The sequence below is a fragment of the Psammomys obesus genome, unplaced genomic scaffold (assembly GCF_907164565.1).
Source record: "Psammomys obesus unplaced genomic scaffold, mPsaObe1.curated_primary_1811, whole genome shotgun sequence".
In the NCBI taxonomy this organism is placed as follows: domain Eukaryota; kingdom Metazoa; phylum Chordata; class Mammalia; order Rodentia; family Muridae; genus Psammomys; species Psammomys obesus.
The window spans coordinates 27,219,187-27,291,275 of NW_026592890.1; positions in this window are offsets into that span (position 1 = coordinate 27,219,187).

A 72,089-nucleotide genomic window follows, 5' to 3' on the forward strand; every position below is an offset into this window, starting at 1 on the left:
GGGGAAGAAGACAGAATCTAAAACAAATGGTGCAGCAAAATCAGGATGGCTACATGTAGAGGAATCTAAATAGATCCATACTTACCACCCTGTATAAAATCCAATTCTAAATGGATCAAAGACCTCAAAATAAGACCAGAACCTGTTAGAAGTGGAGAATAGCCTTGAACTCATTTGCACAGGGAAAGACTTTCTGAACAAAACACAATTAACATAGGCACTAAGGTGAACAATTAATAAACAGGACCTCATGAAGCTGAAATGATTTTATACTGCAAAGGACACTGTCATTCAGATGAGGAGACAGCCTATATAATAAAAAATTATAAACTATATAGCAATAGAGGCTTAACATCCAAAATATATTAAAAAAATTTAAAACTACATATCAATAGACTGAATTAAATATCAAGAAATTTGAAAAGGGGTACAGAGCAAAAAAGAATTTTCAAAAAAAGAAACTCAAATGGCTAAGAAACATTTGAAGAAATCTACACCATCCTTAGCCATCACAGAAATGCAAGTCAAAACCACTTTGCGATTTCATCCTGTACATGTCAGAATGGCCAAGATCAGCAAAAGAAGTGACATTTTGTGCTGGTGAGGATGTTAAGTAAGGAGAATACTCATCCATTGCTGGTGGCAGTGCAAACATCTACAGACAGTATAAAAACCAGTATGGTAATTTATCAAGGAAATAGAAACTGATCTACCACATGATCCAACTATATCACCCTTGGAATATAAATATATCCAATTATTTATCGAGACACTTGCTCAACCATGTTCATTGCTGTTCTACTCATAATATTCAGAAATGGGAAATAATCAAGATGTCCCTCAACAGAAGAATGGATAAAAAATTGGTAATTTACCTGAAAGAGAATTACTTAACCATTTTTAAAAAATGTCATCAGGACATTCATAGGTAAATGGATAGACATTGAAAAAAAAATCATCCTGAGTGAAGTAATCCAGACCCAGCAAACCAAATATGGTATGTATTTGTTTACATGTAATTATTAGCTACTAAGTCGATAATATACAAGCTATAATCATACCACAGATTAGGTAGGTATAGAGTAAGTAATTAGGAGAGACAGAAAAGGGAAATCGGATAATTATGTATTGATGTGGGTATTGAAATGCAAGGCTCTAGTGGGGAGGGAGAGGAAAGAGGGAGGTGAGGTGGGGTACAGAGCTAGAGACAGTTAAAATTTATGCCATTTTAGCGGTAGTAGGGAAACCTAATATAGTTGAAGCTTTGTAAAATATATGCATATGTGAAGGTGATCTAAATAAAATTGCCAAATAATTCCGGAGACTAAGCCCAAAGTGAACATCTCTTATCACCACATGAAGCTTCTAGTATCAGATGTTGGGTAAATTTACTTTTTTTTTTTTTTTTTTGCCAAAGGGGACTTATGGAATCCTCAAAGGACCCAGGTTGTTTCTATGATCATAGGTAGCTAGCTCTCTACAAACTGACTGTAAAAGCTCACAACACTTACACAACTCATTGAACCTGAAGGCAAGTTGGTGCCCATCTAGAGCCTTCACCTTTCATGCTAGTGGATTTGGTACAGACACTTATTCTGCAGGCTACCAAAACAGAAACGTAAACACCAACCAACCACAAACTCTTTGGTCTACAATATTGTCCTGTTTGCAAGATACGTTAGCATAATGGTAGCACAACGTTTATGGGAGCAACCAACCAGTATCTGATTTGACTGAAGACCCACTCTGTGAGAAGAAACCCACATTAGACACTGCTTTTGTGATCAAGAACCTGAGACTAGATAGACCAGAGACCTCTGGTAAAACCAATAAAAAAAAATGAACAAACAGAAAACATAGCAATGAAATAATTTTTAATGACATTCTGCTATACTCATAGAAGAGTGCCTTATTCAGCTGTTGTCAGAGAAACTTCCTCCTGAAGCAAATAGAAACAAATATAGAGACCCACAGAGAGATGTTATGCAGAGAGTGAGAAACCTTACTTAGCTCTAAACAGGATGCTCTTGTTAAAACTCTTGGCTCAGTGCAGAGAAAATCCTGGAGAAGAGAAGGTAGAAAGAGTGTAAGAGCAAGAGGTCATGGTGGCCACCAAGAAAACAAGGCCCTCTGAATCACCACTATCAATGTGCGTTTGAACTCTCAGAGACTGAGACAGCATGCAACTCAGGTCTGTACTAGATGGGTCCTAGAGTTGTAAGCTGAAGTGGACCCATGTCAACAACCCTGGAGGAGATGCTGTCCAATTAACAGCAACTTGCAAATGCAAGTTTGGTTTTCTCCAAAGGAGTCTCACTTTGGAAACAACTTTTAAGGCTAGGCTGCATGCATACCCAGAAGTAGATGGCCAACAGAAAATGAACTTAGTGAATATCTCTGGAGGTTTCTTATCCGATAATGGTGTGTCAACACTTTGTTTATTTATATAAATATGTATTTTTCTATTTTTTTCACCTACATGTATGTCTAGCATATATATTATGCCTCCCACTTTCATGTTTTTATAGGATTTCTGAATGTATAAACTAGTGGATCTTTAAGTCTACAACTATTTCTTGTGCCTTTTCTTGGGCTCTTTTCTTCTGTTTTCTTTTCTTTTTCCTAGTCTGATATATTAGATTGACTTATATGTTGTTTTATTTTATTGTTATCTTTTAGAAGCCTGTTTGTCTTCTAATGAGAGACAGAAAGAGGTAGAGCCAGATTGGAGAGGAGGAATAGAAGGAGGGAAAACAGTTATTAGGATTTATTACATGAGGAATAAAAGATCTTTTTAACAAATAAAAAACTAGTTATTTTTAATATACAATGTACAATCAAGTACTTGATTCTTGATACTCATATTTTGCAAGGTATTAAAAATTAGTGAGAAAAATAATAAAAACTAATGTTTCATTTTTAAAAAGAGCATTTAATTCTAGGATCCTTTTAGCTGTTATTTTCAAGGTAGTGACAAGCACATTAGAAGGCCATTATGACCAGCATTTTAACTATTATTAAAAGTGTTTAAGATATAGGGAAAAGGTGCAGGTAGTTTCTGATTTAAATGGTGTGTGCCCATTTTGAATTATTGTTTTTTTTGTATTTAGAACATTGTATTTCATGAAAGACAATGATAAAGAAGTACAAACATTTCTATGAGAAGCAAAACAAGACAAAAAAAAAAAGACTGCAAGAAATCACTAGCACATGCACTTACATAGAAGTATTCCATATTGTAATAAATAATCTTAAGTACACATCCTCCTCCCAAAAAAACAACATTATGAGAGTTTGCTTCACAATTGAAAAATCTGCAAACCCAAGGCAAGAAATCTAGTCTGCGCTCAAGCGGGTGATGCGGGTCTCCAGTTGCTCCCTGACTGCCTTCATCTTCCTGTTCTCCCTCTTCACATTCTGTCTCTATTTCTTCTACGTGGCTGCAGGCATAGCCAACACATACCTCTTTATGGTACAAGCTAGAGGTATCATGCTGAGAGAGAACGTGAAAACAATTGGACATATGAACAGGCTGTATACGAATAAAAATACTGTGCTCAGTGGGACAGATTATCCTGAAGGAAGCACAATTCTTACTTGACTACCTACATTAGACTATCTGGATTCCCAAAGGTACAACGAACTAGGAATCTGGTTTAGTCCCATGCAATACTTCACAAAAATTCATCAAACTTTGATAGAGTTTTGTGTCTTCTGATTAATACATCCTTAGATTATTGCTATGTCACTGTCTTAGGTTTCTTGTGCTGTGACTTTTGTCTGGAGCTAAACGACAAGCTAAGTTTAATTAAGTGTATACAATGATGAAAGGTGACATGTTGATTCTGAACTGAAAGATAGTTTAAGAAAGAAAAATAGATTTTAAGTAACAAAGATAAGAGAGAATGTGTAAACCACCACCATCACCTGTCAATTTGTTTCTGATCTCCTTATTTTCTTTTCAAAGCAGCTATATCACAGTATTGCTTTTTCTGTCTATTTCAAGCAGGGTGTGAAAGTCTTGCATGCATGATATTTTCCTGCTTTATGAAGTCCTGCCAGGGTTGAACTCATAAATATTTTGGTTGAGAAGCAGCCCTAAAGATAAATCTATTTAAATAAATAAAAATCCATAACTAAAAGTTGACAAAGCAGATTCCATGAGATGAAATAACTTTATAGAAAGTTTCTATTTGATTAGTCAGAAGTCAAATGTGTCAACATCTGTGTCCTTTGCCTCACAACAACAAAGTGATACTAAAAATAATTGGTGTTGTTAAAAGATTTTTTTTTTAAAATCATGTCTTCCATTTTCAGCAAACTGTAGCCCTGGTTTCAGAATGAAGTACACTCAATCTGTCTTACTCCTCCCCACATATTCAGGCCTTTTTAAAAATTGTTTTCTCTCTTAAATATTTTATGTCATGACTGCTTATATATCCCCCAAAGGAGAGTGCATTTCTAAGCCACTGTGAGTCTTTCATGTTTACCAGTCTGCACTGATTTTGCCAGGCTTCCTCATTGGACAAATGATGGTATTGTCACAGATTGTATTCTGCATGCTGGCTCTGTGTCTTTCCTATTTCTATAGAGGTTCTCTTTTTCCTAAAGCATAATCTCTATTATGAGACATAAAATTGCCTCGTTTACTCTGTAGGTGTTCTACATCTAGCAGTGTTTGAAAAAAAAGTTTAGTTCCTAGCTGTTTTGTAATTGGGGAATTAACAAAGAAAAATTGCTTTGATATATTTACCTAAGATTTTCTTCTCACCTGAGGAATAATATAATTAATAAATAATCTAGATTGAAAGATATAAATTATTTTATATTTGATTCTCAAATTATTTCTTAAAATCTGGCCATTGGTCATAAAACTGAATTTTATCTACATGACCTTAAAACACAGTATATATTACTGTGTCAATCAAATGTACTTGGAAAAGAAACAAATCTACTGCACTTGATGAAATTCGAAATGAGCTAACAGAGTTCTATTTTTTCTTCGGCACTCTAAATCAGCAATTCTAAATTATAAAATTTACAGCTGAAGAGGACTTTGAGGATGAGTATACCTGAGGCACTGATGCTGCAGTTATTCACAAAACCTGTGCCTGTGACTTTAGGACCATGGTTTTCAGCTAGTTAGTGTTGCCTTTTCTGCAGAATATTTATTGAAATCAACCTTCTAATGAAATTCAATGGCCTAGAGGGAAGATAATTTAATTAATGTGAAGGCAGACTTTTTTTTTTTATCATGACATTTGGCTTCAGAAAAGGATACCTTTTAACTGCAGGCTAAGCTATTGAGAAAGCCCCAATCCAAGCTAAACATTCATAAATTCAAATACATTAACTCAGAAAGTGTGGAGCCGATTTTCCTCATTAAAGTCTGCTTTCTTATTGGCTTTCCCTGGGAACTACGTATTCTGCCCTAAAAATCTTGTCATAGTTTGGGGCAATTTTGTACATTTTGATTTTTGAACAGATGTGAGGCCCTGGCATATTGCTAAGTTCTGACCCTATCTGAAGTTTGACTCATCCTTTTTAGTAAGTGTTGGATAATTGAAAGCAATGTGATATACTGCTTTACTTGATTTGAGGTTGTTTTCCACTCTGAAGTTCCCAACCCACTATGTTGATCCTGTTCTATACTATATCTTAATTCATAATGTTCCCTTAGGAACCTCAGGGTGATTGGTTACTGACTGTGAAACTAGCCTAGCAGAAGATCAATGAATGTCCTGGATAGCTCTCTCCTACCTCAGCATTCACGTGCTCCACACTTTGTTTAAGTCACATTTTTTTTCATCTAAAAGATCAAGTTGGACAGGTTATTACAGGTCTCCATGGATTGTAAGCCTGGAACACATCACTCCAGACGTGAAACATTCATATAACAATTGAAAAATATGATACAGAAATAATCCTTTAAAACTAGTAACTGAAAGAGAAAAGATCTGAAAATGTTAAGTAAAAATCAACAATTTTTATAACATTTGTTTCATCACCGTTGAGATAGTTTGCTTACATGTGACAACAAATTTACCATTTATCCGTTTTCTGTCTACCATGTGGTGACATCACATTCATGCTCATCAGTGTTTCAAAATCACAGTTATTCTCCAAAATGTTCTCTGAAACTAACAGTGTGTGCCAATTAATCATGAACTCTGCATTCTGCGCACTCTAGTACTTGAAAACTGCTATTCTATTTATTTCTATATATTTGACTAGTTCATATAATTCATTTAGATAGAATCACTGAATTTTTCACATTTCATTTAATGGCTTATTTCACTTAGTACAATGTCTTCAAGTTTTATGCATATGTCAGAATATCCTTAATTTTAAAGCTAAATAATATCCTATTTTAATACACATATTTGGTTTATTGTAAGTCATTATTGTAAGTATAATGCAAACATATACACAAAAAGGATATTATAAGTATTATTTAGCATTATTATATATAGTTTTAAATGCTTAAAATGGTATGGTTTTCTATTCATGAGGGCATACATTAAAATAATATGGAACATCAATAGTTTAAAACGTCATAAGAAAAAAATTAAATGCATGTATTTATTTTTCTGTCTATGGATAGCTGTGAATACTTGCATGCATGTAGGCTCCTGAGTACCATAGCCCACACAGACAACTCTGAATGCAACTTATGGAGATTTGTTTTCTCCTACCATGTGGGTGGGCTCTTGAGCTAAACAGGCGTAGTCAGGCTTGCTTCAAATGCTTTCACCTACTGAACCCTCAGACAGAGGGTTTTTTAAGTTTATGTAAGCACTGAGAGTCATTAAGAATTCACTTGTTTGGTTACAAAAACAGCACCACAATTTGAGTAAATTTTACAGGTCACTTAGTTCTCATTTTCTCGTCTTTAAAAATAAGTGATTAGGAATCAGGCCAGGGAAGCAAGAAGGCTAATTGCAGACCTTCATCTCTACCACTCCATAGCCAATTCCCCAGTCTTATCCTCAGCTCTTTAGCAGACCCCCACTGCAGCCTCCACCTCCCCTCTGCTCCCATCCCCAGGGGATCACACAGGACTTCTCACTCATCCTGTTATCCCAGCCTCCAAATTCAACAGAAATTTCCTGGCAACACAGCAACCAAGCCTTACCAAGAAGCAAGTAGGCCAGCAAAGCAGGTAGGCAAGCTCCAGATCTTCACTCTCCCTTCTCTTCAGCATATCTAATCCCTCAGTCTCATCCCCAACTCTGTAGTAGACTACTTGTTGTGGCCTTTATTTACTTCTTCCATCATCCCCAGAGGACTAAGCAAATTCTAGTGGAATATCCTACTTTCCTTCTTCCCGCGGAAACCCCATACTCCTGACCCTTCCCTATTTCTAACTGCTAGCTCCCTTCCCCATTTGTAAGTATTAGTTCCCAATACTTACAATCACATTTTAATGGTAATCTACAGTAAGAGAATTTCAAATGAATTTCTTACCAGGAACGACAGCGCTACCACACTCTCCTGAGAACCAGGTAGGACAACAGAAACCAAGGAACAGAACAGCTACCCAACAAAGACAATACCACATATCAGCACCTAAATGACTATCTTCCCAAGTTCAGATGCCTAGACACTAACAAATAAAAGGAAGGAAAGAAACAGACACAGAAATGCAAACCACCACCACCACACCAAAAACAAAAACAGCAGCAGCAACAACCATGGACTAACAGGCATCAGTAAACAGGGCACATGATCGTTCACAAGATCAATGGTCTCAATTAAGCAAAAAAAAAAAAAAAAAAAAAAAAAACACAGACTAACATAATATATGCCAAAAAGGATCTGCTGCATTCAAGAAACACACCTCAGTGTTTTAAGGATAGACATCATCTCTAGATAAAAATATGGAAAGAAATATTCCAAGAAAATAGAGGTAATAAGCAATCCGATGTAGCAATTTAATATCTGACAGAACAAACTTTAAAACAAAATTAATCAGAAGAGAATGGGAAGGTACTGTATACTCGAAAAAAGAAAAAGAAAAACCCAGCTGGAGGATGTTATAATACTTAACATTTATGCACCAAGTACAAGGATCCCTAAGCTCATAAAAGAAATACTATTATCGCTTACATCATGTATTGACTTGCACATATTGATAATAGGGGACTTCGGTACTCCACTCTCACCAACCAGTATATGGATCTTCCAGACAAAATCTGAACAGAGAAATGCTAGAACTTACTGTAGTTTCAAACCTAATGGACCTCAAAGATATTTACAGACCGTTTCACCCAAGCACACAAAATACACTTTCTTTTCATTGCCCCATGGAACTTTCTACAAACTTGACCATATACTCAGACACAACACAAGTCTCAACAGATTAAAAAAAAGTTTATACAACACTCTGCACCCCATCTGACAACCACAGATTAAAATTTGTTATCAGAAATAACAGATGGTTTTCAAACTCATGGAAAGTGAGCAACTCACTACTGAATGAAATATAGGTAAAAACAAAAATTAAGAAAAAAATAAAGGCTGTCTAGAATCGAATGAAAATATACATACAGTATGTCCATAATTACGGATTCTATTTTTTTTGCAATAGTTAGCTTTATTTGATATGTATACAAAAATTAGAGGTTCTTTTAAGAGACAAGTTCATAGCACTAAATACATAATATAATAAATTTATATAATAATAAGTGATAATAAATAATAATAAATTTATATAATAAAATTGGAGATTTCTTATCTAGTAACCTGAAACCATAGCTGAAAACTCTAGAAAAGAAAGAAGTAACACCCCAGAAAAGTAGATGGCAACAAATGGCAAAAACAAAAATAAAACCAATAAAATAGAAAAAATACAAAAAAAAGTCAATGAAGCAAAAATTTCTTCTTTAAGAAAACCAATAAGATTGACAAAAAATGTTATCTAACATATTTTCATTTGCAAATGATATAATTGAATACCTAAGTAACCTTAAAAATTCCACTGAAAAGTCCTACTGCTTTGTTTGGTAAACATTTTTGGTAAAGTAGAAGGGTACAAAATTAACTCATAAAAATTATTAGCCCTCAGTTCATGTCAGAATCAGTCCCTGGTCCCATTACTATGGAACCTACTTGTACACTGAACTGCCATGGGCTACATCTGTGCAGGGATTCTAGGTTATCTTCATGCATGGTACTAGGTTGGAGTATGAGTCTCAGGAAAGATCCCTGTGTTCAAATTTTTTGGTTTTGTTGCTCTCCTTGTGGAGTTCCTGTCCTCTCCAGATCTTACTGTCTTATTGTTTCCTACTTCTTTCATAAGGGGGAGAGCAGTCTTACCAGGCCACAGAGGAAGACAATGGAGCCACTCCTGATGAAACCTAACAGACTAGGATCAGAAGGAAAAAAAAAAGAAACCCTCCCTTACCAGTGGACTTGGAGAGGGACATGCATGGAGAAGGGGGAAGAAGGGAGGGGTTGGGAGGGGAGAGGAAGGGAACTAGAGGGGGATACAAAGTAAATAAAGTGTAATTAAAAATAAAATAAAATTTAAATTTAAAAAAATCAATAGCCCTCTATATACAAAGGACAATCAGACTGAGAAAGAAATTAGGGAAAAATACCATTCACAATAGACTCAAATAATATTAAATATCTTTGTGTAGCTCTAACCAAGCAAGTGAAAGATTTGCAAGATAAAAACTTGAAGGTACAGAAGAAGAAAATTTAAGAAAATATAAAAAAATGATGAAAAGATCTTCCATGTTCATGGATGAGTAGCATTAACATAGTAAAAATGGCTATCCTATCAAAAGCAAGATACAAATTTTATGCAAAATCAGCAAATTAGAACACAATTTTCACAGATCTAGAAAGGACAATTCTTATATTCATACATTAAAGAAAATGAAGATATTGCTGCTCTAATTTATGGTTAAGGAGGATTATTATAGTTATGATAGAACAAACAGCCAGAAGTATCTTGAACAGTCCAGACTTAACTGGTCCAGTAGACTGAATAGGACTCTCAAGGAGGGATAGGGGAGTAAGAGAGAAAAAGGAATTGAGGGTAAGAGGAATGGGGGAGAAGAGAGAGAGGAGCCAAGTATTAAGAGGACAAGAGTCCAAGAGTCCAAGAGAGTTTGTGGACCAAGAGGAAGTGTAGCCAAAATGGCCGGGTTGTATAGAAATCAGAAGCTGGGGAAGAAAGTGGAAGCCCAGCCCTTAGTAGGGAGTGGTTCAGGGTATGGGGTGAGGTGAGAAGTGCTTGGAGGAGCCACAGGTACTGAGTAAGATTTGTGCTGGTTTTCTTTGGGACCTGACAAAATGGAAACACAAAAACATCCAGAATAGAAAAAATAATCCTGAACAATATAAGAACTTTTGGAAATATACCTGACCTCAAATTGTGCTACAGTGCTCTAGTAATAAAAACAGCATATAATGTCTATGTTGATCAATAGAATAAAACTGAAACGACAGACGTATGTCCACACTGTATGGATGCCTGATATTTGATAAAGAAGCCAGGATACACACTGGAAAAAGACAGCATCTTCAGCAAATTGTGCTGGTAAAACTGGTTGGCTAAGTGTAGAATTCAAAAAGATCTATAACTCAACTCCAAACTTATCAAAGACCTGAACATAAAACCTGATATACTGAACCTGATAGAAGAGAAAGTGGAGAATGGCCTCAAATTCATTGGCATAGGAGAAGAATTTCTAAACAGTATATTTTTAGCACAAACACTAAGATCAAGATTTATTAAATAGACCTCATGAAACTGAAAATTTTCAATAAGGTAAAAAGACACTGTCACTTGGGCAAAGTGGCATCCTACAGAAGGGAATTTTTTTCCAACTACACTTTTGATATAGGACTAATATAAAAAATATACAAAGAACTCAAATACTGCATATCAAGAAACCAAATATCCTAGCTGAAAATGGGGTAGAGATCTAAACAGGATTCTCAAAGGAAGAAACTCATAGGAGAAACTCTTAAAGAAATGTTCAACATTCTTAGTCATCAGGAAAATATAAATCAAAACTACTTTGAGATTTCATCTTACACCTGTTGCAATGGCTAAGATGATAAAACAAGTGACAATTTGTGCTGTTGAGATTATGAAACAAGTCATCTGTTGCTGTTGTGAGTCCAAATTGTAAAGTTACTATGGAAATCAGTGTGATGATTCCTCAACAAGATGGGAATTGATGAAACTTAAGGTTCAGCTAAACCACTTTAGGCATACATGCAAAGAACGTTCCACCCTACCGCAGAGACACTTGCTCAACCTTCTTCATTATTCAGTCATAATAGCCAGAAATTGGAAATAAGCCAAATGTCCCTAAACAGAAGTATTAATAAAAAAAAATTAGGTACTTTCAGACTTTTATCAGATTTTTGGAGAATTTCTCAGCCATTAAAAAAAATGACATTTGCAAGTAAATGTATGGAATTAGAAAAAAAATCACCTTATGTGAGAAATCAAGGACCAGAAAGACACATATGGTATGTATTCATTTAAATGTGGATATTAGCCATTAAAGAGATAACTAAGCTGCAATAATTAGAACTACAGAGACTAGAAATATTGTAAGGAACTGAGGGTGGAACAGATAAATCTTCTTAGGAGGGGAAATAGAATATATAGTTTTGGATAGATGGCAGTCGGGGCAGGGAAGGGATTGGGAAGAAGGGTGAATGGTAAGATTAAGAACAAGATAGCAGAGAAAAGGTAGAGAATATGGAGACAGACAGCTAAAATTAAGGGCAACTTGAAGGGTAGTATGGTTAGAAGTATGTATTAGAAATTTCTAACACAGTAGAAACTTCATAAAATATATACATATAGGAAGGAGATGTAAATGAAATTGTAAAATAATAAGGGATACAGAGCTCAAAATGGGCATCTCTTGTCACTAAATGGAGTTTTCAGTATTGGGGTTGGGTTGCTTCAGATTTAATTAGTCAAAGGGGGCCATGGGAATGGCCAAAGAACCCAGGTTGTTGTCAAGACTATAGGTTGCTCTCCACAACCTTGATAGCAAGGTCTCATTGTTGAAGATAACATCTACATAACTCATTGAACATGGAGTTGTGCTTATGCCTACATAAAGCCTTCACCCTTAATACCAGAGGCCTTGGCATAGGAAGGTACTCCACAGGCTATCAAAGGAGAGAAGTAAACACCATCCAGCCACAAACCCTATGATCTACAATGGTGATCTGTCTGTAATATATGCTAAAAATAGTGGCACACATTTTGAGGAAGTAACTAATCAATATTTTATTTGACTGAAAACCTATTTCACAAAAGCAAACTCATATATGACAATACTTGGGTGGCCAGGAACCTGAGAATAGAGAGCCCAGGGACTTTGGGTAAAACTAAATACTACTAGTTCTAAAAGCAAGCAAGAAAATACACACACAAACAAAAATATAGCAATAAAAAGACTCCTAATGACATACTGCTATCATGGCAATATGTTATGTTATTGTCATAGATCAGTGCCTTGATCAGGTATCATCAAAGAAGCTTATTTCTGCAGCAGATTCAAGAACAAGTATATAGACATACAGCCAAATTTCACAGATTGTGAGAGACCTTGGGACACTCAGCCCTATTGTTGACTATTAATATTTATTATTGATTTATATTTTAGTTAAATAGCAGTTATTCCTAAACCAGCTGTATACCCAAATCACCACAAAGAGACTATGATAAATTTAATTAACCTAGAACAAAATGCTGGGCAATGATTACTCCTTCTTAAATCTCCAAGCCCGCATAGCTTCCTCCCATTCAGATTTTCCCACATTATACTTACTTGTAGTCATATCTTAGGTCCGGTTCATCTCTCCTGGTGGTTCCAAGTCCTGTCCTCTCTGATTTTTCTTCCCGACTCCTCCCACTAGTTTCTTTCTCCTCCCCTCCAGACCAGCATGCTCCTCCCCTATTCTTTCAATTGCTCAGTATTGGCTGGTTGTTTTATTGACAATACACAGAACAAATGGTGGGATGTTTACACAAACTTGGGACAGGTGATGCTTACAATAAACACTATAATGCAATGTCTGGATTGAAACCACATAGTGGGGTAGATAAATCAGTATTTGAATAAACAAGTGTAATTTGTAAACATTCCACAAGAATGTTATACCAACACACTCCTAAGTGAATTGACTTCATTAAATCCTTGTGCTTTGGGGCTTAGGGAAGACTGAAGAAGAGGAGGTGGAAAAGCCAGAGGGGATGGAGGATACTAAGAAACAAGGCTCTCCAAATCACTATGATTAAAGTAAATATGAACTCACAGACACTGAGACAACATGCACAAGGCCTGCCCATGTCTGCACTCAAATTGATAAGAACTTACAAATGAAAATTTAGTTTCCTCTAAGTGAGTCTCTCTCAGAAAACACACCACTTTTAAGAATAAGCTGCATGCCTAGCAGTAGACGGCCAACAGAAAACAAACTTTCTATCTTTGGAGGTTCCTTGTCTCATGATGTCCTGTCAGTACTCCTTCATTTAGAAAAAAATTAATGTTATTATTATATTCATTTCATGTATATAATATATTGTTAGATATAGTTGCATATTATTTATTATTATGTACTATACATTATAAATAATACATACATATTGATTTTTTGATACAGTTTCTCTCTGTATGGCTTTGGATGTCATGAAATTCAACACACTTTGTAAACCAGGGCTGGTCAGGAACTCAGAGATAGTACCTGACTCTGCCTCCTGAGGGCTGGGCTTATCCGTGTGTACCACCATTGCCCTGCTTTTTTAACATATATATCATTTATATATATGTGTAGCCTTTTTTTTAAAGGATTTCTGAGGGTGCAAATGAATGGGTCTCTGTTTCTTTTGTCTTCTGCTGGAATCTTTTCATTTGTTTTTTTTTTTTTTTGCTTGTTTGTCAAATTCTGATGTGTTAGCTTTTTGTTTATATTGTTATAATTTATTGTATTTCATTATTAGTCCATAAAAGACTGTTTGTTTTCTAGAGAGACAGAAGGGGGTTGATCTAGATGAAAGGGTATGTAGGGAGGAGCTGGCCAGAATAGAGGGAGGATAATGTGTAATCAGGACATATCATGTGTGAAAAAAAAACTGATAAAAGAAAAAAATAGATATGTGATCATCTTATGCCGTATTACTGGGAGCTTTTATTCTTTTATAAAAATTTATTTATTTGTTATTAATTACAGTTTATTTTTTATTAATTTTGGCTTAAAATCTATTTTATTAGATATTAGGCTAGCTATCCCAGCTTGTTTTCTGGGTCCATTTGCTTGAAAAACTTTTTTCCAGCCCTTAATTCTGAGGTAGTGTTTACCTTTGTTGTAGAGATGTGTTTCTTGGATGCAACAGGATGTTGGATCCTGTTTCTTCAACCATTCTGTTACTCTGTGTTTTTTATTGGAGAGTTGAGTGCATTCAGGTTGATATATAATAGTGACCAAGGAACATTAGCTCCTTTTATTGTGGAGTTGCTGGTGTTACTGTGTTTCAATGCTTGTTTTCTTTTAATTTTTTGTTGTGAAGTAATCTATATTCTGTTTTCTTGGGTGTAGTTGATTTCTTTGGATTGGAGTTTTCCTTCTAGTATCTTCTGTAGGGCTAGGTTGCTGTGTAGATATTGTTTAAGTTTAGTTTTATCATTGAATATTTTATTTTCTCCATCTATGTTGATTGTAAGCATTGCTGGATATAGTAGACTAGGTTGCCATTTGTGTTCTCTTAGAGTCTGCATAACATCTGCCCAGGCCCTTCCGGCTTTCATAGTTTCTGTTGAGAAGTCTGGTATGATTCTGATAGGTCTACCTTTATATGTTACTTGGCCTTTTTCCCTTGCTGCTTTTAATATTTTTTCTTTGTTCTGTAGATTTAGTGTTTTGACTATTATCTGACACGAAGAGTTTCTTTTCCAGTCTAGTCTATTTGGTGTTCTGTAGGCCTTTTGTATGTTAATCGGTATCTCTTTCTTTAAGTTGGGAAATTTTTCTTCTATGATTTTCTTGAAAATATTTTTGGACCTTGGAGCCTGGAATCTTCTTTTTAAACTATTCCTATCATTCTTAGATTTTGTCTTTTCATGGCATCCTTGATTTCTTGAATGTTTTGTTTTTGTAACTTTTCTGATTTTATTTTTTCTTTGAGAGATGTATCAATTTCTGCAAGTGTATCTTCAGTGGCTGAGATTCTCTCTACCATCTCTTATATTCTGTTGGTGATGCTTGCCTTTGTGGTTTCTGATTTTTCTCTATGTTCTCAAGCTCCAGGGTTTTCTCTGTTTATATTTTCTTTATTGATTCTGTTTTCATTTCTTGCACAATTTTCTTCATCTGTTTGAATGTGGACTCCTATCTTTCCATGATGGCTTCTATGTTTTTGTTTTTTCCTCTCTATATGCCACCACTTGTGCCTCTATTTGTTTGGCTGTAGTTGCCTGTATTTCTTTGAGAGCTTTGTTTGTTTCCTTTTTATGTGCCTCTAGTAACTGGAGAAACATGGCTATAAAATCATTTTCCTGTGTTTCCACTGAATTAACACATCCATTGATTTGGGGGGTTGCTAATGAAGCCATGATGTCCTGATTTTTCTTGGATGTGTTCCTATGCTGACCTCTAACCATCTGCTCATTGGTAATGTTAGCTGTTTGTTCCTGGAGTCTGTACTTCAGACTGGGTCCATCTGTCTCTGGTATCTGGATTATTCTTCAGGAAGAAGAGGCCCACCGGTTTGAGAATAGATGTCGGTGTATCAGCTGTAGCTAAGGGAGAAATGTCGCAGGCACATGTGTGAAAGTGCAGGTGTGTGTGTGTAGAACTGTGCCTTGAGGGACAGGGTGCTAGAGTGTGCTGATGCCTGCAAGTGAGGGTGCGGGTGCTGGCTCTGTTCACAGGCGCAATATGCATGCACAGGTGCCCTGAATACCTCAGTGGCCTACAGGCATGTCATACCGTCCTCCCGGTCTGGGCTCTAGGAATTGTTTGCCTGGACTCCAATGGTAGACCAATAGAACAGGGGTTTCAATGTTGAGAATGCTGTCCTAAGGATTCCTATGTTGCCCACAGTGGGGGTGTGGGTGGGAGGAATCCTATGTCTGGCTGCTAGAGTAGAGGGAGCCTGGATCTGGGGCTCTGCATACACTCACTTGAAGGTGAACTCACCTGGTAACAGGCCTATGGAAAAGCATAGGTCCCCCCAAACCCCCATTCTCTACTCTCAGAATTTTGCCTGCAAGGGCAAATGAGAGTGTAGGAGATCCATTAGCCCAGTGGTGTCCAGTGTTTGGCTGTTAGGCAGGGAGGCCTCTTCTTGGGGTAGCTGCCTCTGCTATCTAAGTCACAGAGCATGGAGGATTCTGCTTGAGCTAGCTGCAGCCACAGCACTGGGAGGCCCCAACTGTGCTGTTTCAGTCATGGAGGGTGGAGGATCCTGTTTGGGGCAACCACTACCATCTGTCAAGCAGGGAGGCAAGTGCTTTGGGGTAAGGGGAAGAGCAGGGGTGTTGAATGTTCACCACTCTCAGTCCCCAGAGATGTTCACAGGTGACCTGGATTCGAACTGCCCCAGCTCACGGGTTATCTCCCAGGAAGCCTCAATGTCGATGCTCTAGATTCAGCTGCCCCTCCACTCACCAATTTTGGAGTTTCGGATCTTGTGCCCCTCAGATAATGTGCATGCCTGTTGCAGCCAACTTTCACCCTCAGAACTGTTATTTATTTATTAATTCTTTTTATTAATTACAGTTTATTTACTTTGTATTCCAGCTGTAGACCCCTCCTTAGTTCCCTCCAAATTCCACCCTCACTCTCTTATCTCCACCCTGCCCCTCCCTAAGTACACTGATAGGGAAGGTCCTTCTCCCCTTCAATCTGACCTTAGCTTATCAGGTCTCTTCAGGACTGGCTGCAAAGTCCTCCTCTGTGGCCAAGCAAGGCTGCTCCTCTATCGGGGGTAGGGAGGTCAAAGAGCCAGCCACTGAGTTCATGTCAGAGACAGTCGCTGTTCCTCTTACTAGGGATACCCATGTGGATACTGAGCTGCCATGGGCTCCATCCGAACAGGGGTTCTAGGTTATATCCATACATGGTCCTTGGTTGGAGAAACAGTCTCAGAAAAGACCCCTGTTCCTAAATATATATGGCCCTTGTGCAGCTCAGATCTTACTAACTCCCCCTTCTTTCATGATTCCCTGCACTCTGCACTTTGGTTATGAGTCTTAGCATCTGCTTTGATACACTGCTAGGTAGAGTCTTTCAGAGGTCCTCTGTGGTAGGCTCCTGTCTTGTTACTTGTTTTCTCCTACTTCCAATGTCCATCTCTTTTGTTTTTCTAAGTGAAGATTGATCATCTTACCCTGGGTCCTCCTTGTTTATCTTCTTTAGGTATACAGATTTTAATATGTTTATCCTATCTTATAGGTCTAGTATCCACTTATAAGTGAGTATATACTGTGTATGTATTTCTGTTTCTGGGATACCTCACTCAGGATGATCTTTTCTAGTTCCCACCATTTGCCTGCAAATTTCATGATTTCCTTGTTTTTAATTGCTGAGTAGTATTCCATTGTGTAAATGTACCACAATTTCTGTATCCAGTCCTCAGCTGAGGGACATCTGGGTTGTTTCCAGGTTCTGGCTATTACAAATAAAGCTGCTACAAACATGGTTGAGCAAATGTTCTTGTTGTGTACTTGTGCATCTTTTGGATATATGCCCAGGAGTGGTATAACTGGATCTTGAGGAAGCACTATTCCTAATTGTCTGAGAAAGAGCCAGATTAATTTCCAAAGTGGTTGTACTAGTTTACATTCCCATCAGCAATGGAGGAGGGTTCCCCTTTCTCCACATCCTCTCCAGCATGTGTTGTCATTTGAGTTTTTGATCTCAGCCATTCTGATGGGTGTCAGGTGAAATCTCAGGGTCGTTTTGATTTCCATCTCCCTTTTGGCTAAGGAAGAACTTTTATTCTTAATTGCTATTATTGCTCAAAGAAATCCCAGGACTAGTGGGCTTCTATACTCTTAGGCTATCTTTATTACCTGAACTTTGAGTTGTTTGAATTATATCCCTTAGGTTAATGGAGGCATTTGTTAACATATGTACTTGAATTTCCAGATAATTTTTATACTTAAGAATCTCAATAAAACATAAGCATATGACAACTAAAAATAAGTGAGTAGGACTGTAGAGAGAGTTTGCCCAGTGAGAGTGTTTTCTGTGCAAACATCAAGAGCTGAGTTTGAACTATCAGCATCAACATTATAGATAGGTGTAGCATTTCTGTAAACCTACCATTTATGCATGGAGACAGGAAGATACCTGAAGCTCACTGAGCAGCTAGCCTGTGTGGAACAGATAGTTTCAGATTCGAGTCCAGGCACTATCTATAGAGAATACGGTAGACAACGATAGAGGAAGACACCTTATGAGCTCTTTGACCATTGTACCTGTGAGTGTGGGCACATGCAGCCATATACACCCCTCCCCAGCAAATCAATCTTCCCAAATTAGGTGATAATAAAAACTTCTGAAAAGTCTGGTGGAGTCGCTAAACCAAATGACAGGTGCAAAGCAACACCTTCAATATTCGATGTAAGTGTCAAATAGATGTTTTCCTTTTATTGTCTGCCATGCAGTTCTCCAGTAGACATGGAAATGATACTGGGACGAAGACCAGGATTGTGTGACTCATTCAAACAGAGAACAACACCCCAACCATTGAAATGTTAGCTGAGATTGCAAGGTGTTTTCACACATGAAATACGATTTTATTTCCATACCTAAAGATATGTTTGTGAAAATATCAGAATGCGGTGGATGGTGACAGCGACTGTTAGTTTCCAGAATATTTCCCCCCTAAGAGAAGGTCTGTTCCAGACTGGCTTCGGAGTTTCTATGTGACTGATATTACCTGGAACTTACCATCACACAACCCCTAAATCAAAAGTACCATGGCTGCAGGGTTCCGTCATTATGCTTGGTTTATATAGTGCTGGGATCAAGCCTTGGTCACACACATGTCAAGCCAGTACCTCAGCAATGGAACCACACTGCTATCACACACACACACACACACACACACACACACACACACACACCTCAAAAGAATGGATGTTTGCTAAGAATTTTATGTGTAGAATTATAACAAAAGTACAACGCAGTAATTAACAATATAAAATAATTTTGAAATTGTGGCTATGATTACAGAATACATTTGGGTCTATAGATTCTGCCTTAGTATAGAATCACATATTTGTATTACTAATCAGGCTTTAATTCTAAGTTTTCCCCGTGTAACACAGTTTATAGGTGAGGAGTCTAAAGATGTTTAAATTTAGAGACATTTAATTGTATATTCAAAATACTGAACCAGAAATATGCTTTCAAAAGGATACTGTGGAGCTCAGAGTTGCAAATGGCTGCCTTTTCTTCCTGATAACACAGAGCACAGAACTAGAACTCTCTGGGAGCTGTCTTTGTTAATAAATTTCCAGAATTAACTTGCTCAAGGATTTCATTAAAAGATAGTCTTTACATGCAAACCTAGCACTTTATATCATTAATATGATTTATTATGCTATTTATTATTATGTATAGTAATAAACAAATATCCACAGGCAATATAAATGTTAAGGTTTTAATTTTGCACAGTCAGAGAAGGTACAGTGGAAGCCAATATGTTGAAAACTGATAAAAAAGTGATTAATAAAGGCTTCTGTGCTAGCTGTTACCTTTGGTTACTGTATAATTACATTGGCCATTTTTGGATACCTCCTCAAAGAAGCATTTTCTGTCATTGATTTGAAATATCTTAAATGGGCCATTAAAAAAAAATAAAGCATTGTGTTCCTCTTGAAAGTATGAATTTTCAAACTATTAAGGTTTATATAACTTTATCATGGGTTATTTGGCAGGAATTGTCCAGAAGTTAGGGGTATGCTGGCTGCAGTTTCTTATTTCATTGCTATTATGATATGTGTATGGAGTGTACCCTAAATTTTTCGCTTGTGGAAAATTTGGTCTTCAGATGGGGTAGCTGATCACTGGGGGGGTGATCTTGGTACATTGTGAGGGCTCTGACTTCCAGAAGGGATCAATCCATTGATACATTCCAAATTTGATGTGATTGGAAATGGCAAAAGAGGAGTCAGGAGGAGAAAGCGAGATCCTGAATCTTTGCCTTTGAGGGGGTCTCTTGGTCTCTGTCACCCCACTGTCTGCCTTCTGCCACCTCATTCTCTGCCCTCTGATCACCATGAGGTATGTAACTCTCCCACTGTCAGGTTCTGCAGAGGCAGAGGTGCAGCAATGGATCCAGCCAGAACAAAATGGAACCTCAAATGCGCTGTATATAAGTTCACCTTCCTCTTTAAAGCCCTTTCTCTAAGATATTTATCAAAGGGATTAATAAAACAAACAAATGCCCAAAACTCACTCACACGATGGAGACTGCTTTTATTTTTTTTTTAATTTTTAAAAATATTTTAATTAATTAATTTTTTTATAAATTACAGTTTATTCACTTTGTATCCCAGCTGTAACCTTCTCCCTCAGCCCCTCCCAAGTGCACCCTTCCTCCCTCATCTCCTCCCATGCCCCTCCCCAAGTCCACTGGTAGGGGAGGTCCTTCTCCTGTTACCTCTGTCCCTAGCCTATCAGGTCTCATCAGAACTGGCTTCTTTGTCTTCCTCTTTGGCCTGGTAAGGCTGCTCCTCCGCCCCCCCCCCCCCCAGGGAAAGGTAATCAAAGAGACAGCCACTGAGTTCATATCAGAGACAGTCCCTGTTCCCATTACTAGGGAACACACTTGGAGACTGAGCTGCCATGGGCTACATCTGTGCAGGGGTTCTAGGTTATGTCCATGCATGTTCCTTGGTTGGAATATCAGTCTCAGAAAAGACCCCTATGCCAGATTTTTTTGGTTCTATTTCTCTCCTTGTGGAATTTCTGTCCCTCCAGGTCTTTCTATCCTCTTGTTCTTTCATAGGATTCCCTGCACTCAGCCCAAAGTTTGGCTATGAATATTAGCATCTGCTTTGATACCTTCCTGGGTAGAGTCTTTCAAAGGCCCTCTGTGGTTGGCTCCTGCCTTGGGAAAAGATCTTCACCAACCTTATATCTGACAGAGGGCTAATATCCAGAATATATAAAGAACTCAAGAAGTTAAACAGCAACAAATCAAGTAATCTTATTAAAAATATGGTACAGAGCTAAACAGAGAATTCTCAATAGAGGAATATGGAATGCCAGAGAAACACTTAGAGAAATGCTCAACATACTTAGTCATCAGGGAAATGCAATTCAAAATGACCCTGAGATTTCACCTTCACTCATCAGAATGGCTAAGATCAAAAACTCAAGGACAACACATGCTGGAGAGGATGTGGAGAAAGGGGAACCCTCCTCCATTGCTGGTGGGAATGTAAACTTGTACAACCACTTTAGAAATCAATATAGGACTTTCTCAGACATTTAGGAATAATGCTTCCTTGAGATCCAGCTAAAACACTCCTAGGCATATATCCGAAGATGCTTAAATACACAACAAGGACATTTGCTCAACCATGTTTGTAGCAGCTTTATTTTTAATGGCCAGAATCTGGAAACAACCCAGATGTCCCTCAGCTGAGGACTGGATAAAGAAATTGTGGTACATTTACACAATGGAATACTATTCAACAATTAAAAACAAGGAAATAATGAAATATGCAGGCAAATGGTGGGAACTAAAGAAGATCATCTTGAATGAGGTATCCCAGGAGCAGAAAGACACATGTGGTATATACTCACTTATAAGACGTATAATATAGGATAAACATGCTAAAATCTGTATACCTAAAGAAGCTAAGCAAGAAGGAGGACCCTGGATAAGATGATCAGTCATAACTCAGAAAGGCAAATGTGATGGACATTGGAAGAGGGAGAAAACAGGGAACAGGACAGGAGCCTGCTTTTAAATATTTCCTATCCATTGATGGGGAGTATTTGAATGATAATCTAAGTATGCTCCAGCTTGCTTGTTAAGAGCTCTGGAGAACCCTGGCTTAGAAGAAGTTTGTTTGGATATATGTTGAAAAGTATCTAGCATATTTGCTATAGTCAATGCAATCTTCACAGCAAGTTTATGATGTAGCTTAAACTGATGAGATAATGAGCTGCTGACAGACATATTTTCTAAATTGACACTCAAGGATGGTGCAGCCAAAGGACTTGGCATGAAACAGAAGGAAATGAAAATTGAGTTTGCAGCTCTGCGCTGTAATGCCACTAAAGAAATGAATATAAAACTGAATTTTTTAACAGGCACTCTGAAGTCATATCTTATGAACTCTGAAGAAGTATTGTATTTAACCATTAGGAAGACTACATGTTTCCTCCTTTATTTGTGTAAATACAGGTTTTGCCACTATTAGCAAGTTTTGAGAAAGCCAGTGTCATTTAAATACTCCATGGTGTACCTTCTTGAATTGAGTCACTGAGCTCTCAGATATTAAAAAGATCAACCACAAAAGCAAAACCAAAAAAAAAAAAAATAAAAAGGTATTTTAAGTAAGTAGGAGAAGGGCCATTTTCACTGCAAATTATTTTCCAGAATTCTGGTTGTTTATATGTTGAAATTATTTCCTATATTTTTTATGGAATTTTTCTTTTTTATATACACAAGAATGTGAACCTGTATAGACTCATAGGTAATATTTCAAAAGAGAAACTATCTTCTTTAGAGAACCAAAATATTTTAGTGTTTCTTTTTTTTCTTTGTACCTATTTTCATTTTTAGCTTGAGGTTGAATAGGGATGAGAATTGTGTACTTTATAGATAAAACACCCTAAATAAGTTTTAGTAGATTTTCCAAAGAGAGTATTTAAAAAAAAAACTTTGTATGTGTGTATGTGTGTGTGTGGGAGGGGGACCCATGCGCGCGCGCGCGCGCGCGCGCGCGCGCACACACACACACACACACACACACACAATAAATTTGTGTTCACTTTTCATTTAGTGATTGACAGTTGCTGTAGGTCTTTAGTTACTCTAGTCCCCAGATTATGATCAGCTCATATATCTCAGCCTTGACTCAGGAATGGGCTATGATTGTTATCTTTAGTCAGAGCTTTGGCAGCCATGCCAAAAAAGGGAGAGCCCTTTTCCCATGAACACCCATGCCTTGTAGCCAAAGTCAGAATGGAACCTATAGGCATTAAATCAGCACAAGAGGCCCCAGATTAGTGCCCTGCTATTGATTCTAAGCCTTTATTAGCATTGCAGTTTCAAGAGTTCAAATAAACTAGTGTAAAAATGCTTATCTTTGCTTCGTCCTCCAAATAGCTACCCTAACCAGGTCTGTGCATCCCTATGGGAAGCATTTTTTTTAATGACATTATTTTAAGATGTCTTTGGATGTACCGTTTATCAGCAAATAAGCAAATAAAAATTCTAAATAGTAGCCAAAAATGCTTACTTGAAACTGAAATATCTAATAACAACCTAAGGATAGATAGAGTAATAAAACAAATTCTAGTATGATAAAAAAAAAATCTGCTTTGAACTGAGAATCCGGTATCTCCATCACACAATTTAGATTCATAAACTGCACACCAGCAATCTCATAATACCCATCTGTGATCACTCACACCTAAATATCCTGCCCAGGGAAGTAATGTGCCATCCAAAAGAGCTGATGACCACCACCTGTGTGTAAGTCTTGAATTTACCGCTGTGAAGACTCAGGTCTAAAGCTGTGGCATTTTGTTTAAATTGATGTTTCATTAAAACTTAAATGTCAGCTTAGATTTTGGAAAAGTCATAGCTATTTATGAAGAGGCCATATTTTCAAAAATCTCGAGAAGTGATGTTTTGTTAGCTCTTGGCTAATTCTGGCAAATGAAATTCAGATACAGAACTGAAAAAAACAAATAAGCGTAGACCTTCAAGCTACATAGCTTTAAATTTTAAAAACAACTTGTGGGGCATTATTTTTAAATAGTGAAAAGTAGAAAAGCAGAGGGCACTAAAAACGTTTCTTGAGTATTAGATATGATTTTAGGCTCATAGAGTAAAAGTAGAGGCCACGCAGATAGATAGCATTTTTCCTCTCACAAAGTTTCAACTTTTAGTGGGAGAGAAGAGAGGAAAAAGGAATTGTATTAGATAACATCAGATATTGATAAATACCGTACAGAAAATCATCTGAAGACTCTAGATCAAGCACATGAGCAGGCATGCTCATGAGGTAGGGTGATAGAGAAAGCCACTGTAATAAAGCTATGGGCAAGCTGAAGACTTCAGCTGAGTGAAACGTGAACCCTTGAAAAGCGCTTCAGCAGATGACACAGTTTGGGTCCTGAGGTGACTCTAGGAATTTTTAAGTTCTGAGAACATCGGTAGGCAACATTTCATATACCTTGCTGTGAAGGACAGGAGGGTGTCTGAAAATGATGCTTCAGATTCATCAGATCTGGGTATAAAAGGCCCTTAGGGAATGTTAGACTTGCCAGGTAACCCTGTAATGATAAAATAAAGGGGATGAAATGAGGTTAGTGGTGAAGAGTAGAATTTCTCCTTAGAACCTCTGCAGGGTTGATTCCAACACCCTACACAGAAGCCCAAATTTCTGTATGTATAATTCTAATATAAAAGGGTAGTATTTCCTTACAACCTACTCAAACCCTGTTTGTTGTCATCTACTAATTACTCATGACAAATTTACAATGTAAATTTGATATAAATACTATTGCTTGGAGAATACCTACATAAAAGTAGTCAACTATGTTCAGGACTGACCCAATTCGTCTTTAGTCCACGATTGATTGACAGACATGGAGAACCACCTATAGGCAACTTTTCCTTTATTATTTCACTTATTAAGCATCATTTCTCTGGAAACATCCTTTTAAAACGTGTTTATAGTACAGACAAGGACATATGTAATGTGTTCTGTATATCGCATGGCATAATCTTACATGTCACAACCCTTATACATGTCTTCCTTCCCATCAGCCCTGCTGCAGCATCTTGTCTCAGCTGCTGACCTCTCACCTACTCCGTGAAGCTTCTCAGAAACTTCAGCCTTGGAGACCAGTGGCGCCAAACCTGTGTCATTCTGCTCGGCCTGCCCGTGGAGGGACTTGCTGACTCATGGGAAAAATCCTGGTTAGGAAATGGGAGTTATTAACATTTCACCTCTTTTCCCCTTAACACAACAGTTCTGGGGTATGTTTGGTTTGGTTTTACTGAAGGTCCTGGATAACTTGAGCTCCAGCTGTGGTTAATAACGATCCCTTTCCCCTCTATCCCTACCTGCTTCTCAGTCTGCAAGCTGTCACCCCAGGTGCATGGAATCACTTTCCACGGGAACACCTGTATTTCAGCCAGTCTCGGGCTAAGTTTTCTCTGAGGAGAGTTACATAAGATAATAAGTAAAAAAGTTTGAAGAATATATAAAATACAACAGCATGATACAGTGTCAATTATAGAATTTGTGTGCTATCTCACTATTATTACTACTCCCTCTGTGACTTCTATACCTATGGGGGTCCTGAAGCCCTCGCTCTCTCTCCCGGTCATGGCCAGGGAGCAAGTCACTGCACTGGTTTTATTACTTGCTTTGGTGTTTTGTAAAATTTGTTACGTGTGTGTGTGAGTGTATGAATTTCAGTGGTGTATTGTTTAGCTGTTGCATTAGTTTTCTTATACCATAAATGTATTTGTGAATTTTTACTCCTATTTAAAATTCCGAATTCCTCCATCATTGTTTGAAGTTGTAGTTTCAATGCACATAACGATGTAACTGCTCATCACCATTGTTTCTTTATTCTCCTGTCAATGGTAGCTCGGATTTTTGCACTGTTTAAATATTTTGGACAGTGTCACTGTAAACATGTTTCTGCTTATCTCCCAGAGCATGTATGTAAGAGATCTGGTAAGGCTATCCAGTACCATGTGGATAATCTATACCAGTATATGCTGTGAAAAGCAAACTATGTATCAAATTTAGAACATCAAGTATTAAAAGGAAGAAAGTAGTCTTTTGGGTAATTGAAAATATTACATGTTGAATTGCTATTAACATAATAAATTGGACTAGCAAAATATGTTATTAAAATTAATTTCACTTATTTCTCTTTAATGTGGCATTCGAGGTCTTCAGGTAACTCACTTAGCATTTGTTCTTTTTTATGAGAGCCAGAGCTGGTCTGGGGAACCTCTACACCAGCACATCCATGAGCAAAGGCAGCAAGGCCACTGAGACCTCTTTAGGGAGGAGCAAAAGCCAGAAACCCAGACAGAGAAAGAAGTACAATAGATAGAAATATTTGCTGAGATCAAAGGACAATAAAATCTGATGAAGATTTGGAAAAAAAAAAAGTGATTGGACAAAGAGGTTAGTAAAATAAATGGATGAATGGTATATTTGTTATAAACAATTAAAAGGAGTGATTAGTAGCTCCAAGAAAAAGAAAAGTTACGGAAAAGAAAAAGGAATTCCAAAGACTCTTGTATTGTAATGAAAATTGCTTATAATTATATAAAGGTCCAGTGAGTAAAAGTTTGAACTTTTATTTGATGAGATGAAACATCCAAAGTTGCCCGTACTTGAGGATATGTGAGGTAATAAGCCAATGCTTTGCCTACAGAGACAGGGAGACTGTGAACCAAGGAAATAAAAGAAAGACACTACATCCCTCATACAGGAGGAGGCAGCCAGACATCGGGCAAACAGGAGGTGGATGTTCTTCCATCATGGTCAAAAACAGTCCATAAGTAAAATGATGGATGGAACCCTGTACATGGAAGAATATCATCTTCTAGAAAAAAGAGCAAAAGAGATAGAAATGTTTTTTTTCTGAGGAAATTGTCTAAAAAGATCTGAGAATCATTGTTCCTGATTTAATTCTATATAGTATTTCATAAAATTATAAAATACTTAAATGTTTAGATGTAAAGTAATTGATTATGTAGACATTGTATTATGATATATACAACGCATAACTATATAGCATCTGAATACCCTTGTATCTATTTTTAGATCTATAGTATATATATGTGTTGCATATATGAACTATAAGTAATATATATGTAACTTACAGTTTGGTCAATTTATATATTAACTGCTTATGGGACATGCATTTATTATACTCAGATTACTTCAAGCTTTAATTTTATGCCGTGTATGCCTGCTTTGTTTATTTTAATAATTACTCAATTTTATATATCAGTATCCCATATTCTCTTCTAAAACTTTGAAAATATTCTTGATATTTTTACCTTTATTATTGATATTTCATAAGAGAAAAATGTCTTCACAGCAAATTCATAATTTTTCTGTTGGAAAACACTGAAAACAATATTACTCAGACAATACAATGTAATTTAATTTAAGAATATTAAAAACACATAAATTGCTTAAATGGATGTGATTGAAAAGAGTTCTAAGAAATTAACTGGATTCCTAATGTACACAGAAATTACTTTAAACAATTTGGAAGATCAGGAGCCAATAAGATGGATCAGTAGACAAAGGAATTTGATGTCCATCCCCACTAACCTTTATACCCATGGCTCATGCACACACACCCACAAACACTCAAACACAAACATGCATAAAAGCACAAATGAATAAATTGTAATGAAGAAAATTATAATTACTAACATGTTGGGGCTTTAGCTCAGTGGTAGAGTGATTTCCTATCAAGTTTGAGGCTCTTGGTTTGGTTCAGTACTCAGCAAGAAAAGAAGAAGAAAAGGAGTAGGAAGAAGAGAAGCAGAAGGAAGAGAAGGAGGAAGAGGAAGAGGAGGAAGATGAAGAGAAAGAGGAAAAAGCGCATACTGAGAGACCAAAGGATAAAGTGGCAGCTATCGTTAAAACCTAGAGTAGGTGCGGTAAAATAGTAATGCCCTGAGAGGAGAGCTACCTCACTGCATTCTTTCCCCACCTACTAGAGATACGGTTGCTAGGAAACTGGACCATCCCCTAGGATGGGACACCTAGGGGGTGTCCCTAGGGAGGGACACCTGGTCATTAACGGCCTGGGAACCTTCCGATAGCCAATACATTCTAAATGTAGCATTTTGACCAATAGATGCTTGCCAGGCAGGAATTGCCCCTGCCTTGGGTATGCTGGGATGGACCAGAATCTATAAATCACCCAACTAACCTGGGCACGCCCGCTCAGCTCCCACCTCCTCAGTGGTGGGGCTGTGTAGGCCCAAGCTGCAGCTGTAATTTACAATAAAAAGACCCTCATGTGTTTTGCAACGGAGTCGATTCCTGTAGATCTTTTGGGGGCTCGCGAACTGGGTATGACAATACCTCTTGCCACCATTGCAATGTGTATTTCTGGTGACTTAATTTTTCTTTCTTGTTTTCTCTCCTTAAATGATTGATGGATGCCCATGGCTATCATATATCATTGTGATTTTAAAAAGATTATTAGCTGAATTCTTCTTTTGATATTTATGAAGTTGGGTAATTGGTTTCTCTTGAATAAGCATATTATTCATGCGGGCTTTGTTTTGTTTTGTTTTGTTTTTAGTTTGACTTTATTAAAACTCAGAAGTAAGGCAAGCCAGACAACAAATGTGAAAGCACAATTTATCTTTGAGTTTTTAAATAAAAATGTTAGCTTAATTTTCCTTCAAAATTACATAAAAATATTAGCTTACTCTTTCATTATACATCACAATACAGTGTCTACATAATCAATTACTTTACATCTAAACATTTAAGTATTTTATAATTTTATGAAAGACTATATAGAATCTGAACTACCAGGTGTGAATTAGGAAGCCCTGCAGCCAAATTCTAGCATGTTGCCTCACAGAGTACTGTCCATAGCTATGATAGGTGTTTGGAATGTCTTGATTTATCTTGCTACCAATCTTAAAAACATCTGCAATTATGATATGTGTGTAAGTATATAAAGTAATCAATGAGTACAATCATTGCATTATTGGTAATAATTTAAATGTGGTGACAACTTTAATAATAAACAGCAGTGGTTGTATGGGTCAAGTAGTAAGTTGTCATGGGCTTCCTTGAACTAGGAATCAGTTCTTACAAGAGCAAATATTTGATAACACTAAATATTCTCTCTGAATTCCATGGTCTCTTTTCATTTTAGCTTGAAAGCAAGTAGTTACATCCCTGACAATTTTTGATCAACATGAGAAGTTACAGCCACTATTTATTTATTTATTTTTGCCATGCTTGGCAGAGTTTTAGAAATGGAAGATAGACCAGACCTTCAAAGAAAAGTTATCACCAATAGTATTCAAACTCTTCCACACAAAAGGAAACAGAAGGAACATTACCAACCTCTTTCTATGAGGCCACAGTCACCTTGATACCTAAACTGCACAAAGACACAACAAAGAAAGAGAGCTTCAGACCAATCTTGCTTATGAATAGCAACACAAAAATACTCAATAAAATAATTGCAAATTGAATCCAAGAACACATCAAAAGTGTCATCCACTATGACCAAGTAAACAACATCCCAGGCATGTACAGGTGGTTCAATATAAGAAAATTCATCAATGTAATCCAGCTTATAAACAAACTGAAAGAAAAAAAATTATCATCTTCTTAGATGCTGAAAAAGAATTTGACAAAATTCAACACCCATTCATGCTTAAATTTTTGGAGAGAATAGGAATACAGGTACATACCTAAACATAGTAAAAGCAATATACAGCACTCCTATAGCCAACATCAAACTCAATGGAGAGAAACTTAAATCATTTCCACTGAAATCAGGAACAAAGCAAGTCTGCCCACTCTCTCCATATCTCTTCAACATAGTACTTGAGGTCCTAGCTAGAGCAAGAAGAGAACTAAAGGAGATCAAAGGAATACAAATCAGAAAGGAAGAAGTAAAAGTATCACTACTTACAGATGATATGATAGTATACATGAGTAACCCCAAAAATTTAGCCAGAGAACTCCTCCAGCTGATAAACACCTTCAGCAAAGTGGCTGGATATAAAATAAACTAAAAAAAAAATCAGTAGCCCTCCTGTTTACAAAAGACAAACAGTCTGAAAAAAAAATTAGGGATACTATGCCCTTCACAATAACCGAAAATAACATAAAGTACCTTGGCGTAACTCTAACTAAGCAATGAAAAAACTGTATGAAAAAAAAAAAAAAACTTCAAGTTTCTGAAGAAAGAATTGAAGAAAATATCAGAAGATGGAAAGATCTCCCATGCTCATGAATCAGTAGGATTAACATAAAGAAAACGGCCATCCTGCCAAAAACAATCTATAGATTCAATGCAAAATTCCAACACAAATTTTTACAGGCATTGAAAGAACAATTCTCAACTTCATATGGAAAAACAAAAAATCCAGGGCTGTTTTGATTTGCATTTCCCTAATGGCTAATGAGGTTGAGCATTTCTTTAAGTGCTTCTCTGCCATTCGATATTCCTCTACAGAGAATTCTCTCTTTAGCTCTGTTCCCCATTTTTTAAGTGGATTACTTGGTTTGCTGCTTTTCAGCTTGTTTAGTTCTTTATATATACTGGATATGAGTCCTCTGTCAGATAAAGGGTTGGTGAAGATTCTTTCCCAATCTGTAGGCAGTCGCTTTGTTTTGATGATGGTGTCCTTTGCTTTACAGAAGCTTTTCAATTTCATGAGGCCCCATTTATTGATTGTTGCTCTTAGAGCCTGTGCTGTCGGGGTTCTGTTCAGGAAGTTTTCTCCTGTACCAATGAGTTCTAGAATATTCCCCACTTTTTTTTTTCTAGCCGATTTAATGTGTCTGGTTTTATGTTGAGGTCTTTGATCCACTTGGACTTCAGTTTTGTGCAGGGTGATAAGTATGGATTTATTTTCATTTTTCTACATGTAGACATGCAGTTGGACCAGCACCATTTGTTGAAGATGCTATCTTTTTTCCATTGTATGGTTTTGGCATCTTTGTCAAAAATCAGGTGTCCGTAAGTGTATGGGTTTATTTCTGGGTCTTCTGTTCGATTCCATTGATCCACCATTCTGTTTCTATGCCAGTACCATGCAGTTTTTATAACTGTTGCTCTATAGTACAGCTCGAGATCAGGGATGGAGATATCTCCAGAAGATCTTTTATTGTAGAGGATTGTTTTAGCAATTCTCAGTTTCTTGTTATTCCATACGAAGTTGAGAATTTTTCTTTCCAGGTCTGTAAAGAATTGTGTTGGCAATTTGATGGGAATTGCATTAAATCTGTAGATTGCTTTTGGTAAGATGGCCATTATTACTATGTTAATCCTGCCAAGCCATGAGCATGGGAGATCTTTCCATCTTCTCATATCTTCCTATAATTCTTTCTTCAGAGACTTGAAATTTTTTCATACAACTCTTTGACTTGCTTGGTTAGGGTTACACCAAGGTACTTTATGTCATTTGTGGCTATTGTGAATGGTGTTGTTTCTCTAATTTCTTTCTCAGCCCTTTTGTCTTTTGTATACAGGAGTGCTAGGTTGTGGAGAAAGGGGAACCCTTCTCCACTGCTGGTGGGAATGTAAACTTGTACAACCACTCTGGAAATCAATCTGGCACTTTCTCAGACAACTAGGAATAGCGCTTCCTCAAGATCCAGCCATACCACTCCTAGGCATATACCCAAAAAAGGCTCAAGTACACAAAAAGGACATTTGCTCAATCATGTTTGTAGCAGCTTTATTTGTAATAGCCAGAAGCTGGAAACAGCCCAGGTACCCCTCAACTGAAGAATGGATGCAGAAACTGTGGTACATCTATACAATGGAGTATTACTCAGCAATGAAAAATAGGGAATCATGAAATTTGCAGGTAAATGGTGGGACCTGGAAAGGATCATCCTGAGTGAGTTGTCCCAGAAGCAAAAAGACATGCATGGTATATACTCACTCAGATAAACATACAACGTAGAATAAACCCACTAGAATCTGTACATCTAAGCAAAAGAGAGGATCCTAACTAAAATGTTCAATCCCCATCCTGAAAGGCAAAGAGGATGGACATCAGAAGAAAAAGAAAATAGGAAACAACCTCAGAACCTGCTACAGAGGGCCTCTGAAAGCCAGAAGAAAACAGGAAACAACCTTGGAATCTGCCACAAAGGGCCTCTGAAAGCCTCTGAAGTATAGACTGTCAAAGCAGATGCTGAGCCTGATGGCCAACTGCTGGGCAGAGTGAATGGAATTTTATGTAAGAAGTGGGAAATAGTAAGAGCTGGAGGGGACAGGAACTCCACAAGGAGAGCAACAGAACAAGATAATTTGAACACAGGGAACTTCCCAGAGACTCATACTCCAACCAAGGACTATTCATGGAGATAAGCTAGAACCCCTGCACATATGTAGCCCATGGCAGTTCAGTGTCCAAGTGGGTTACATAGTAATGGGAAGAGGGACTGCCTCTGACATAATCTGATTGGCCTGCTCTTTGATCACCTTCCCCTGAGGGGGGAGCAGCCTTACTAGGCCACAGTAGAGGACTATGCAGCCACTTTTGATGAGAACTGATAGACTAAGATCAGAAAGGAGAGGAGAACCTCCCCTATCAGTGGACTTGGGGAGTGGCATGCATGCAGAAAGGGGAGGGAGGGTAGGATCGAGAGGGAAGGAAGGAGGGGCTTATGGGGGGATACAAAATGAATAAAGTGTAATTAATAATGAAATAATAATAAAAAAATCCAGAATAGTAAAACAATCCTCTACAATAAAAGATCTTCTGGAGGCATCTCCACCCCAGATCTCAAGCTGTACTATAGAGCAACAGTAATAAAAACTGAATGGTATTGGTATAGAAACAGAATGGTGGATCAATGGAATTGACTTGAAGACCCAGAAATAAGCCCACACATCTATGGATACTTGAGTTTTGATAAAGAAGCCAAAACCATACAATGGAAAAAAAGACAGCATCTTCAACAAATGGTACTGGTATAACTGGATATCTACATGTAGAAAAATGAAAATAGACTCATATTTATTACCCTGCACAAACTAAAGTCCAAGTGGGTCAAAGACCTTAACATAAAACAGTACACACTAAATCTGTTAGAAGAAGAAGTGGGGAAGAGCCTTGACTTCATTGGCATAGGAGACAACTTTCTGAACAGAACACTAACAGCACAGGCTCTAAGACCAACAATTAATAAATGGGACCTCATGAAACCGAAAAGCTTCTGTAAAGCAATGGACACAGTTATCAGAACAAAATGACAGCCTACTGACTGGGAAAAGATCTTCACCAACCCTATATCTGACAGAGGCTAATCTCCAGAATACATAAAGAACTAAAGAAGTTAAACACCAATAAACCAAGTAACCAGATTTAAAAATGGGGTACAGAGGCAAACAGAGGATTCACAACAGAAGACTATCGAATGGCAGAGAAACACTTAAAGAAATGTTCAAAGTTCTTAGTCATTTGGGAAACGCAAATCAAAATGACCCTGAGATATCACCTTACACCCATCAGAATGGCTAAGATCAAAGACTCAAGGGACAATACATGCTGGAGAGGATGTGTAGAAAGGGGAACCCTCCTCCTTTGCTGATGGGCATGTAACCATGCACAACCACTTTGTAAATTAATCTGGTGCTTTCTCAAAAAATTAACAATAGTGATACTTCAAGATCCTGCTATACCACTCTTAGGCATATTACAAAAGATATTCTACCTACCATTCAATAAGGACATTTGCTTACTTATGTTCATAGCAGCTTTATTTGTAATAGCCAAAATCTGGAAACAACCTAGATGTCCTCAACAGAGGAATGGATAGAGAAAGTGTGGTACATTTACACAATGGAATACTACTCAGCAATTAAAAACGAGGAAATCATGAAATTTGCAGGCAAATGGTGGGAACTAGAATAGAGCATCCCGAGTGAGGTAACCCAGAAGCAGAAAGACATATGGTTTGTACTCACTTATAAGTGGATATTAGCCACATGATATAGGATAAACATACTAAAACGACAAGAAGGACCCTAGGGAAGATGCTTAATCCTCATTCAGAAGGGCAAACAGGATAGACATCAGAAGTAGGAGAAGAAAAGGAATAGGACAGGAGTCTTTCACAGAGGACCTCTGACTCTACCCACCAGAGTATTGAAGGAGATACTGAGACTTTATAGTCAAAATTTGGGCAAAGTGCAGGAAACCGTATGGAAGAAGAGGGAGATAGAAAGACCTGGAGGGACATGAACTCCACAAGAAAAACAACAGAACCAAAATACCTGGGCCCAGGGGTCTTTTCTAATATGTTACTCCAACCAAAGAGCTTGCATGGAGACAACCTAGACACCCTGTTCAGAGGAAGCCCATAGGCTGCTCAGTCTCAATTGAATTCCCTAGTAAGGGGTACAGAGGCTGTCTCTAACTTAAACTCAGTGGTTGGCTCTTTGATTACCTCCCACTGGGGGGAGCACAGCCTTGCCAGGCCACTTAGGAAGATGATGCAGTCAGCCTTGATGAGACCTGATAAGGTAGGGTCAGATAGAAGGATAAGAGGTCCTCCCCTTTCAGGGGACTAGGGAAAGGGCATAGATGGAGAAGAGGGAGGGAGGATGGAAGTGGTAGGAGATGGGGGAAGGAGCTGCAGCGGGGATACAAATTGAATACATTATAATAAATAAATAATGACATTAAAAATAAAAAAGTACTGGAAGACGGACAACTACCATATGATTTGTGCAAGCTGTCACTTTGACAGTTTCAAAGACTGAAACAATAAATTGAAACTGCCCATCAATTTAGAACCGACAGCTGATGTGTTTGTCTGATAAGGCATGTGCATTTATTCTGTAACTTAAGAGCTTTAAGCAAGCCTGACGCCAAAGGCTGAAACATTTGTCTACTACAGGGGGTGGGGGAAAGAGCCGGTCTTCTCTTCAGGGAGTAAAGGGGATGCTGAATCATCAAAACTTGGACTTCCTCAGGGAAGAATGAGCTGCTTGCTGGGTCTCCGGTTCTTTCAGCCTCACAGACCTTTCCAGACATATCAGGTTTTTAAAACAACAGGTTGCATAGTCTGGAGCAAACAGCTGCAAAGATTATTCAAGAGGGGGATACTATCCTCCATTGTTTAAAACATTCAAACTTTACATAAATGAAAACGTTTTCTCCCTTAATGACACATTAGGGAAAAATTGCTATTCCAGAGCAATCTCTGAAACATGAGTCTGACTGAGTCTTATATAACTATTCATGAAGCTTAGGTTATTTTAGTTTGAGAACATAAGCAAACTTTTAATCAAGTCTCCATTTGCCATCAGAAATCCTGTGGAAAAAATATTACAATTAATTTACTCATTTTAATATTTCCTTTAAATATAAAAATATTTAAAAGTAATATGTTCATGCACTATTATAAGTATACCAAATTTGCCTTTTCACATCTTTCCAAAGAAATATGGAGATTAATTCCTCATACTGACACTGCAAATTAAAATTAGTTTAAATTCACATCTGTTCACAGATAAAATAATACTGGAGGGAAGATAATGTTAAATGGATTATACTGAGTAAGTGTAGTGGCCACAAAAAAAAAATAATATTCTCCAGATTTAGATGATAACATTTGTTAACGGAAAATTGCAGAGTTCTCCTACCCATATCACTTAGTGGTAGAAAATGTCTCTTCCCTCTCTCTCTGTGCTTGTCTTCCCCATCCTCTCTTTTTTCCCATCTCTCCTCTTTTCCTCTTCCTGCTTGCTTTGTTATATGAAGGGTTGAAACACAGTTACAGATTTCTTTTTTCCTCTTTCCTTTTTCCTATCAGTGTTCTACTTCCCATACTCTCCATCTTTCTATAAGGACAACATCCAGATATGGAGCAGAGCCCAGGCTTCACTCAGAGCCCTAGCAAAGACATGTCCTCCCCAAGCATTGGCCTTCCTTCTTCCTAGGGTCTAAGTGAAGCCACCGGGTCCTGTCTCCTGAGGCTGATGGTAGGACCTGCACTTGCTTTATTCCCTCCATAGCTCAGCTTCATTTATTAAATTAATTAATTCAATTTACAACTTGGTCATAAGCCTTCCCCTCCTCTCCTCTCAGTATCACCCTCCCTCCCACATCTGCTTTCCCCTATTCTTCAGAAAAAGGGAGCCCCCTTACCCACACACCCCAGGTCATCTATTTCCATGAGGACTGAGTTATTCTTCCTCCCCTGTGGCCTTGTAGGGACTCCCATCAGGAGGAAGTGATCAGAAAGCAGGCAACATAGTCTGTGTCAGAGATATCCTCACTCTCCTAACTAGTAGGCTGATATGAAGTCTAAGATGCCCACTGGACTAATTTTCTTGGGGTCTGTGCATTGTAGTATGTCTATCCTGTACTATATGACTAAAATCTGTTTATAGGTTAGTATATACCATGTGTGTCTTTCTGGGTATGTGTTACCTCACTCAGGATGATATATTCTTTTTTTTTTTTTATTTTTTTCTTATCAGTTACATTTTATTAACTCTGTATCCCAGCTGTGTCCAGATCCCTCATTCCCTCCCAGTCCCTCCCTCCCTCCCTCATCTCCACCGTGCCCCTTGCCAAGTCCACTGATAGGGGGAACCTCCTCCCCATTCATTTGCTCCTGTTTTATCAGGTATCTTCAGGACTGGCTGCAAAGCTCTCCTCTGTGGTCTAACAGGACTGCTCCTCCCTTGGGGGGTGGGGAGGCCAAAGAGCCAGTCATTGAGTTTCTGTTAGAAATAGTCCTTGTTCCCCTCACTATGGGAAACCAATTGGTTACTGAGTTACCACAAGCTACATCTGAGCAGAGGTTCTAGGTTATATCCATACATGGTCCTTGGTTGCATGTCAGTCTCAGAAAAGACCCTGTGCCCAGATATATTTGGTCCTTGTGGAGCTCCTATCCTTTCCTCATCAGACTAACTCCCCTTCTTTCTTATGATTCCCTGTACTCTGCCAAAGGTTTGGTCATGAGTCTTTGCTTTGAAAACACTGCTAGTTAGAGTTTTTCAAATGCGCTCAGTAGACTCCTGTCAATGTTTAATGTGCATCCCATCTATCTTTCAAAACGAGGATTGATAATCTTACCCCATGTCTGCTCTCTTGATATCTTTTTTAGGTGTATAGATTTCATTATGTTTATCATATCTTATAGGTCTATATAAGTGAGTATATACCGTGTTTGTCTTTCTCCTTCTGGGATATTCACTCAGGATGATCTTTACTAGGTCCCACCATTTGCCTGCAAATTTCAAGATTTCCTCCTTTTTGATTGCTGAGTAGTATTCCATTGTGTAAAAATACCACAATTTCTGTACCCATTCCTCCGTTGATGGACATCTGGGTTGTTTCCAGGTTCTGGCTATTACAAATAAAGCTGCTATAAACATGGTTGAGCAAATATCTCTTTTGTGTACTTGAGCAAACTTTGGGTATATACCTAGCAGTGGTATAGCTGGGTCTTGAGGAAGCACTATTCCTAATTGTCTTAGAAAGCGCCAGATAGATTTCCAGAGTGGTTGTAAAAGTTTACATTCCCACCAGCAGAGGATGAGGGTTCCCCTTTCTCCACAACCTCTCCAGCATGTGTTGTCCCTTGAGTTTTTCATTTTGGCCATTCTGATGGGTGTAAGGTGATATCTCAGGGTCGTTTTGATTTGCATTTCCCTGATGGCTAATGAGGATGAGCATTTCTTTAAGTGTTTCTCTGCCATTCGATATTCCTCTGTCGAGAATTCTCTGTTTAGCTCTGTTCCCCATTTTTAAATTGGATTACTTTGTTTGCTGCTTTTCAGCTTCTTTAGTTCTTTGTATATACTCGATATTAGTCCTCTGTCAGATAAAGGGTTAGTGAAGATTCTTTCCCAATCTGTAGGCAGGCGTTTTGTTTTGATGACAGTGTCCTTTGCTTTACAGAAGCTTTTCAGTTTCATGAGGTCCCATTTATTGATTGTTGCTCTTAGAGCCTGTGCTGTTGGTGTTCTGTTCAGGAAGTTGTCTCCTGTGCCAATGAGTTCTAGGCTGTTCCCCACTTTTTCTTCTAACAGATTTAGAGTATCTGGTTTTATGTTGAGGTCTTTGATCCACTTGGACTTTAGTTTTGTGCAGGGTGATAAATATAGATCTATTTTAATTTTTTGCATGTGGACATCCAGTTGGACCAGCACCATTTGTTGAAGATGCTGTCTTTTTTCCATTGAATGGTTTTGGTTGCTTTGTCAAAAATTGAGTATTCATAGGTGTGTGGGTTTATTTCTGGGTCTTCTATGCGGTTCCATTGATCCTCCTTTCTGTTTCTATGCCAATACCATGCAGTTTTTATTACTGTTGCCCTGTAGTACAGCTTGATATCGGGAATGGAGATACCTCCAGATGATCTGTTGTTGTACAGGATTGTTTTGGAGATTCTGGGTTTTTTGTTTCTCCATATGAAGCTGAGAATCTTTTTTTCAAGGTCTGTAAAGAATTGAGTTGGTATTTTGATGGGAATTGCATTGAATCTGTAGATTGCTTTTGGCAGGATGGCCATTTTCACAATGTTAATCCTACCAATCCATGAGCATGGGAGATCTTTCCATCTTCTGAAATCTTCTTCATTTTCTTTCTTCAGAGACTTGAAGTTTTTCTCAAACAGGTCTTTCACTTGCTTGGTTAGTGTCACCCCAAGGTACTTTCTGTTATTAGTGGCTATTGTGAAGGGTGTTGTTTCCCTAATTTCTTTCTTGGCCATTTTGTCTTTGGTATACAGGAGGGCTTCTGATTTTTTTGAGTTGATTTTGTATCCTGCCACTTTGCTGAAGGTGTTTATCAACTGGAGGAGTTCTCTGGTTGAATTCTTGGGGTCGCTCATATATACTATCATATCATCTACGAATAGTGACACTTTGACCTCTTCCTTTCCGATCTGTATCCCCTTGATCTCCTTTAGTTGTCTTATTGCTCTGGCTAGGACTTCAAGTACTATGTTGAAGAGGTAGGGAGAGAGTGGGCAGCCTTGTATTGTCCCTGATTTTAGTGGGATTGATTTAAGTTTCTCTCCATTGAGTTTGATGTTGGCTATAGGCTTGCTGTATATTGCCTTTACTATGTTTAGGTATGTGCCTTGTATCCCTGATCTCTCCAAGACTTTAAACATGAATGGGTGTTGGACTTTGTCAAATGCTTTTTCAGCATCTAAGGAGATGATCATGTGATTTTTCTCCTTCAGTTTGTTTATGTGGTGGATTACATTGATGGATTTCCATATGTTGAACCACCCTTGCATGCCTGGGATGAAGCCTACTTGGTCGTGGTGGATGATATCTTTGATGTGTTCTTGGATTCGGTTTGCAAGTATTTTATTGAGTATTTTTTGCGTCAATGTTCATAAGGGAGATAGGTCTGAAGTTCTCTTTTTTTGTTGGGTCTTTGTGTGGTTTAGATATCAGGGTGACTGTTGCTTCATAGAATGAGTTTGGTAATGTACCTTCTGTTTCTATTTTGTGGAATAGTTTGAGGAGAATTGGTGTGAGCACTTCTTTGAAGGTCTGGTAGAATTCCGCGCTGAAACCATCTGGCCCAGGGCTTCTTTTGGAGGGGACTGTGAATGACTGCTTCAATTTCCTTATGGGATATTGGGCTGTTCAGTCTTTCTACCTGATCTTGACTTAATGTTGGAAGATGGACTCTATCAAGAAAATTGTCCATTTCATTTAAATTTTCAAATTTTGTGGCATATAGGCTTTTGTAGTATGACCTAATGATTGTTTGAATTTCCTCTGTGTCTGTAGTTATGTCACCCTTTTCATCTCTGATTTTGTTGATTTGGATAGATTCTCTCTGCTTTTTAGTTAGTTTGGCTAAGGGTTTGTCTATCTTGTTGATTTTCTCAAAGAACCAGCTTTTTGTTTCATTGATTCTTTGAATAGTTTTATTTGTTTCTAATTGATTGATTTCAGCCCTGAGTTTGATTATTTCCAGCCTTCTGCTCCTCTTGGGTGTATCTGCTTCTTTTTTTTTCTAGGGTTTTCAGTTGGGCCATTAAGTTGTTTGTATGTGATGTTACAAATTTCTTCTTGCAGGCACTTAGTGCTATAAATTTTCCCCTGAGCACTGCTTTCAATGTGTCCCATAAATTTGGGTATGTTGTGCCTTCATTTTCATTGAATTCTAGGAAGTCTTTAATTTATTTCTTTATTTCTTCCTTAACCCAGCTGTCGTTGAGTAACAGGTGTTCAGTTTCCATGTGCGTGTAGGCTATTTGTTATTTCTGTTGTTGTTGAGGTCCAGCTTAAGTCCATGGTGGTCAGATAGAATACAAGGGATTATTTCAATCTTTTTTGTATCTGTTGAGGCTTTCTTTACGCCCAACTATATGGTCTATTTTGGAGAAGGTTCCATGTGGTGCTGAAAAGAAGGTATACTCTTTTGAGTTTGGATGAAAAGATCTGTAGACGTCTATTAGGTCCATTTGATTTAGGGTCTCTGTAAGTGTTTTTATTTCCCTATTTGTTTTCTGTCTAGTTGACCTGTCCCTTGGTGAGAGTGGAGTGTTGAAGTCTCCCAGTATTAGGGTTTTAGGATCAATGTGTGATTCAAGCTTTAATATTGTTTCATTTACGAATGTAGGTGCTCTTGTATTTGGGGCATAGATATTCAAAATTGTGATGTCCTCTTGGTGGATTTTTTCCTTTGATGAGAATATAGTGGCCGTCCTTATCTTTTTTGATTAACTTGGGTTGAAAGTCTATTTTATTAGATATTAGGATGGCTACTCCCGCTTGTTTTCTGGAACCATTTGCTTGAAAGACATTTTTCCAGCCCTTTACTCTGAGGTAGTGTTTATCTTTGTTGCATAGGTGTGTTTCTTGGATGCAACAGAATGATGGATCCTGTTTCCACAACCATTCTGTTAGTCTGTGTCTTTTAATTGGGGAGTTGAGTCCGTTGATGTTGATAGAAACTAGTGACCAACAATTGTTACTTACTTTAGATGTGGTGTTGGTGGTGTCACTGAGTTTCATTGCTTGTCTTCTTTTGTTTTTTTTGTTGTGTAGTTATCTATTTCCTCTGTTTCCTTCGATGTAGTTGTTTTCTTTGGTTTGGAGTTTCCCTTCCAGTAACTTCTGTAGAGCTGGGTTACTATGTAGATATTGTTTAAATTTGGTTTTGTCTTGGAATATCTTGAATTCTCCGTCTATGTTGATTGAAAGTTTTGCTGGGTATAGTAGTCTGGGTTGGAATCTGTGGTCCCTTAAGGACTGTATGATTTCTGTCCAGGCCCTTCTGGCTTTCATAGTTTCTGTTGAGAAATCTGGTGTGATTCTGATAGGTCTACCTTCATATGTTACTTGGCCTTTTTCCCTTGCTGCTTTTAGAATTTTTTCTTTGTTTTGTAGTTTCAGTGTTTTGACTATGGTGTGACGTGAAGAATTTCTTTTCTGGTCTAGTCTACTTGGTGTTCTGTAGGCCTCTTGTATGTTTATGGCCATCTCCTTCTTTAAGTTGGGAAAGTTTTCTTCTATAATTTTCTTGAAAATATTTTCCGGACCTTTGAGCCTGATGTCTTCTTTTTCTTCTACTCCTATTATTCTTAGGTTTTGTCTTTTCATGGTGTCCTTGATTTCTTGGATGTTTTGTGTTTGGAACTTTTCTGATTTTATTTTTTCTTTGAGAGACGTGTCAATTTCCGCAAGTGTATCTTCGGCTCCTGAGATTCTTTCTTCCATTTCTTGTATTCTGTTGGTGATGCTTACCTTTGTAGTGCCTGATCTTTTCTCTATGTTCTCCAGCTCCTGGTTTTTCTTTATTTGTGTTTTCTTTATTGATTCTAATTCTGTTTTCATGTCTTGCACCATTTCCTTCATCTGTTTGAATGTGGACTCCTGCTTTTCAATGATAGCTTCTATTTTTTTTGTCCGTTTCCTCTCTATGTATCACTAATTGTGCCTCTACTTCTTTGGGTATAATTGCCTGTATTTCTATGAGAGCTTTGTTTATTTCTTCTTTATTTGCCTTCATTTGTGTGGACATTTCTTTGAGAGCTTTGTGCATTTCTTCTCTGTTTGCCTCAATTTTCGTGGTCATTTCTCTGAGCGCATGATTTGTTTCCTCTTGGTTAGTCTCGATTTCTTTGGTTATTTCTCTGAGGGCTTTGTTCATTTCATCTCTATGGGCCTCTAGTAGCTGGAGAAACATAGTTTTGAGGTCGTTTTCTTGTATATCTAGTGAATTGAAGTGTCCATTGTTTTGTGGGGTTGCTGGTGAGGTCATTGTGTCATGATTTTTGTTGGGAGTGTTCTTACGTCTGCCTCTAGCCATCTGGTTATTTATAATCCTCACTGGTTGTTCCTCGAGATTGTAGTTTGGGCTATGATCCTTTCTTTCTGTTTTCTGGACTGTTTTTTCAGGAAGATGAGAGAGGTTCACTGCTTTGGGAGTGTGCACTTTGTTTTCAGTTTTGCCTAAGTAAAGAATGTGACGCTGGCGCTATTCGCATGCGCTTTTAGCGGGCGCAGTGTGCATGCGCGGATTCTCTGATTATTGTAGTGGCCTGCAAGCCACTATTACGCAGTTCTGACTGAGATCCAGGGATTGTCTGCCTGGATTACCCTGGTGGACCCACAAGGCAGAGGCTTCACTGTTGGGGTCGCTATCCCAAGAATCCCTCTGATGCCCACACTAGGAGTGTGGGTGCCAGGGATCTTGTCTGGTTGCTTCTGTGGGGAGGCCCTGGGTCTGGGGCAATCTCTCCCTAGAAGGCTCACTCACTCTCTTGCAGGACCAGTTGGAATGCACAGGGGTTCCCCTTGCTCACTACTCTCAGTTTTGGTCCTGCTGCAGAAGTGCAAGGGTAGGGTAACAGTCAGCTCTGTGACACTGTGGCCGCAGGACTCGGTGTCCACCTTTCCTGTGTGCTGCCTCTTTGTTCTTTCCCTCTGCCAGGAGGGGTTATGTTGACTGGTCCCTGGGTGGCACGGGAAAGAGTTAGGATGAGTGTACTCAATCCCAGATCCCGGGCCCAGATCTCTCCGCCAGAAGCAGCCTAGCAGTAGAATCTATGTTTGCTGATCCCAAGAGAGTACCGGGTAGGGTTGAGAGTCCTCAGATCCAGAGCTTGGGTTTCTCTGCTAGGGGCCGCTGGAGAGAGGGTGCTGTGTCCTTGGCAGGCTGCCTCTCTGTCCTTCCCCTCTGACCTTCTCCTCTGCTAGGGCGAGTTTATGGAGGTGCTCTCAGGGGAGTGCCAGCAGGGGTTGGGGCTTCTCAGTGGGATCCTGAGCCCTGAGCCGGCGGCGTTTCTCTGCCGGGGGGGGAGGGGGGGCGCGCCAGTGATAGAACTTGCTGCTAGGTCTTATTGCGCTGGACCCGGGATAATCTCAGGATGTGTAGAATGACCACAGTCCCAGATCCCGAGCTGTAGTTTGTTTGCTAGGAGCAGCCGGCAGTACTGGAGTTCCAGCACTGTGAAGCCGCTGTGCGCCTCTTTATCCTTCTGCTCCGCTGCGGCAGGGTGATGGCGGCATTTGGGGGAGTGCCTGAAAGGATTGGGTTTTCTCAGCCCAGATCTCGGGTTGGGGTACCACAATGTGGTCTGTGGCAGATTCTGTTGGGCACCTCCTGCCTCCTCCGAAGAGGGAGTAGGGATTTTGAGCTGGGCGCGCAGCTGCTATCTGCCCGCGGCGGGAGCTCAGTTGTGATGGCAGCAGGTACCCGTGGTCGGAGAGACCTTCCAGGGAAAGACTGGGCGACCCGTGACCAGTCTGGCAACTTTCCTTCCCCGTGGGTTTTTTTTGCGACTGGGACTCGCAGCCTTAGGCCCCCTTGTGCCCACCAATCAGCCTGGGAAATTGATCGTGATAAGCAGGCTTGCAGCACCAGCCCGGAGACCCAAAACCCGCGTTACCGGGTTCTCTTTCGGGTTCTGGCTGGGCAGCCGAGAGTGGACCCGACTGATTCCCACGCCGTGGGAGCCTCCCCTCACCTGGGAAACACGGTCGATCACTGTTGTTTTAGGGCCCAGAGTTCAGTCTCCTGGTCGCTGCTCGGAGTGTGTTGTTCCGCTTCTCAGACACGGTGTTCTCCCGGTGCCACCATCTTGGCCCCTCCCAGGATGATATATTCTAATTCCATCCAATTGCCTGCATTTAATGATTTCCTTATAAAAACAAGGAAATGGATGAGTATTATTTCATTGTGTAAATGTTCCACAGTTTCTTTATCTATTCTTTGGTTGAGGGACATCTAGATTGTTTCCAGTTTCTGCCTATTACTAATAAAGCTGCTGTGAACATGATTGAGCAAATGTCCTTTTTTTTTTTTTTTTTTTTTTGTAAGGTGGAGCAGTTTTGGGTATATGCAGTTTTATTTTTTAACTTTGTTTTTTATGGAGTTCCATTAAATGCCTACCTCTATTTTAATGTTATTGTAAGTTCTATTTGCCAACAGAAACTTAATAACTTAGGAGCAATACATGTTAATAAATCAGGAAACAGATATCCTTGAGGCCAATGTCCTTTATTAAGTATTATTTTTCAGAATGAACTAATTTGTGCCAGTTATGATAAACACGGTGTTCTAAGAATAATATGATGGTTATAAGCTCATTTAACAACTCACAGACTCCATAAAAATGTAACTACAGCTATTCAAAAGACTTTACCCTTATATTCTTAGTTAAGAGTGAAAGGAAAGGTGTCAACTCTAGACCCCCCAAGACGGAGTTATCAGTACAAAGGAAAGAGTGACAGAGGGCAGGGAATAAGAGACAAAGACAGAAGATAGAAGATGAGGGAGAAAGGCAATGGAACAGGGAGAGAAGGGTGTATTTGTTCTTTAAAGGCCTGCCTCTGGATAGAGACAAGGCAGACATGATACACAAGAAATGACACTTTATAAAGGTACAAGAGGAAACCTTGTGTTAGGATGAGGAGTTTAATTTTAATTGGGCATGTTGTTTAGGTAAGCTAAAGTCCAGTAGAACTTCAATACTTTGGTAGCTGGGCTGTGATAGTCAACTTCAGGAGGAGGAAGTAGCCAAATAAGAAAATGGATCTTGGTGGCTAGCTAGTAGGGAGGCAATTTAAGAAAAGAAAATAGAATAGTTATGGATGGATGGATGGATGCATGGATGGATGGATGGATGTGTGGATGGTTGCTGGATGAGATTATCAAGTAAGGAGGGAGATAGAAGAAGGGAATGAGGAAGGGGATTCAGGGAGAGACAGTTAAAATTAAGGGCTTTTTGAAAAATAGTGTGTTGTTTTTAACAAAATCTCAAGTGTTCAAGTTTACCCATAAAGACTCAGGAGCCAGATGCTGGGGTGAAAACTTGCTAGCTCAGAGAGGCTAGCAAGAAGAAAAAAGCACCCTGCTGATCTTCCTCTTCAGCCTACGTCCCAAAAGTAAGAATCTCCTTCCTTATGCTCAGAAACCTCAAACTCAATATTGTTCCTTTCTACTTCATTTGCCTCTCTCTATCCATCCTCCTGCCTTCCTCTTACTCTTTCTCTCTGTTTCCTACTTGCTTCTTGTCAACTAGTTGCTTATTCTGCCTCCTGAGCTATCGATGACTTTATTTAATCCTGTTTATATGCAGAAAACTTGTGGATTAAAGGTGTGTGCTAGGGCTGAGCCACACCACAGCTAGAAATAGGGTTTTCCAATAAACAACACAATCTTGGGGTCAACAGTGTGATAAAATATCCTGCAACACTAGTGTGAAAGCCTAACACAGTACAAGTTTCTTAAAATATATATGAAGGCAACTAGCATGAAATTACTCAATGATAGGAGAGAGAGATAGAGTCCCAACTAGGTATCTCTTGTCATGAAATTAAGTTTCCAGCACCAGAATTGGTTTTATCTAATTGAGCTGTTGGATACACTGGCTCATGGAAATTACTAAACAATTCAAACTGTTTCCAATACTACAGGTTTCTCTCCACAAATTGACAGCAAAGCCCTATTGCTTAAGATACCTATAAAAATAATAGAACATGAAGAAGTCAAGCTGGTACTTACCTAGAGCCTTCACCCCTATGTTCTAGGATCTTTGGTACAAGAAGTACTCTGCATGCTACCAAAATATAAGTGTAAACACCAACCCCACCACAAACCATGTTATCTATAATGGTGTCCTGCATGCATGATATACTACAGCAACAGTGGTACAAGGCTTGTGGGAGAAACCAACCAATATGTGACTTGAGTTATGGCCCAATCTATGAGATGGAACTCATATCTGACACTGTTTGGGTGTCAGGAATTTGTGGCTAGGTAGTTAAGGGACCAAGGGTAAAACTGAATACTACTAGTCTTTTTAAAAAAAGTGATAAAATGACTCCTAATGATGTTCTGTTATACTCGTTGATCAGTGTCTTGCTCAGCTATCATCAGAGAATCTTCCTTGTGCAGTTACAGGGACCCACAGCCAGACACTGTGAAGAGAGTGAAAGACCTAGGAACACTCATGCCTAAATTAGATGTCTCCATCAAATCCTTCTCCTCAGGGCTCAGGGAACCTGAGGAAGAGGAGGTAGAAATAGTGTTAGAGCCAGAGGAAATAAAGGACACCAAGAAAATAAGACTTTCTAAATCAAAATGATTTGATTCTGCACTAGGACCTTGGCATACGGCTTCCAGTTTAGTGTTTTTATGGGATTCCTGAGTGTGTGAATGAGTGGGTCTCTAATTCTTGTGCCTTCTTTTGGACTCTTTTCTTTCTATCTGTTGGTTTTGGGTTTATATTATTATATTTTATTGTTATCCCTTAGAAGCCTCTTTGTTTCCTAACGAGAGGCAGAAAATGAGTGTAAGATCCAGATGGGGAGAAGTAAAGGAAGGGGAAACTGTAAACAGATAATATATAAGAAAATCAATTTTAAATTAAAGGAAAAGTACAATTAATCTAGAAGTAACTTGCAAAACGGACTGACCAGGCTAGCATTGTTTTCCATCATGAATATTATGTGGTCTTAATCAGATAGGACCTAAATCTTAGCAACTGCCTAAATATAGGAAGCTATCAGAACATTTCTGGAAGAGACAAACTAGGATTTTGTTAGGAGAGCATTAAAAATCATGGGAGTCTGTTATTTGTAATAAACGTCCTCAAATACTAGGTTGACAATGGAAGCCTCAAAGATGATGGAACTTAAAAAAAACGACTCAATTCCCAGATGGCTTGTTAGGTCAAAATCCTTAAGGTGGTTCTCCTACACTTAAACAGCTGTTTGGATGACAGAGAGGATGGTGAATCATTAGTACAAAGTTATTTAAGTTATTCTTGAGAATATTTTGAAAGTATTTGAGAGGAATAATAAAAAAGGCCTCCAAAATCAGAGGAAAAGATCATCTGAAAAAGACTGATTTGAATCCTTTAGTTAAGTTCTATTCTCTTCACCCTGTGCCGGAAAGAGTGGCCTCAAAAATATGTCACCACCTTCATTACAGTCATGAACGATAACTGGTGCTCTCTTGAAGGTCATGAAAAACACATGAAAGCCATAAGTCTGGAACTGATAAATGAGTAAATTCAAAACAAGGGAAGAAAAGTGATGGAAAGACTGAAATTCTTATATTTATTTTAAAAACTACAGTGCTTCATTTGCAATATGATGGTATAAAAACAAGAAAGAGAAAACACAAATAAAAATTAAAACATATCAGAAGCCTAAGAAATTTTAAAAATAATTTTACAGTTATTTACATACAATTTTAACATAAGGGAAGATAGACTTCAAAGTGAAAAACTTATAAGATACAATGAAGATAATAGAAACTGTTAAAATGTACACTATCTGAAAGCCACAGAGGCATAGATACTTACCAGTGTGGCTTCAGTTCTGACTAATTGGTCAGGAATATGCATTGAACACCTCTATTTAAGAGTTAACCCAGTAGTTTATTTTTATATCATTGAAAATCATCACACAATTTCTAGCCAATAAGAAAAATACAGAACTCAAAATGTAACAAGGAATAAATTGTCTAGAAATTATCCTTACAGAGTATGGATGTGGCTTTCACAATCAAAACCTAAAATTCAATTGAAAGAACATTTTTTTAAAAGTCTAGGATGAAATGATACAATGTATAATTAGATGCAACAATTTGGCATGATGCTATGAGGCCAATCTCTCCCCAAACTAATCCTTACTTTCATTGTGATTATAAAGACACATTTAACAATATATTAAAATCACTTTAAAGTGTATATTGAAGAATAATATCCCTGGATTGATAAATCATTTCTATTTTCTAAAAGGAAAAAAGAAAGGGGAAGGGTCTTAAAAAAAAACAAAACAAAAACCACAAAGCCTTGTCTACTAGACATATTGAAAAGTCTCTGCAAACAAAAGAGCATGTGACCGCTGGAAGAGCAAAGCACAATAATAAACTAAAAAAATATGTAATATAAAAGAATACTAGCTAGCAAAAACAGTAAAAAACACAAAATTGTTAAGAACTTTCTCTACAAGCAGTGCTTCAAAATTTTTTTTTCTGATAACTGCCTTCATTGAATTGTTAAGTCCTGTGATCAAATGCCATGGATACCATCGTAAATGGACAAAGCTGATCCCACCTGAAGAACAGTCTGAAAATGAATATTTGGCAGGGCTTAGAGCACTGGCTCAGCACTTAAGAGTGCTTACTTCTCTTCCAGAGAATTCAGAACCTACATGTGCTGCTCACAACCTCTCATAACTACAGCTTCTGAGGGTCCACCACCCTTTTCTAGTCTTCATGGTGTGGGAGGATGTTTTTGTACACTGTGTATTCAGATGCTGATTTGCAGTGGGATGTGGACACTGTCATGATCATTGAAGAATCTCCTATATCAATGTTGTGTAAACATTGTTTGCCAGCTATCTCTAACTGGTTAATAAAGAAGCTTATGAACCAATGACTGGGCAAAGGAGAAATCAGGCAGTCCTTCTGTTCCCATTTAGGGGGTCTCAAGTAGGGACCAGAGGTAAGAGGAAGAAGAAGTCCCTATGACCAGGAGTTTGCCATAGAGAGACAGAGAGATGGAGCAGAAGGCCAAGGCAAGACTGAGATGGTGAGTAAAAGGGCATGAGGCTGGAAGGTAGCCAGAACAGCAAAACTGGGTTAGAATCGATGAATATCTGTGCAGTCATAGAGCTTGAAGTTTGTTGAATACATCTAATAGGTCCCAGTGTCATTTATTTGGAAGCTAAGGTGGGTAATAGGAAAAGAGCCTACCAATACAATATTTTTACATGGGTATCACACATGTGTATACACCCCCCACAGACACATATACATAAATAAAATAAATCCTAGAAAAAAAGCATTGATGACGTTGATGGTTATTATTAACCATTTACAATTTGTTTTTTCCTACTTAGCAGATCCACTCCGACATCCTTCAGCTCATTTTTGGTTAAAATTATTATTTTTTAATAATAATTCTTTAACAGATTTGTACATGTGTACAACAATTTTATTCCCCTTGTTCTTTGTTATATCCCCATTATTTCTCCTACAGGGACCCTTCATGCTAGTGAGTCTTCTCATAGTTTGATGCCCTAGTGTGTGGATATGACCTGTGAGATTTGTTATGTCTAACATAATCATGAGCACTAACAGCACAAGGTTATAAGATCATGTATTTTCCAAAGGAAGGAGCCAACAGTTTGCTTTCATTTCCTTTCAAAGGGCGACCACAGTTCAGACCCTTAATGCACCATTCAAGTGATCCTGGGTATGTTCATGTTACAAGACTCGGTGAGCTGAGGTAACCACTTTCATACGGTGTTGGCTCTTCTGGGCTAGTCTTTCCAGGTAACTAGAAAAGAAGGAGCATGTTTTATTTAGTGATTCTACTCTTTCTTCATAGATATCAGCTATCATTCTTTCCCATTCTCCCAGCCATCTTAAAGCAGAACTTAGCTCTGATCTGAAAATGAGACAATGTTGAATAGGTTTTATTGTTTTGTTTCATTTTAATTTGTTTTATTGATGTGTCTGTGTGTCTGTGTGAGCATATACTAAAAATGTGTATGTACCTACAGAGTGCAGAAGAGGTTGTTGGATGCCCTAGAACTGACATTACAGGTAATTATGAGCCATGGATGTGGGTTCTAGGAACCGAACCTGGGTCTTCTGGTAGCGCTTTTAACCACTGAGGATTTTCTCCAGCCCCATATTTTTCTTCATCTTTTTTCTTATGCAAACTGGGGTATGTCTAAAAATGAAATTTCATCTCAAAACATCTTTTCTCTGTTTCTTAACTTCCCTTGGAGCCCAAGGGGCATCATGAATTTACTATACTGAAACTCTAGCTCCTTAATGCAAAAAAAGCAGGTCAGGATGTTTCAGCTTACCCAGAAAACACATTATTCTTGGAGGTAAAAAGTATTTGTTCTGTGGCGATAATCATATTAAGATTCCCCTCATTTCCAAGTGTTCCTGTGGGCCACATGATGAAGAATGCATCCTGGCCGAGGCTACATCACCTCTTCTGAAATCTTTGCACCTGGATGTTAGAACAGCATGGCTCTGCTTCTCTCTGTCTTTGATGGGTGTCTGAAAGGAGGCCTCATCACTGAAGAACAGTCCTCTGGTGGACATCCTTCCATAGATGAGGTCTTCAGTCACCTCAGAGTGATACTGGAAAATGTTTGTCTGAAAAGTGATAAGTAGAGTTTTCCCATCATGCCATTGGAGTACAGCCACATCTCAAAAAATGTTCTAGAAGAAGGATGCACCACTAGATTCTGAAAGGAATCTCAAAGTGATAGACAGCTGTAAAATCCTGGGTTAGGCTCAGAGATAAAGGATTCAAATAAGAAGGTTCATGAAACTCTTCAAAGGTAAGAGATGGCCTCTGGTGGCCTGATCTTCCAGTGACTACCTCGATAAGTCTTCGCTGAGAATAATTTCAACATTTCTGGTAGCACCAAACGGACCTGAATGCCCTGAATGACAGACAGACCCTATATTCCAGGTCCATATACATGAAGAAAGAACTGTGTAATTGCTGAAATTGAGAAGCTGAGGCTAACTGTACAGTGGCTCTGAGGAGTACTCAAGACCTGCTGTATGAAAGAATCCCACACAAACACAAAAGGACCTATTCACTGAGGATACATGTCACACTATTAATTTAAGTGAAAAGGTGGGACTTTCTGTCGCAAAGGTTCCTTAGCCCCTACATAACATCAAGAGGTTGCTGTATGGTTACAGAGGGCTTTGATTTGATTTGTATGAGTAGCAATATGATTCTTTCTTTAATTTTTTCTGATACCAGAACATGAAACTTCATATGGTTGCAAGATGTATTATCCTAGAAGTCTGATTCGTTTCTTTAAAATTGGCTCCAAAGTTCTAGAAGCATAGAATAAAAAATATAGGGCACCTTAATTAAAAAACAAACAAAAAACAAAAAGAACTCAGCAGTTTTCTTTTATTAAGAGACATTAGGACACTAGAATCTAGAGAAGTCCAGTGTTAATGACTATGTTTCCTTTGTCCTGGTCTAATGCTAGGTTATTAGAGTAACTAGAACAATTTTCACCACTATGCAGAAAAATAGAATATATTTTATGGTTCTTCAACTTCACAACTTAGAATGAAGAAGAGATTCTCAGTAGCTATACCATCTCCTTTGGTGTACCTCAGGTACTCTTAGCTGTCATTCAAAGGGACCAGTCTAATTTTATTAATACAGTTATTTACAGTAAATTTTGGTTCTAGAAGTGAAATAAGTTCATATCCTGTAAACTCATTTTTAAAATGTCCACTAATGGTTAAATCTGAAGCAATAAATGGTGGGACTTTGACATAGCCCAGCTGTTGCATAAACATACCAAGATATCTTGTTACATTTTTCTAGCTACAGCAAGAAAAATTGTGTTTTGTTTCTAGTGTCTGTGGCTATAAATTATGAGAAAAGGTTTAATCTGAAGAGCAAGATGATCTCCATAGATGGGAATTATTTCTCTCTGAAGAACTGCTTTCACGAGAACAGTTAAGTTGATATGAGGGTGCATAAATATCCCTTTGCATTCACAGAATGATGAGAGTGTTAACTCAAATACTGAAAACTTGCATTTTTGCAAATAAAAATACCGAAGTCTTTGACAAGGTTAGGAGTGTGTCTAGTGGTGTGCTGAGGTTTAGAATATATGGCCGTACTCTATCAGTAGAGATCCACCACCACCACCCTTTAGAAATCACTGCATCCCAGGTCGTCATGGAGACCCTACATACTATAAAACAACCCATCTGGATTTCTGACACCATAAAATTTTCTCTCATTTACCATATTCTCAGATACTTACCATATCTGAGAAGTCAGAATGCACTCATAACAATACAAGACAGAGTGGGTGAGTGAGTGGAATCTTAAACTGTAAATTCCTTAAGCAAACTTAAAGGAAAGCAACAATATACGATCAACTAAGGGTTCTGTATAGTGTGTTTACTCTGAGGCAGTTCTGTTTTAAACTTATCTCCAATCTGATTTGGTTGTTCCAGAAAAAAACTTTGGAATGACAGTTGGTAAGTTGTATGACTGCTTCAATAATTACTAACAATATTTTAACATTTACTTATGCTTTTGTGCATAAATATTTCTGTCATGTAATTTAATGCTCTGAGTAACAATGTACAATAAAACTATTACACTCACTTTATAAACATATGGACTAAGCTAGAGTTTACTCCACATTATAACTACTACCAAGATTTTTTTTAGGAATTTCTTTCTTTCTTTCTTTCTTTCTTTCTTTCTTTCTTTCTTTCTTTCTTTCTTTCTTTCTTTCTTTCTTCTTTCTTTCTTTCTTTCTTTCTTTCTTTCCTTTCTTTCTTTCTTTCTTTCTTTCTTTCTTTCTTTCTTTCTTTCTTTCTTTCTTTCTATGAGTGTTTTGTCTGTATGTATACACACCAGAAGATGTTATCAGATCACATGGGACTACACTTAAAGATAGTTGTGAGCCATTATGAGACTTCTGAGAATTGAATTCATGACCTCTGGAAGAACTGCCAGTGTTTTTACTCCTTAGCCATCTCTCCTGCATTATCACCAAGCCTTTAAGCAATGCATTTAAGATTTCTAACGCCCAAATCTTTTATAACAAATTTCTGACTGCCTTATGTTTCATATATTTGCATTTCCTGGATCTTACAGGCTGTCACATCTTGCATTTATATGAGAATAAGCTTCCATAGACAAACTTGTGCAGACTACACAGTTTGCTCATTTTTAAGATAATTGCCAAATAGGTTTGAATATTGTCTCTAAAACTAAAGGTTATGATAAGAGCGCCCAATTCCTTCAGCAACTTCCAGCATGAGAACATAAACTAGGTAGCCATGTTGTTACTGCACTCCATGAGGTGACAAGCTATTGATAAGTACAAGCTGCTGCTGTAGCTGAAATGAACCATGGTCAGGTAATAATGTTCAGAATACTGGTTAAGCATGAGTAGGTATCCAGGTTCTAGCTATTATGAATAAAGTTGCTACACACATGGTTGAGCAAATGTCCTTGTTGTGTACTTGAACATATTTTGGATATATGCCTAGGAGTGGTATGGCTGGATCTTGAGGAAGCACTATTCCTAGTTGTCTGAGAAAGTGCCAGATTGATTTCCAAAGTGCTTGTACAAGTTGACATTCCCACCAGCAATAGAAAAGGGTTTCCCCTTTCTCCACATCCTCTCCAGCATGTATTGTCACTTGAGTTTTTGATCTTAGCCATTCTGAGGGGTGTAAGGTGAAATCTCAGGGTCATTTTGATATGCAACTCCATGATGGCATAGGACATTGAGCATTTCTTTAAGCATTTTTTTCTGCCATTCTATATTCCTCTATAGAGAATTTTCTGTTTAGCTCTGTACCCCATTTTTTAATTGGATTACTTGGTTTGTTGCTTTTCAGCTTCTCTATTTCTTCATATATTCTGGATATTAGTCCTCTGTCAGATATAGGGTTGGTGAAGATTCTTTCCCCGTCTGTAGGCTGTCGTTTTGTTCTGACGACAATGTCCATTGCTTTACAGAAGCTTTTCAATTTCATGAGGTCCCATTTATTGATTGTTGCTCTTAGAGCCTGTGCTGTTGGTGTTCTGTTCAGGAAGTTGTTTCCTGTGCCAATGAGTTCTAGGGTCTTCCCCACTTTTTCTTTTAACCAATTTAGTGTGTCTGGTTTTGTGTTGAGGTCTTTGATCCACTTGGACTTTAGTTTTGTGCAGGGTGTTAAGTATGGATCTATTTGCATTTTTCTGCCTGTAGACATCCAGTTAGACCAGCACTATTTGTTGAAGATACTGTCTTTTTTCCTTTGAATGATTTTGGCTTTGTCAAAAATCAAGTATCCGTAGGTGTGTGGGTTTATTTCTGAGTCTTCTATTCAATTCCATTGATCCACCATTCTGTTTCTATGCCAGTACCATGGAGTTTTTACTATTGTTGCTCTATAGTACAGCTTGAAATCAGGAATGGAGATCCCTCCAGATAATCTGTTGTTGTTCAGGATAGTTTTGGCAATTCTGGGTTTTTTGTTTTTCCATATGAAGTTGAGAATTTTTGTTTTATGGTCTGTAAAGAATTGTGTTGGTATTTTGATGGGAATTGCATTGAATCTGTAGATTGCTTTTGGTAAGTTGGCCATTTTTACTATGTTAATCCTGCCAAGCCATGAGCATGGGAGATCCTTCCATCTTCTGATATCTTCTTCAATTTCTTTCTTCATAGGACCCTATGTAAGATGCTCAATCCTCATTCAGAAGAGCAAATGGGATAGACATCAGAAGTTGGAGAAGACAGAGAACAGGACAGGAGCCTACCACAGGGGGCCTCGGAAAGACTAATGATCAGAATAGCAAAGCAGATGCTGAAACTCATAGCCAAACTTTGGGCAGAATGCAGGGAATCTTATGAAAGAAGAGGAAGATAGACAGATCTGGAGGGGATAGGAGCTCCACAAGGAGACCAACAGAGCCAAAAATTCTGGGTCCAGGGATTTCTGTGGAGACGAATACTCCAACCAAGGACCTGCTCAGATGTAACACACTGGCAGCTCAGTCTCCATGTTGGTTCCCTACTAAGGGGAACAGGGCCTGTCTATGTCATGAATTCAGTGGCCAGATCTTTGGTCACCTTCTCCTTGTGGTGGAGGGGTGCAGCCTGGCCAGGCCACAAAGGAGGACAATGCAACCAGTTCTGATGAGACCTGATAGGCTAGGATCAGACTGTAAGGGAAGAAGACCTCCCCTATCAGTGGACTAGGGGAGGGGCATGGGAGGAGATGAGGGAGGGAGCGTGGGACTGGGAGGAGATGAATGAGTAGGCTATAGCCATGATACAAAATGAATAAATTGCAATAAATAATAAATAATTTTTTTTAAAAAAAAAGGAAAGAAGGCTAATGAGTTTCTAAAATGTACTAAAGAATCCATTTAAGAGTGAGCAATGTGGGCTTAGCAGTTAAGAGCACTTGCTGTTCATTCTGTGGCCTGAGGTTTGATTTCCAGCTCCCACATACCAGGTCACATGTCTGTCACTCCAGTTCAGAGGATCTGATGCCTTCTTATGTTCTCTTTCCGCATTAGGTATACAAGTGGTACACAAATGTACATACCATACAAGAAAACCATTCATTCACATAAAAAGAATTAAATAACATGGACAACTACATTTAAAGTTTTAACTTTTGATGTTGCCAGTTTTATTTAAGGCATTTCAGTGGAAGTAAATGACACCATTTGTAAAAACCTGTAGGCATAAGATTATTGTGTAATCCAAATGTTGATTTCTGTATTCTCCATAAAGTCTTGTAATCCTTGTTCTGAGAATCTCCTGTCTCAGTGTTGTATAAACACTGCTCCACAATTGTTCCCTAATTTTCCAGTAAAGCAATTTACAGTCAATTGTTGAGAAGGGCAGAGAATAGGACTTCCTGCCAGCCAAGGGAGAAAGAGAAGAGGAAGTAAGGGATTCATCCATGGGCTTATGTCCATTCAGGAGGGACCAGAAGAAAGTGCTCAACAAAGAAAGCTATAAAGTATAAGTATTTCTGAGATGTAATCTGGGAGGAAACCAGATTATCTTAGTGGGTTAAGAATAGAGTAATAACTGCTCAATTATTGTGTTATGGTGCTTATTATTAAACAGATATAAGAGTCTGTTATTTGTGTGATAACCAGGTTAAGAGAGAAACTGAGAAATAAGCACAATTTTAATAAAAATAACCTAACAGATACCTGTTAATATTTTTTTTTTGAATGAAAATTCAAAAAATTGCATCTGATGTACTGCCTTCGAATGAACTTTCCAGAGAGGTTAAATAAACCGTCTGTATGAACTCTACACTTTGCTATACTGTCACGCCCTTTCAGAAAACTGAAAGCGCTGATTCATATTGTGTGACATCAAGACCAGGCTAAAAATATTGTGTGTATCATTTACTGGATAATATATATTGTTGCATGTCATATATAGCTAAAATATGCTATACATTTATGGAAATATACAAATGTATGTTGGATTTATTCTAATTTTCTTCTCCTGAGTGATACATTAAGTATGTATACTGCCACCATCACAACCACACACACACATGTGTGTGTGCCTGAGAGTGCAATCTGTGAATAGTCTGAAAGACACTCTACAGTGAGCAATCACTGGAAGACGATGAAGGCAGCAGAATAGGTCCATGGCCATGACATGTATCTACCTGCTATTTACACAGTGATATGCAGACTAGAGGAAGCATGAAGTCAATTCCTTATAAAACTTATCATAGTGATCACTGAAGTTTGAAAGTGTTGTTGATAAACTTATATTACTCAGTCACAATAACTGAAGTGTATACCCATGAGAACTGTGTGAAGAATGGAATTCTTGTATATTATTGATTGTTTTTCATCATTATTCTGGCAATAGTGCCATGATATCAAATATTTAAATATAATAAAACTTGAAGTAACTATTCTTTGGCTGGCATGCTTATGAATTATTCTTGGCAGCTATCTTTGTGTCACTTGAATACTGTCCAGACCATTAAAATCAATACATATGTAATTGGGACATAGCATTAAATAAAAAAAAAAACATCAGCAGATTAACACAATTAAAAGACAAGTAGACTACATAGAGTCCTGAGCCTTATTTTGATTAGGAGAGAAAAACTTCCTCACTGGAACTTTTCTACATGAAAAAGAAAAGTATAAAAATAGATTGCAGGTGTTACAGCAAGATTTCTTAAGAGACTATATTGCTTGTTACTAGTAGGGCATACAATGACTTTTTGAGAAATAATGATTGAGACAATGATATTAGCACTGGAGAAAGAAGTAGCGGAGCTCAGGAGCTAAGGCCTGTCACCAAAAATAAAGAGAGAAAAAGAAGTCACTTAGAAGTAAACATGGCCTCAGCTTTTGCTGATTTCAGAAACCTGAAAATCTGTGTTATCAAGGTGCAGACAGTGTTTCAATACTTTGAACCAGCTAAAAATGGTGAGAAGATTATCTACAGAAGTTGCACAGATCATCATTTTTGAGTATTCAATGATGCTGCTGACTTACAGAAGAACATTAAAAAGAAAAACTAGCTCACAACATCTGCCCATCCCTTTCAACTTCAACATTCTGAGGGATAAGAGGACTTCCCTTTCCCAAAGTTATGAAGATAATTCTAAATACTTACTGAAAATACATATTTTAAGAACTGAGTAATAAAAGACATATTCTTTTCTATAGTTGCTTTATTATTTGATATCTTAAACATTTAAACATGTACTCAAATCTACTTATATTCATTTTGGAGAGAAGATACTCCATCATAAAATAAACAAATTGAGGCTTTCCACATTTCTATATTACAACCTTGAAAAATCAGAAATATATTTCTAGCTCATTTTAGTCTGTTTGTCATCAGCAATCATGTGTTTCTAATATTCTGAGCTTCATAAATGTCATTGTGCCTCTAATATTTGTCTCATAAAGTATGCTTGCCAACTTTGGTCTGCAGAGGGAAGCCTTGAAAATACCAACCTGGGTGGGCACTGTTCAAATACAGAGACCTAATGGTATAAAATAAACCAGAGCAAGCAAAATTTGAAGGATAGAATGAACAGTTGGAAATATTAGAATAATATTTAAACGGAAAGATACCTTTGTGACCCTAAGAGCCACAATATATAGTTTTCTAAATGAAACATTAAATCACTGTGCACTCCCACCTTCTCTAGACTGAGTGATGGCGCTTTAACAAGTAGATATGCTCAGCTTTGGCACAAATGTGTCTGCCATGTGACATGGCAGAAAGGTAAGGCTCTTTTGCCAAGAAAATAATGAAATGATACGAGAACACGTCTGGGGACATATGGTGCAGCAGATTGAAGGAACAAAGTTCCAAGGTCCAATTCCGACTCTGCCTTTCATTCAGCTGATTGACATAGGGTCCGTACAAATACGAAACTAGGGTTTGGATCCTCAGGCATTTGGATGATAACAATTCCATTCAGGACATTGTTTTTTCCCCCCCTGAAAGCCAAAAGGGGAAAATAAGTCAAAGTGTACAAATATCTATAGTATTATACAAGCGTAAGGCTACAGCATCGTTACAATCACTAATATACAATTTTTACACTGGAACGTACAGAAGGGATCATAGTATCAAAGTATTTCTGTCTCTCAAACTGTCTCAAATAGTTTTTTGCTGACAGAACCAAAGGTAAAGAGGATTAACACATGCTGGGCGTCATGGTATATGCCTGTTGCCCTAACTACTTGGAAGACTGAGGAGAGAAGTTCATTTTAGGCCAAGAATTTGAGCGCAGTCCTGGGGTGAAGGGGCCCCATAGCAAGGTGGAAACTGAAGCAGAACCCATGGAGCATGGCTCACTGGCTTGCTTCCATTGTTTGCTCAATGACCTTTCTTATACAGTCCAGGTCTACCTGCCCAGGAACAAAATGTCACAGAGTGCACTGGACTCGCCCACATCAATCAACAATGAAGAAAATACTCCATGGATATAGCCACAGGAGTTCCTTCAAATATATCTGTTTGAAGAAACTCCTCAATTCAGATTCCCTCTTCCCAGGTATGTCTAGGTCTGTATTAAGCTGACCAAAACTAATTGTGATACTATACAAAAAATAAAAAAAAAAAAAAAAGGAAATGGACAAGGCATCTTAGACCCTTAGACGTTAAAAAAAAAAAAATACAGGAGAAATTATCGACCTTGAAATCGAAGAATTGGACAGGGAAACACAAAGAATCAAAATTCACCTAAACAGAATGCTATGATCCATAGCTGGAGTAGAACACTTTGACAACTGGCTTTAACATAATTGCAAAGGTCTTATTTTGGACAAGTTTGAGAGACTCCAGGGGAACCCACTCATGGTTCGTTGGAAGCACATTCTTATTAATTTTCCCTCAGAGTTCTACTACTTACACAGATTTAACAAAGAAACTACCATGCCTGTTTGTGCAGGGAGATGGAAAAAGGAACATCCTTGAGAATAGCCACTCTGCTTTTAAAAGTTCTGCTCTTTGGAGAAACTACTTGAGCAGAGCTCAAACTACATATTTTTTGATCTGAGCATAAATAACTTGATGAGAAAGAGAAATACCCAACTGCAACCAAATTTATCTTCTATTCAGAGGTAGGAAACTATATGTACATGCGAGAGAACCGGGCTTCTAATCAAGCTGACAGTAGCCATCCTATCTCAGATATAGCAAAGGAAATATTGTAGTGAGTTTGTAAGGCTCAGGTTCCAAGGACTGAGGCTCACTGATGCTATGAATCAATTACAGGACTATGAACACCTTGTTTCACCCTTTTAATGATCTCAACCTATCAGTAAGAAGTGTAAGATCTACAAAAAGAAAGACTGATGGGTTAGAGTGAGCATTAAAGTCTGCTTTGTATATGGCAACGGTGGTAGAATTGTGTCTGTGCATATAAAACTATGGTTAATAAGCTGAGCTCTAGTGGCTAAAGTTAATACATGCAGGGAGAGATGGGAAATATAAGGACATTTTAACAACTACAAAGAAGAAATAATGAAGATCCCCTTAGCAGAAACAAAAAAATGCTTCTGAGGGGTTCCTAATCAGACCGGAATATATTACAGTAGAAAATTCCAAGATGGACTATCAAAAATAAAACAAAGCAATAATTTGATAAATGAGAACCATAGTGAATAAAAAAGGTATGACATTTGTAAAAGAAGTTTACAAAGGGAAAATCAGAAATAAAGCAGAGCCTCTATTCTGAGTGATGATCCTTTAGAATTTTTTCCAAAATAAGTGTCAGATACAAACCAACAAATCCAGGAAGCTCAGAGAACACTAAGCAGGAAATATGCCAAAACATGTCTTCTATGATACAATAGTCCAACTACAAGACACCAAAAAAGATTGGGGAAGTCCTGAGAGAGGCCAGAGGGCATAAAAATAACTATAGGTGAACAAAGATAATATTTATTTTCTATTTTTCAGAAACACTGAGACACAGAAAAACTAAAAAGTGATGTCTAAAGGATTAAAAGAAACAAATTATCAAGGTAGAATTCTAGATCCTTCTAAAGTGAAGGTGAAACACAAATTGAGAAACACAAATTGAGGAGTTTTATTGTTAATAGATCTGCATTGCAAAATGTGTTAAAAGGAGTTCTTTACAGTGAAGGAAGCTTGCATAGATCAGAAACTCACATCTAAATTAAGAAGGGAGAGCATTGTTCTGAAAGAGGTGGGCATTTATGAAAATTTTTGTTTTCAAATTCTTAATTTAAAATAGCAGTTTGTTAAAAAAATGGGACTGCCATCAACTTATTCAGTTATGTTTGATGAGGGAAGGCAGTTAGGATTGTTTTATTATTGTTCAATAATAAGTGTTCCCAGCCAGCATGTGCCAAAATAGCATATTTAAAAGCAGACTTGGCTTAATAGTACATGTACAGTCCAAAAGCTAGGATAACTATTAGCGTAAAAAGGCCAGAAGCATGATTGCTATACTAGAAAGGAGAAGAAATGAACAAGGGTGAAATATTCAGTTAAATAAAAAAGAAAGAACAGAAGACACTGGAAGATAAAACTAGAAGCAAAGAATAGGAGCAACAAATAAAAGCATACAACAGATACTAATTAACCTCTGCCAAGAATCACCTTGAATGTCAATGATGTGACTTGATATGGAGCACTTGCCTGTAATGATTTCACTTAAGACTACATAGATAGATTTTATGTAAATAAACAAGTGAGTTCCAGGGGTCTAAATACAACTGCTAGACAGAGCTTGTCAACATATATTAAATAATTTTAGATCATGTATAGGAACCTCAATTTAAGTATAAAACATATAGAAAGTGCAAGGTAATTTTAGACAGCTCATACTCCAAGCAAAGACACCTTTCAAGCATAAAGGGGAACATAGTCATAAAGTGGGCATTTCTCCAAGAAGATACAACAAAATTGGTTATGCATATATCTAAAAACAAAGTATCAAATACAGGGGGCAAAAACTGCAAGAGAAAATAAAGCCACGGTTTTAGTTGAAGACTCAAAAATCTTTCTCTGTCAGAAATGAATAGATCTACCAGGAATAAAAAATCAACAATGATACACATCAATAATCCAGTTGAATTAATAGTCAGTGAAAGAAATAAGATTAACCTCAATAAACACTTCATACAAGTATAGATATATTCTCTTTGAATTTGCAGGAAATATTAACAATGGCAGAGATTATTATGAAATCATGATGTATGCCTTACCAAATTTAAAATAATAAAAATTATGTCTCCTTCTGGACCTCAGTACAATTAAACTAAGTGATCAGTAACAGACAGCTAGCTTTAAAAATCTCAAATTCTTATTATATTAGACAACAAGTAAATAAACAATGTCAATGAAAAATTTTCAAGAAAAAAAGTTCAGTGTCCAAGTGGGTTACATAGTAATGGGAACAGGGACTGCCTCTGACATAAACCGATTGGCTTGCTCTTTGATAACCTCCCCCTGTGGGGGGAGCAGCCTTACCAGGCCACAGAAGATGACAATGCAGCCATTCCTGATGAAAGCTGATAGACTAAGATCAGAAGGAAGGAGCGGGGAGAGGGGGGACCTCCGCTATCAGTGGACTTGGGGAGGGGCATGCATGAAGAAGGGGGAGAGAAGGAGGGATTAAGAGGGGAGGAGGGAAGGGTTTATGGGGGGGATACAAAGTGAATAAAGTGTAATTAATAAAAACATAAAATACTCTAAGGATAAAAAAATAAAAAATAAAGTGACGATTAAAAAAGAAATTTAAAAGTATTTCAAACTAAATTAAAATGATAACACAATTCATCAAATTCAGGGCAAATAGTACTTCAAATTTAAGCAACTGAATGTTCATATTAAAAAGATGAGTGTTTAAAGTCAATCACATGAGATTTAGTTCAGACAACCAGAAAGATAAGAGTAAATTATAATGAGAAAAAAGGAAGATAACAAAAATCAGAACAAAAATCAAAAGTAGATGAGTGACAAACATCAAATGATACAAGAATCTGATAATTTGAAATGATTAAAAAATTTGAAAGGAACTCATTGGCCTAATTATTTAAAATGAGAGGAGGTTTATTATCTGATATGAAAGGGGAAATGATCAACTACTGTGATCATTGAAAGGATAATAGGTATACTACTAAAATAAACAAAAACCATGCCTTAAATTATATAACCTAGACAAAATGAAAAGAAATTGGAAGTTATAGTTGGCCAAACTCACACAAGAATGAAAGGACTAGCTAAAAAGAACTATGTCGCTTAGTTAAGCTCAATCAATAATTAATGATCTCCACAAACAGAAAACCCAAGGTCCATGTAGATTAGCTGATGAATTCCACCAAAAATCTGAGAAAGGAATCATGCTATTTCCCAATCACTTCTCTCAGAGCAAAGCAAAAAAGGAAATACATTATAACTAATTAAATAATGCCAGCATTACACTAATGCCAACCCAGACAAAGATCTCAGGAAACAGTGCCCCTCCTGAACATAAATGCAAATATGTTCAACAACACGTCATCAAATCAAATTTTAAAACGTACAAAAATAATTATGCAATCTACTGAGTGGGATTTGTCTAGATGTGTAAGATTACTTTAATATTTGAAAATTGGTATGATTTGTAACATTAATAGGATCTAAATTAAGTTAGAAAAATTAAGTCCATGTCTATGGTTGCTGGAAAAGTATTTGAAAAAAATCCAATACCCATTTATAATAAAAATCTGTGTAAGTTAGGAATTAAGTCAGTAGATAAAGAATATCTACAAAAAGCCTCATTGTACTTAATCAGAAAATAGATACCACCTCAAAAAGAGTCGGAATAGACAGAGATGCCTTCTCTCTCCATGCCTCAGTCTTAGACACGTGGAAATATAATACATTCTGACTGTCAAACCCAAACCAACAACCTCCAGGCTAGAGACATACTTAGCAAAGTGCTTGCTACATAAGCCTCAGGACCTCCATGAAAAAGCCATGCATTATAGCCCATAATCTTGGCCTAGTGAGAGACCAGTATGTCTCTAAAACAAAACACAAAAACAAACAAAAAAGTCAAACAATAAATAGAAAACAAAAGAACAACAACAAAAACACTGAGTTGGGTAGCTCCTGAGGCATGACGCCCAAGCTTGAATTTTACCCCCCATTCACACACATACACACACACACACACACACACACACACACACACACACACACAAACACCAATATAAGTCTTTGCTCTCTGATGACCTAATCATCTATGTTGAAAACCTAAAATAAAATACATAATATATGACTTATAGCAAGACATCATGATGCAAGGCTAAGAGAGAAGAGTGGTGTTTTCTATTTGCTAGAAATGAAGAAGTGGATTTGATGGTGAAGACACAATACTATTTCATTAGGACACTTCCAAAGGAAAATGTTTAGATATAAACCTAATACAAAAGTGTAATGAGGAAAATTAGAAAACCTTGATGAAGGAAAACAAAGAACTAGGCAAATGGAAAAATGCCTGTGCTTAGAGATAGGAACTTTAAGCATATAATTTCCTTTCATGATTATCTAGTAGATTCAATGTACTTCTACTCAGAATTCCAAAGGTTATGTCATGGAGACGGGGTAGTTTGTAAGTGAAGCCATCATGCTACTGAAGAGAGAAGTCAGAACACTCACTTTCTGCCAGTGAGACCTATCATTAAGCTGCAGTAATCAAAACACAGAAGTATTGGTGAAGGGGGGGGCAGGTTGAAACTGGAACAGAAAGGAAACACTGCAAGTAGACATAGCTATAATCAAATGATATTTGCAAATGAATTCTGAATAGGTACAATGATGAAAAGAACAGCTTTGCAGCAAATGGTTCTGGGATACAAAGAAACACGCACACACACACACACACACACACACTCACACACACATAAACACACTTGGGGGATATATGTATACAACAACTTTAATTAAACATTAGTTTTGGTTCCCATGTGCAATGGAGTTAGAATGAGAAGCAGAAGTTAAAACATTAGTGGCTGATAATAAAACACAGGGTGATGACTGTGTACCATCAGTTGAGGACTCTTCAGCTGAAAGGAGAAGTTAACGTATAAGGCAAATATCTGTACTGATATTACATTTAATTTTATGAAATTTTGAAGCCCCAATTATAAGGGCTGGGGGGATGGCTCAGTGATGAAGTGCTCATACTGCGATCGTGAGGACCTAGCACCCAAGTCAGGCAGCTCACAACCACCTGAATCCAGCTCCAGGGAATCCTACTCCTCTTAGCTTCTGTGCGCACGGATGCAACTGCGCACAGACCCCACACAGAGGCACGCATATACGTGTGACTAAAAGTAATAAAAGAGCAATGAGTGAGACGTGATGTTGCAATATTGTTTTTTGTGATAGAACAGCTTCCAGACGAGGTTTGGCGATTGGACAAAACAACAGTTACGTGTGAAACAGAAAGAATGCAGTGCAGACCAGGAGGCAAACATTGGCAGGAAATAGACCCAAGTTGGGATTCTAACTGCAAGTCAGCATGGCATGTGTTTCCTGTGATGGGGAGATGGGAATGTCCTAGAACAGCAACCTCTTTTAATGGGCCAAGTCTCAACATCTGACTTTCTGTGTGGCAGCTAATAAAGATAAGTAAATGTTCCGACCTTCCAAAATTAAATTACAGATTTCTGTAGCTCTTCATTGTCTCCAGTCTTACACTAATTAAACATTCTTGTGTAGATTAGGTTTTCATCAAAATCTAATACTTATTCATTAATTAGTATTAGTAGTCTTTGCATCATCTGTGATTCTTGGTGTGGATGGTAACAGGGGAAAGATATTTATAGACAAGCATCGTTTGTAAGTGATTTTGCACAGCGGCAGTTCCTCATGCCCATGAGTAGCAAGGGTGACCTCTGTTGCCTAGCAACACACTTAATCACAGACAACCTGATTGTCAACAAAATTGGAAGCCTCAGAAGTTGAAAATGGAAAGCGCGATCATTATTTGTCTAGGCAGAGATTTATACTGGTTTTCTATAAATTGTGAAAATACTGACCTTGCAAGTCATGTTTATAACCCCATCAATGCAGCAGAAGCAGTATACCAATAAAACGTGGGTGCACCATCCGTCTGCAGACAAGGCCTCCTGTGGCAGCCCACATTCTGTAGTGCAGCCTCAGGCAGACAGTCATGAATAATCATCTCAAAGTGCTTTAGGGAATCAAGGTGCGGGTCTTATTCCATGCAGTTCTGCTTTGTTTTGAGACTCTCAGATTACCTGTTGCCGAGAGTCTTTGTTCCTGCTGCCTTTCAATCTTACAGTTAGTTGGTTTGGCCATTCAAAATGTTGGGTGCTTAATGTGGGTAGCAGGGGATAAGTATCCATATTCCCCAGCCCTTTTTCCACATATTTGGTGGGGCTTTTTTTTTCTTTTTTTTTTCAAAGTTAACAAGCCAAGAGGCAGGAACACAGATCTTAACTTGTGTAGCTCATTGTCTTTCATAAATTTTTTAATTTTAATAAAGTAGAGAGAGATTCTCTTGAATATACCAATCTAAATATATTTTATTGTGGCATTTAAGTGAAATTGGATTTCATTCATGGAATTCTAATAGCCAAAAGCTTATTTTTTTTTCTATTTAAAAATCTATCCATTCAATTCTTGCAGCGTTGTGTCTTTCATGTAGCTACATTCCTCTTTATTCCTACCTTTATTATTATATTTTACCATAGTCATTATAGTAACAAAGCACCAAACCTCATTGCTTCTTCAAGTTATGTTCTCCCTTGATTCCGTTTTAAGTGTGTGTATAGACAGCATATAACTACTATGCCATGTGTTTGTTCTGTGTCATTTGAAAAATGATTCTGGGTCTTCTAGCATCTCGGTGGTATGCCTATATTTTATTAACACATAGTATGAAACATGTACTTATAAAAGAGAGGTGAGATTTGATCCACAGTTTGATGACTCTGCAGAGTTGTGCAATGCCAAGTTTTCACAGCACTGTGAATCCACAACTATGTAAAGTTATTATACTTGAAAGAAAGCCTGTGACCCTGTGAAGTATAGGGTTTCACTTAAAAACCAGTGGTTGTCTTGCTATTGGATCTGAAAGATCAGCTTACAGTTTTTGAAATCTAGCCCCAAAACCTCTCTCTCTCTTTGTCTGTTTCTCTCTCTCTCAGTGTGTGTGTGTGTGTATGTGTGTGTGTGTGTGTGTGTATGTGTGTGTGTGTGTGTGTGTAAGCCACAAGACAACTCCAAGTGTTATCCTCAAGAAGGCCATTTACAATGATTGAGATAGAGTCTCTCATTGGCCAGTGCCTTGTCAATTAGACTAGCCTGGCTAATGAGTGGGCCCCTGGGTCCTAAGCATGCTGCCATTCCCAGTATTTTTATGTAGACTTGGGATCAAACTCAGAAACTACTACTTATAAGCAAGCACAGTATCAACTCCCCTGACTAAACAACCTCCCTCCTTGCCCCTCTAAGTTCTCAGGCCTGTGAGGTAAAAAAAAAAAAAAAAAAAAAAAAAAGAAATGAATAAATCATATGAAAGGAGTATAAGGAAGGCTGAAATTGTCACTTGGTAAAAATAATCAAAATATCTATGTATGTTTAATGTTATCACATTCTACCAATGATTTCAAATGTCAAACACAGAAACAAATGTTTGGCCCTTGCTCATGGGAGTTTGCAGCTATCTAAATTAGCAATGTTAGAGTTTCAGTTGAACCTTCTATGTCTATCTGTGCTATCTCAAGCAAATTCTACGGTGGTTGGAATGTGGTTTGTTCCCTAAGAGCATATATTAGAGCCTTGGCCTTCAGTAATGGGTTTGAGGCAGAGGAACCTTTAGAAAGCCAGGCTGAGGAGGACATGATCAGTTTACTGGCACTGATGTCAAAAGAGATGATGTCAAAAGAAACGTCTGTAAAAACAGGTTAAGTTAGTAAAAGAACGTGTGAGATCACACCACTAGACAGAGAAGGCACAGAAGGGTCAAATGAAACTTGAATATTTCACAGACCCAACCTGAACCTCCAGCCTTTCTGGCTCCCTGGATTATACATATCCACTGCAGTACCATCTACCATGAGACCCATAGCAAGTGAAAAACATGGACTTAGAGTCTCAAAAGTGATGCGCTATCTAAATGAAACGCTTCTTTATAGAAACACATCCACGGTTATTTTGTTGTAACAATGGAATATGAACTAATATAGCACTAGTAGTTATTATGTGTACATAGGACTAATAACATCATACAAATTTCACGTCTGACTAAGGAATACTGTTGATAACCAATGAGAGATTCAATATAATTATTTTAAAAGATATTTGCAAAAACAAGATAGTTACACAAGTCAAATCCCAATATTTTCTGAGTGAAATTATACATTATTTGATTTCTTATATTTTGATCAATGATTATCTAATCAGCCTTCTTTCTTTTTTCCCCGAGACCGTAAAGATTATTTGTATTTGTGATGACTTTGTGAAGGTTTGGAATTATGAATTCCCTGGTTCTCATTTACCATCAAAACCGCAAGCCTACTTTGCCTACTTCTGTCATTCATGAAGGATGGGGCATTTAGTTCATCACAAGTGTATGAAAACTTTTGCACAAAGTTCTAACTTTTAACACTTCCTGGTTACAGACAGGAAACTGTCTGAGTGTAGTTACTGTTACTTTAATCTACAATGCGTATGTTGTCCACAGATACTATTTGTTCTCTGTGAAACAGTCCTACAGAAACATTTATTCTTTGTGTGTGTTTTTTTGTGGATGTTGGTATGCTCGCATGTGTCTGTCATTACATGCTCACACATACATGTGTATACAAAGCTCTTCACCTCAGTTTTTGATGTAGGGTTTCTCACCAATTCAGAAAGACTAGCTAAACAGCATGCCTGGCACTTTATGTAGATGCTGGGGAGCTGAATTTAGGTCTTCAGGTTTGGAGTATTAATAAGCACTTTATTGACTGAGCCATCATCCCAACCCAACATTCATTCTTGCATTGCTGTTCCTTACATAGTAACCTCTGGTGAGCTGAGAGGAATAATTTTTCTTGTTAGTCTTCTAGCCCAAGGCATATTAATAGATAACACCACAGACAGTGTCTGTTTAACTAACACTGCTTTCTGTGTTTTTTAAGCATTAATATGATTTGTCATATGGAAGCATAAGAATATTGTGTTTTATTCTTGAGTACAAATTCCTCATACTTGGAAAAAGATTAAAACTGATAGAGAGTGTCACAAAGACAGTGGGCCTTTCTGCCCTTCTGTCATTGTCAATCATGATATTCAGTCACACAAGGAAGCTGTTTTGTAGGAACCAGCTCTCTATACCAGAATGTCAAAGGTAACAGACAGGCACGTCCAGAATCTCAGTGAATGATTGTGATTTCTCAGCTGATACTGAAGTTAACACAGAGTGAGCTGCGTGAGTGAGCAAACAGTAAGACACAGGAGGATGGTCTGTCCGTAAGTAAAACCTTCTATGTGCCAGGGGGAGAAACAGCTTCCCACACAGGAAAAGAAGCCCCGAGTGGAACAAGGTGCTTCCTGCAGCCATACCATTGACATACAGGCAGCAGAAGTGAGGAAATAGGTTTCGAGTGTCAGTTTCTTTGAGGACTAGAGGAATGAAAGCTCTGTCTCCTTGCTTTTATCCCGTTCTTTGTGTTGTGAGCATTCTTCACTAGTGGCACAGAAGACATCAAATTGATATTTAACTCCTTAAATGCTTCCAACAGTATGTAGGAAATTTATATCTTCTAAATAATATGTTCTCAAAATCAGTGAAAAGTAAACAAAAATAAAGTATTAATTTTAACTGATTCTTTCTACATTGAGAATTTTTCATATTCCCAATCTCATGTTTGGTTCATGTTGACTTAAACATGTCACTGATTTTTTGAAGGAAGTTATGGGCAATAAAATACACAAATAACAAAACAACAAACACAACAACTTCCATGCCAAGGATTAACTCGCATGCTCTCTAGACATCTCATGTTAATTTACATAATTAACATAATTTACATAATTAACATCTATGTTAATTTCACCATACAAAAATAGAAGGTCTTCCAGTTTCACAACGGCATTTCTGGATACATTTAACAGTTAGCAATTGACATGCAGCAAGGGTATAAGAAGGCTAACAGCACTTCTGTGGCAGCCTGAAACAATTAACAATTAGGCCTATAATAAGAAAACCCAGAATATGGGAGTAAAAAGACTTTAATCTGAAAACAAAGTCACACATGTAACTAAAATAAAATGCTGTAATTTTACTAATCAGTCATTATTATGGAATAAATTATTCTGCTTACTCCTCAAAATTCTACCACTATCTCAGAGTACGAATATTTAGGGATTTGGGGAGGCAGTTGAGGTCATTTGGTGACCGCTGAGCACCTGTGAATAGGGTCCGTATGAGAACAGATTATAACTCAACCACATGCAAAGAGGCAAGACCATGTGACAAGTAGATATCTTCAAGCCAACAAAGGAGACCTCAGGAGAGAACAGCTTTTCAGAATGAAAGCCTGTGAAACCTGAGCGAGCAAAATGTATTTGTATTTTGAGTCATCCCGTTGATAGTGCAAAAGCTCTAAAGAATACATATGAAACCTTATCAACCGCGAAAGACCCAAACAACAATTATACTAACAGAAATGCACAGAATGGGGAAATATTATGTGGATCTCAACTCTAGACGAAGAACTACAGCCAACTAAGGAATACTGAGGGCCAGGGAAATAGTTTTCTCAGAGACAAGCATCTAAACTGTTTATCCAATACCGAGTGGGCAGCCCCTAAATCATATGTAACACTGTATGTTCTGAACAGGTTTTGTGTGTGTGTGTGTGTGTGTGTATGGTGTGTGCAGAGTGCTAGTTTTATGTCAATTTTACACAAACTAGAATTGTCTGGAAAAAAGGGAATTACAATTGAGAAAACGCCTTCATAATATCAGCCTGGAGGCAAATCTATAGAACATTTTCTTAATTAGTGATTGATGTGGGAGGGCCAAGCCCATTGTGGATGGATCCACACCTGGGCTGGTGGGTAGGATGAATAAGCCATGCAGAGTGAGCCGGTCAGTAGCACCTCTCCAGGACCTCCACAGCAGCTCCTGCCTCCAGGTTTCTGTCCTGCTTGAGTTCCTGCCCCAACTTCTCTCAGGAAAGAACTATTATCTGAGAATATAAATAAAATAAATATTTTCCTACTTATGGTGGTTTGAATAAAAAATGGTCCCAATAGACTCATACATTTGCATATCTAATCCCTAGATTAGGTGGGTTGTTTAGGGATTAGTAGATGTGACCTTGTTAGAGAAGGTGTGTCACTTGGCATAGACTTTGAGATTTTGAAAACCCACACCAGGCTCCCAGTGTTTTAGGATATAAAGCTCCCAGCTACTAACTACAAGGCTCCCCACGTTGCGTTTAGTCATGGTGTTTTATCAAAACATTAGAAACCATAAGTAAAACAATGTATATGAATACATACCTGTATGTATAACAAAGAAATAGAATGTATAAATTTTAGAGTAAATGGTGGGCGTGGTACATGGGAAGGGTTGGAGGAAGGACAGGGAAAGTGGGGAAACAATGTAGTCATATTTTATTAAAAAAAATAAAAACAATTAAAAATAAGTACAAAATGAACTATCTGGCTTTTGAGTTAGAGGATTTTCTTCATAATTGGAGCTTTAAATAATATTTACTCAGAAGACAACAGGATTAAAAATACCACATACTTTTAGAGAGAAAGAGAGACAACTATGCTTGTCTTGTTATTTTAGGCTCTAGGGAAAACATTCAGGGAATACATACAACGAGACAAACAGCAAACTGGTGAGTTATATATTGCTTGACCCTCCTCTGGTGAATATGGCTGTTCTTCTGCATTCTGCATTCTGAGGAAGTTCTTGTGTTTATCTTCTAGCCCTGCATAATAGTTCCACTGTTAACAGAGTCAGTGTATTAAAGACTTGTGGTCCAAGTAATGGTGGCTTATACAGGTGTCTGGTGGTACGAAGATATCAAATAAGATAAGACAATTTACCAGACCACCAGGGAACCCAGAGACTCAGTATTGCTTACCTCTGGGACAACTTTCCACCCCAGTCACTACAATGATATTCTATTTTCTTGATTCATACCATCATCTTGTCTTTACTTCCATCTTCAAGGCTTGGCTATGGATGCTGAGATGAGAGAAAAAGTGAGATCATATCGGCTCACCTCAGATTATCTGCATGGAAATGGAGCTAATGATCTTGGGGAGGAGAAATAAGAAACACATGTTGTTAGATAAAGACTTCTGGTTGTCTTGTGATACAATTGTCTCCTTTCCCTTTCAAAATAAATTCCAAGATATTAACATAGTCACTGTACTTGATATTACTTAGTGGTCAGCCTGATAGTAGTTGTGTTCCTCCCTGCTTCTCATCTCCATTCCAGTTACAATTTGAACTCAAAATGGCCCCATAGGCTCCTCTGTTTGAACACTTGGTTCCCTTAAGCATGGTTTGTATACCTAATGAGACTGTCAGAGAAAAATAATACAAAACAAAATCAGTGGTG